The following is a 57,515-nucleotide window of genomic DNA, read 5'->3' as shown; positions in this document are numbered from 1 at the left end:
GAGTGTTCCCAGCCCCATCACCACACACCTTGGCAGGCATGTGGAGGCCATGGAAGGCAGGGCCACGGGATGAGAGGAGGGGAGGGGAGAGGGAGGTCATGAGCCAGTGAGCGCCTGTCCTTCTGTGCCTGTTAGTGCCTGTGAGAGCACCTGCTCCTAGGAGCAGCCTGTGCCTGCAGGACCCGGTGACAGACCACTGGCCCTCAGGCTCCTCATGTGGGCTTCTCGCTGCCAGTGTCTGCACAGGGTTCACACTGATCCTGGTCTCTGTGGGCAGAGTACTTTGTCATGTTGCCGTTTGCCTCCTTGTCAGGACCTCAGCAGAGGGCAGAGGGAACCAGAGCAGGGAAGGGGGGGTGCTTGGGCAGTCGGGGCTCCCACAGGCCCCACCCCTCCTGCACATGCAGACACATGCACACACACACACACACACACACACACACACACACAGCCACCTTCCACCCCATGCAGCCAAATGAAATACACAAAAGTAGCCGAGACACCACTCACTCATGAGACACACAAGTGCACACAGGCCCTCAGACAGACCAACATATCATCACCCACACAGATGGACACACAACAGCCTGGGCCACAAAGCCCACTGGGTGTGCAGGTCACTCAACTCAACACACACACACACACACACACACACACACACACACACACACACATCACTGCCTGACACATCTCAGGGCTCCCTCCAGTGACTCAGTTCCAATCCCAGCAACTTCAGATCCCCAGCCTGGCAGTGAGCATCTGCCTCCTTCCTCTCCCCTACATGCTGGTGCCCTAGTCCAGCTGCTGATTCCCACCCAGCTCAGCTGTCTCCTGCCTGGCATAGGGTTGGCTCATCCTGCTTCAGAAACAACACAGAGAGCTTCTCTTCCTCTTGTCCTCCATCCCTGCCCTGCTGGGTTTCTCCTTCTATATCCCCTCCTGACTCCTTTCCTCCAAGCAGCCTTCCCTGATGAACTCACTGGTTCTGATTCTGAAATTGTTCTGGTCCTATGCACCTGTGAGTATGTGCTGGGTAAATGTCACCAGGTTACCCTGCATAGGAGTGGGCAGGGAGGGGACATCAGCTCCCCAAGGGCAGGACCCCTTGACCCAGTATTTCAGGGAAATGCCAGCCCTCCCCCACCAACACCAGGCTGGGGATGTTCCTGGATATTCTGCCACCTAGTTGTGACAAACACACAGAAAAATGATACCCTGGCTGCCACAGCCACCAGGAAGGTCCCCCTCTGTCGCAGGCTGCAAGTGTCACCTTCACAATGACCTTCAGAGCCATGTGGGAGGAGGCAGGTCCTCCACTGAGTCTTCCCACATCCACCCGGTTTTCCCCTGGAAATAGTGTTTCCCAGCGGGGTCCTCACCACCTTCTCCAGCCTCAGAGAACACTGGGCCTGCCCTAAAGGAAACCGGTGTGCCCCTGGTGAGGAGGCTCAGAGTGGCCATGCAGGCTGGGAAGGGATCCCCACAGAGTAAGCCAGCATGAGCCAGCCTCCTGCAGGGGCCACTGCCACCACCACTGGGAAGAAGGTGGCAGGCAGGGGGACAGGCTCACTGTACTGAACCCAGTAGAGAGGGACAAGGTCACCTTGAGAAGCATGCATGACCAGCTCCCCACCTCACCCCAGGGTTGTGTCAGCCCAGCCCAGCTCTCTGGGGAGACAGGAGCCTGCTTGCCTCCCCCCTGCTCCTGAGCTGCTTCTCCATAGCCCTGCCTCTCCCCTTGCCCCACTCTCCCTCCTGCAGTGAGAGGCACCTACCCTCCCCTTTCTCTCCAGCACCCCTGCCTCCAGCAGTGTCCTTCCCCACCTCTGTCCCTCTGTGTCCTCTGTCCCTTTCTCTGTTCCCTTCCTCACTCTCAGCTTCTCTCCCTCTGATCTCAGTCTGGGCTCTGCCATTTCTTTCCCAGGTTGGTCTCTCTCTGACCTGCACCTGGTTTCTGTCCCCTCACCCATCTACTGATCAGAGCAGGGGCTGCAGAGGGAGGGGATGTGGGGGTCCCTTAAGCACCAGAGGACTCTGGCCTTGTGACTACAGCTCTGAACTGGGTTCCTCACACGTGTGCACACACACACATGTCCCCACCCCCTCCCACACACACGAGCCTCTCCTCCCTCCAGGGTCCCAGGTCCTGAGAGGTCAGCAGAGCCCTTGACCCAGACCCTGCACCCCACCTCTGCCACCTCTACCTGCCCCTTTTCCCTGCTCCTCTGCTGCCCCCACCTCCTCCGTTCCCTTCTCTGTCTCCGTCTCCCTTCCTCTCTGTGCACACTTCTCTGGCTGTCTCCTCGCTCGGGCCCACATCCATGATCTGTCTTGGGCTCTGGGTCCATGGCTTTCTTACCCCTGAGCCTGTGTCCAATCTGTGTCTCTGAGTCCCCATCTGTCTCTGCTACCATTAACCTTGCATATCTCTGCATCTGTCTTGGATCTTTTGCTCTGTTTTCTAGAGGATCCTCTCTTTCCCCTGTCCTGTCTCTGGCTCTTTCTCTCAGTATCTCCATTACACCACTCACTGTTGACTGTTTATGGATGTTTTGGACTCTCCAGGGACTTGGACTGGCTCTGAATTATTTTTCTCATCCATTGGTCTAGGCATGAATTCACTGGGTCTTTCTTTCCCTGTCCCTTTGTCCATCCCTCCCCTTCTCTGCCTTAACCACACAACACCCCATGGATCCAGGGCTGGGCTGGCATGTAGGGCACGAAGGGGACTCACTTGGCAGCTCTCCGTGTGAGAGGTAGACGGCTGATAGAGGACTGTAGCACTCTACTCCTCACAGAGAATTCTCTATAACTGCGGAAACACGTGTCCCTCCTGGGAGCTCTGCCTCTGCATCCCACAGGAGAACTGCCCAGAGGCTCCTTGCACCCCTCAGACAGGTATATATGGGGAACCCAGGCCAGGGAGGAGCTGTCATAGGTCTGCAAGTACAGGAAGGGGATCAGAAAGTATGTGTGTCCCTCCCATATCCTCTCATGGCACTTGTAACCAACCATTCCTGGTCCACAGGAAGCTCCACATAAAGTCATTGGTCCTATTTCACCAGGTGTCCCAAAATAAGCCCCAATATCAGTGGAACTCAATCCCTTCCCATATTCCTTCCCACCCCCAATGACTCACCCTCAGCCCTTCAGTATCTACCCCCAGGTCAGTGTCCCCTGCCAAGCCTTCCCAACACCTCAGTGGTCATGGGACCCCTGTTCAAATCCCAGTCATCTGAACCCCACCTCCTCCCTCATTACCTATTGTCCATCCCTCGTCCTCACCCCCCTCCTTGCCCATCCAATACAGCTTGGTCTCCGGGGTGTCTCCCCAACAACAGGTGGTCACTAATGAGCACTGAGCACTAGAAGGAGGGGCCAAGGGCAGCGTGGATCGGGGAGGGGGCTCCAGAACTGGAGATAAGGAGTCCTGCCAGCATCTGTCACACAGGCTATCTCCCTCCAGCATCCCTATCTCCTCTCCCCTGGCTCCTGTCAATCCATCTCCTCTGAGACTGATGGACTGAGCTCAGGTGCAAGTTCACAGAAGCCTAGACTCATAATGCCCGGTCTGCTCCAGACCAATTGTCTCCAGGAGTGTTAGTAGCCCTGCCGTCTTTCTTTCAAAAATCTCGAAGACCCTGGGAGCTGAGGTTGTAGATGGATCCCAGGGGAAGAGAAATTGCTCTTGGCTCAATAGCTTCATCTCAACCCTTTGTCTCCACCGCCCATCCCCCAAATCACAACTTAACACTTCGAGCAATGGCAAAGAGGGTGAAATGTCAGGAAGACGTTCCCAGCCTTCAGGAGATGCTGATGCCTCCAGAAACCAGAGGAGATTGGGGGGAAGATGGACTTTAGAGGCCAAAGATCTCTTTTCCTGATAAATGCAATTTCCACCAGGGGGCAAGGGACAAGGTCCTGAGGACTTGAGGGAAGCTTCTCAGCAGTGACCTGCGAAGGGTTCAGTGGCCACAAGAGGGCAGCAGAGAACAGCGCTCCCTGCAGAGCCAGCCCTGGGCCCTGGGCTGGGACAGGGCTGGGCTGCCCAGGCTGGGGGTCTGGGGCTCCTGCAAGATCCCAGAAATTTCTGAATGTGGGAATCCCCTCCTTCCAGGCTTCCCACTGGTGTCCCTTATTCCGTTCGGGCCCTGAAATGCCATCCCCTGCTCCAGCCCCCTTCCCTTTTCTGGTCCCCAGCCTTGGAGCTGCTGGCACAGAAAGGCCACCTGACTTTCCTTTATTACTGGACAGCAGGTGACATCCCAGCTCCCAGAAGTGATGCCTCACAGAGGCCCAGCTGAGAACTAGAGCCAGAGCTGAAGCCCACGAGTTCTTGATTCCCAGTCCAGGGTCTTCCCATTGGTGCTGACTCGGCTCCTCAAAGAAAGCATACTTTGTAGGGCCTAGTGGGATGCCAGCTCACAGCCCTGGGTTAAACACCCACGTCAGAGCTCCCGCTTCCCCACGTGACATATGCTTATACCTAGAACTGGGGCACAGAGGACTGTCAACCATGAAGCACAGACATGTAGACCACACACACCATGTTCTGCACACACCCACCCTCAGGTCACATCCCTCTGCTCCTCAGAGCCCAACAGCCCTGCCCCTCTCCTCTGACTTCCTGAGCTGCTGGAGGAATTTTCCTCATTCATCATCTGCTCTTTTCCCTGTGTTTCCAGATGCTCCTTCCTTCTGCAGACAGTGAAGTCCTTCGCCCTTTCTCATCTGATCCCTCCTACCACATGCCTGTTTCCAGTTCCCCTGGCACTGTCTGGGGTGACAGGGGAACAGAGGGAAAACGGGTAGTCTCTGAGCTCTCTTCTCTGAATCTGTCCTGCTGATCACTGTCCTCCTGCCCAGGAAAGGTCTGACCATCTGTGACCCACCAGCCTTTACCCCACATCCTCTAAGTGTCCCTACACTCTGACCCACTTCCCATCCAGAAGAAACCCCTTCCATGCTGGGGGGTGCTGAGTTCATCCTCATGGAGCAGGAAGTGCCACAAGTGGAACTGAGCTAGACTCAGTCAGAACTTCCCAACACAAGGGGTCCGACAGCCTCAGCTGCTGTGACCTTCAGTAAGAATGCATACATGGCCTCAACAATGCTTCCAGGAGACAAGGACTTGTTCTGCACCTGCCTGGGTAGAACTGACTAGAGACATTGGTTTTCAGTGTGACTCTGGTCATGCCAGCCTCAGCAGGGGGCACACAGGGACTTCTGGGGACTCTCAGGCCCTCGGGCAGAATGGGTGGAGCCAAGAGTTAGGAACTGCAGCCTGCTTACATCAACCCAGTTCCTGGGGGTGGGGCTGGGAAAGCAGGCCTGAACCCTCCACTGTCTGGCCTCCCTCCCACCCTGGCCCCGCCTTTTTATGACCCCATCTGGTCAGAGCAGGACCTCTGAGCTCTTGCAATGCAGCTCTGAGAGCAGGCCTCAGGACCCAGTCTCCACTCAGCCTCAGACCCAGGACCCTGATGCCATCCCCCTGTGCCTGGAAGGACAGAGACACCCACTGCTCAGGCTCCACATCCCCTACACCCCAGCACTAACAGCCTTCCTCTCCTGGCCTCCCCCCACCCCTCACCCCACAGGACAGCCTGGAACCTGCTGGAAATTTCCACAAATCCAAGACATCGGCCACTATGGATCTTCAGTCTCCCCTAGGACAGCACATACACACACACACACACACACACACACATTCACACTCATACATACCCACAGACACATACCCTCAAATTATACACATATACACACCCACACAGCACAAAATTTCTCACACGTATGCAACACAAATACACATACTCACAAACTCATTAATAGACAGTCATGCACACCCAGACTTACACACTCTCACACACTCATCAAACACACTTATGCACACACACACACATGCCACTCTAGTCCTTTCTTCTAAGGATCCAGAGCCCAGTCCTCTAGATCCTAGAGATCTAGAACGTCCAGGGGAAAGAAAGGAAACCCACAGGAAAGCTATTTCCAGTTTCCTGGCCCACACTGGAGCTCCTCTGCTTTATCTCCCCTCCTGCCACGAGGGTCTCTAGGACAGTGACCCACACTGTGGGAATGCCACCTGCAGAAATAACTCAGTCCTTCACACAACAAGCACTTCAGAGCACCTACGTGCCACCCCCAGCTCACCCAAACCCCCAGGCCTGCACCTGAGGCAGACACAGAGAAGAGTAAGGCTTTCTGCCCTGTCGTGTGAGGGAAAGATCAAGAGCTCAGGAGACAAGTACCTGAGTTCAAATCCTGCCTTTGCCTCTTCATATGCTGTGTTACTTTGGGCCCTTGAGATAACCTCTCTGAGCTTCAGTTCCATCACCTATAAGGTGGGATTATTAAAATTTACCTAATATCTCTGTGAAGATTAAGACAGGTAAAGTTTTCACCAACAACGTACCCACTGATGGAAAGCCCCCACACTCCATTCCCTAGCCCCTGTGGTGGGCATCTCCCCAACATCCTTCAGGGCTGCTGTCCCTGAAACAGAAACCCCATCTTCAGTCTCAGTTGTACTCACCTAGGGAAACTTGATCTCTGACTAGGCCAGCTCCCTCTGACTCCCCCTCTCCTGCCCCTCACTCCTCACCGCTCTTGGTCCCTCGTGCCTCTTGCCCCCTGGCAGGTAGCCTTTTCCCTAATAACTTTTAATGCAGCTGGCCACAGCGAAAAAGTTTGGGATGGAGTGCTCAGCCCTCACATCAGAAGGATATAAAGGGTTAATCAGCCCCAAGGAGCTATCCTGCAGAAAGTCACCCCTAATGTCCCTGAATTACAACAAGTCCCAGACGTTCTTTATGGACATACAGTGTGGGACACAGTTATAGGACAGAACTTGCTGTGCTAAGCAGTCAAGGGAGAGATTGTGTCTCCCACAAATACTAAACGACCCTTTGTGCTCAGAACTGGGAAGCAGCCCAGCCCACCCCCACCCAGATGGGCACCCTTGCAGGTGCCTTGGGCCAGGGAGGGCTGGGATCTCACCCCTACCCCTGCTGCTCCAGTGGCCTCCTCAGCTTCCTGCCAGAGTCAGACCTCAGCCTGAGCAAAAAGTGGCTCTGAGGTCTACCTCACGTTCCTGGGACCCTTCAAGGACCCACAGAGAGCTTTGCTTTCCCTGCCACAGCCTTACTCCTTACATCCTTCCAGACTCTGACTGCTGGGGAGCAGCTGTCTGCTTCCCCTCCTCCCAGTGGGATCCTCCTCCAGTCCTCCTTCCAGACAACTGGCCACCCTGACCATCTCTGAGTTTCCATATGTCATTGCTCATCCTGGTGCCTCCACCTCCCACTGTCCACCCCCTTCCCTCTGACCCCTCCCCTGCTCACCTCCCTCTCTGTCCCCTTCCACCTGGACAACTTCTCACCCTACCCAGCCTGCCGCCCTCCACTCCTGGCTCACTCCTCAGACACCTCCCAGTGGGCTCCACCTTCCGTTACCTCCATCTCTCCACCTGGCTACATCCCACCATTTTGCCCCATTTCTAGTCATTTCTACATCTGCTTTCACACCTCTCCCACCCTTCAGAATCTAGGGCATAGAGCAGGGCTCAAAACCCAGTAGAAGGAGGGACATTTGCCCCATGCTTCCTCCTCCTGCCCTCTGCCTCCTTTCCTGCAGGCAGACCAAGTCCAGTCAGGTGTTAAGGAGGACTGAAGAGACATCTCTCCATCAGCAAAGTGATGGGCAGGGGTGTGCAGAGGAACAGGATAACCAGAGGAATACCTGTGGTACTTCGTTCCCACCTGAGGAAGCCCCACCCACTACGGCAAGCCCAGCTTCCTCTTGAGTGGCATGAGGAGGGGAGGGAACAGCCCTCCACAACTGTCTCCCCCCCAGGTCCAATGGAACCCTTGGCAGCGCTGGGACCTCCAAATCGCCTGATGACCTGGTCACCCCAAACCCACTCCATCTCAGCAGAGAACAGAGGCAAATGGTGCCTGTTCCCTATCAGGTCATCCCACCATCTCGGCCTCTACTCTGGCTGGAGGGAGACTCCCTCTCACTCCCAGCGCAGGTTTGCAGAAGAAAAAGAACTCTGTGCCTCTTTTCTCCCCACAAATCACTGACAGTGGAGAGCCCAGCAGAGGGCTCATGGTTAGCAATGACCCTGTGCGTGCAGGGGATGCCTAAAGCCTCCACGTGGAAGCCAAAGATCCCTCGAGAGTCTCTCCTCATTTTCTGCCTGTTTGCTCTGTGCGGTCTCCCTCCCCCTGCCACATCTTGCTGAACCCCAGCACTCCTGGGGAGAGGATTTCCCTCTGTGGGTCCCTTCATGCTGTCCCTCCCTATATCAGGCCCAGGATTTCTGCTTCAGAAAACAAGGAGCACTGTCTGCTCCCCGGAAGTTCTTCCTCTCCTCCTGCTTTAATCCGTCTCCCTGCTGTAAGGTACCAGACTGTCCACAGAAATTGTGGGGCTCTTTCCCAACCTTCCCCTTCTCTCCCACTTCTTCAGCTTCCCCATGGTATGTCCCAAATACCTAGGGGCCAGATCCCAGGCTTCAGAGGGGACTTCTGGACCTGAGAGTCAACACAGGTGCTGAGGAGTCTGAGTATCTGCCTGGCCTGCAAGGGGAAGGCAGTGCTTGGTTACCAGAGTGTGAACGGCCAGAGAACACTTTGGAGCTCTGTGCACACAGCAGGTGTGTAGTAAGTGTGAAATTACTCCCCCCACTGAGGAGCAGGGCTTAGGTTGGTGAGGGAAGGTGGAGGGGAAGGAATGAGGCGGGATTAGTCTGAAATGGCTCCTCCCCATTCTCCTCACTTCCCTACTGGGCCACCTGGAGAGAATGTGCTCTAAGACAGGCCATGAACCTGGAGTCCTCCCTAGGCTAAGGGGGTATTCTCCTCTCCATCCACTTCCACCCAGCCCAGCTCAGGACACCAGGACACCCACCCCCAAGAGCCTAGTCACTGTTCCTCCACCCCATCAACACCACACACCTTCTTTTTAGCCAGGACTCCCAGATCTCGGACCCCTCACCTTGCACACCAGCCTGAATGTCCACATTTTGGCAGAATCTAAGTGACCTCTTGAAACTCCTGAGCCCCTGAAGTCAACCTAGTTATCTTTAAACTTCAGCCAGCACCCTGAGCCCACATGATGATTACTAATCTTTTTAGTATACCTATAGTATGCACACCCAAAACACGTATCCCAACAGGAAGCAGGGTCAGGAAAGGGTTAGTGGGTGTAAAAGCTTCAGGTCTCAGATTCTTCTTATCCGCGCCCCCCTCCAAGCCTTTCTGAATGAACCTCTGCTCTGCAAGAGATCGAAAGGAGTACTTCCAACCTGTCCCTGGAGGAGTGGGAGAGGAAAGGAAAGGAAGACCCTGGTAATGAACGAGTTAGCTGAGGCTGCTGGGATACTGGCAGACTGCCTGCTCCTCACAGCCTGGGTTGTCTTCAGCCTTGGAGCAGGGAACCAGGGATGACCAGGGTCAGGTGGTCTTTAAAGTCACTTGGGGATATCTTGCCCCATACCCAAAACCCCAAAAGCCCTGAGCAGCTCCCCCAAGGAGAACAGAGCCCAAAACCCACTGAGACTGTGCTGGGAGGTGAGAGGGGGTCTCTGTGACAACAGTTAGTCTCTTTGTGAACTTCTGTCTCCATCTCTTGCCCAGCTCCTCACATCCTGAGGCATTATTTTAGAGGCCTCTACCTTGATCTGTCTCCACGTCTCTAGCAAGACCAAACCTCTTAACCCCTGTTTTGTCTACAGACTCCTAGGCTGGAGAAGAGGGGACAGGGTCCATCCTGAGGCAAGGGGAATGCCCTGACTTGCCCCCTTTCCAAGACAGAGGGGAGATTGGGAGTTGGACCAAAGAAGGAACCAATCCTATGCTTGGGTTGACACACACCCTGGTGGGAAGGCTTTTATTCTCCTTCTGATTTTCTTGTTATTATTCTTCGGGTTAGAAACTGAATTAACTCATAATCATAGTAGGGTAAATATATGATAGTGGCTATAAAGGACGTTCCTGGCCTCTCTATCTAAATAAAATTCTCTGTTATTCTTGTTCACGAGACCCTGTTTATTTCCTTCGTGGGTTCACCACACTCTGGAATTATTGAACATTATATTTTTCTTGCTTATTGTCTATATCCCTCTAGGAAAACTCTATATTTGAATGAGAGAAAGAATGAACAATGACTAAATGTGTTATGTGGGAATAAATTTACTGGTGGGATCAACACTTCCTAATAAGATGATCCATACCTGAAAGCATCATATGCAGACCTACAATCACAGTGATTATCCTTCATCAGTTTTCACAATACCTCTCCTGCCACACATCTCTTCCTGCCACACATTCTTCCCATTTTATGCCACACCTGAAAGTTATTTAGCAATTCTATAGGTCTGTGTTTAGCACAATGGAGAGAATAAAAAATATACAGGCACAGTCTCCCCACTCCAGAAGCTTATAGGTGAGTGAGGGAGAAAGAGAAGACACAGGATAACTACAGCTGAACACAGTATGGAGAGACCACTATGGTGAGAGTGACACAAAGGAGTAGGAGAGATCAAAGGAAATAAATTTCTTCAGAGGCAGATAATCTAGGAAGGTGTAGGCAGAGGTAACATTTATAGTGGACCTTGAAGACTGATTGATGATTTCAGTAGTCAGAGATTGAGAGTACAAGGATTCCAAGGAAATTCCAAGGAACGACATTCCAAGGAAAGACATTGCTACTGAGAAGGATTTCTTGACTTTGGGCATCGTTTCATATCAAACTTCTGTTCATCATGAGAGAGTGAAATGCAAGGATCAGTGAAACTTAAGATAAAACTACAGAATCTGGAGACCTTGAATACAGAAAACAGGAGCCAGGACCAGGGTCCCAGCTCAGGGTCCATATCTCCTCACTTCTCTTCCACCTGATCTTACTGAAGGGGCAATAATAGCGTAGAATAGAAGAGGGTACCCATTATTTATCCATCTATATAACTTTCATCTCCTCTTTTCCCCCACTGAGTTCTTTAGTAAGAATGAAAGGATTTCTTTATCTCATTCCTGAGAAGAGCACAAAGCACAGAAAAGCACATGCTATACAAATTAACTTAAGTAATTTGCGTACCCGGGGAAAAGGAGACACCCCTCCTCCTTCCATCTTCATAGTCAATTTTCCTAGATCTTCTGACACTAGATGTCAATAAATATCTATATTTCCTCCTTCTCTGGACAAGAGTGTCAGATATAAAATAAAGTTTGTCATAAAAATTCCTCACAAAACAGTCTGCCAAGCACTGGTGCTGGCAGGTGAAGGAGGAGCTTCCTGGGCTGTGTCTGCCTTTAAACCATGTGCAGGTCCTGCCTCCTTCTTCTAGGAGCTTTGCTTCAGGTTTTCTAAAGAAGGAAACAGAGACATTCAACTTCTCTTACCGTTGTCGTTTCTGTCAGAGCTCACTGCATTTTTATGAAATTAGCTCCACGAATGACCAGTTTCTCAGTATCTCCACTCTAGATTTAATTAGTACAATTTTTAATTGTCCTCTTCCTGGCATGGCTCAAAGAGAGAGTCCCACTTGGAAGGGAAGAGGTAAATTTTACAATGGCTTCTTCCAGGACTTGCCCTGAGGAAGTTCTAGGGGAGAGGAGGTGTTCATGTAGGGGGTGTGGCTGTAACTGCAGCTGTGTATGAGGTTAGAGGGTAAAACACAGGAGCGGTTTGCTTGCGGCTGCTGTTGCTCTTTCTCTGTGAACCTCTTCTGACTATAGCAGATGGATAGGACTCCACAGCAGCCCAGCATCTCAGCCATGAACTTCTCAGAAGGAAACTTCTTAGGGTTTCCTTGAGAGGTGATGGAAAATAAATATCAGGGTTTGGGAGAAACACACCAACCATGACCAGGGGTGGAAGGCTCCTGGTTCCTTAGTGCTGGTTGAAGCCTTCAGGGTTTGTGTACCTGCACACACACACATACATATATTTACACACACACACACTCACCATACCAATAAGTCTAAAAATATGCCCATGCTTATAGACATACCAAGAGAAATATACCTCACTCCTTGATGCATATTTCTACTCAAATTTCAAACACAAATGTCCACATATTTGGCACACACACTTGACTTTCAATGGGGAAATTTATGGCTATAGGTACCCACCATTGTCCCCTTTCCAGGCTCCTGACCACAGGGTGGGACCCAGGAGAGATTGTCTGAGTATGAGCTGCATGTGTCACTAAATGTGTCTCTGACTACACGCCACAAAACACATAGAAATTGTTTTCTCATTATTCACGATTGGGAATTATCCACTGTCTTTCAATTACCTCTATGCCAGCAAGTTTCAGTGATCAGCAGTCCCTCACTGAGCTGATACTCCATGCAGAGTACAGCTCAGGGGTTGCAGGTACAAGACTTTGCTCAAATTTGGTACAAATCCAAGCTTCACTATTCACTTTGCACAAATGACTGAACCTCTCTGAGCCTTAGTTTCAAATTTTGTGGAATGAGCACAACAACACTCAACTTTGTATAAAATAGGTGATTATGTAAAGTGCTTGGAGTACTCAGCAAATGATAGCTATATAATCATCATCATCACTGTGGGGCTGTGGACATAGAAGGAAGTAATGCATGAGAGAGATGTTCCTTTCCCTTAGGAGCTTTTAAAATCTCCTATGACACAAGATGAATACAGAGAAAGAGGAAGGACCTGTAACCCTAAAAGTCTGTTTGAGTCCTAATGTTCAATATATTCTTTAGGAGAGTTTAGGAGAACTGGTGGCAGATTTCAGTGCTCTAAGAAGATTGTGTTTTTTTCTTCTGTCATTCATCATCCCATGCTTCACCACCTACCTATACCACACATCCACCCCATCCTCTCATTTAAGAAGTTGACTGGATAATTTATGGGATAACAAAGATTTTGAGAGTTCGTTGTATACATTTCCTCATTTCCGGGCAGAAGCCCATCAGAGGCATTCCACACCCAAGTGTGGCCATGCACATGGCCACAGAGCCTGAGCCCTCCTATGTCCCCCGTCACCCTCTGATCTCAGAAAATTCTTTCTTATGTTCAATCTCCATCTATTTTCCTTTAATACTGGCTTCTGTTTATCACCTATTCTTATTGGGAATGAGGTACACAAACCCTTGAAAGGCTAAGAAAATTCTCCAGTGGAGGCACCTGGGTGGCTCAGTCAACTGGGTTTGGTTCAGGTCATGGTCATGGGGTCCTGGGATTGAGACCACCATCGGGCTCCAAGCTCAATGGGGGGGTCTGCTTCTCCCACTCTCTGACCCTCCTCCCCCCACTTGTTTGTTTTCTATCTCAAAAAAAAATTAAAAGAAAAAAAGAAAATTCTCCAATGCCCACCTGGTAACATTGTTCCCCTGCCCATCAATCCAGGTGTCTGGAATTACTGGTCTCATATAGTTTGTTATTAACCAATAAAAATCATCAATGATCCCTTAAAAAGCATAATTTCGTCCCTATTATGGCATAACCCCTTATGTAGACATCTTGTCTCTCCTGAAAGCTTTTGAAAGATGAAAGTTGCCTAATTTCTGGGACAGATAGTTAAGAATTCTTACTTCATCCCCCAACCTCCACAGCCTCCTCAATTAGTATCATCAGGTTATCACTCATTTGATTAAGGGACAGTACAACTCTGAGTCAAAGCATGACTAATATGATCTCCCTAGGCCCTTTCAGGCCATCATATGAAAGAGGGAAAATAGAATTGGCAGCAGTCATGACCCACCCAATGTTCGCTCCTGAGGAGACCTGAGGACCAGGCAGACATGATTGAGGGCACCACAGGCTTTTTACCCACAGTGGGCAGAGTGCTAAACCCTGCCATAGTGACTAGTATGGGAGTCCTGAAGACAGGCAGGCAGTCAGACCCCACACTTCTTCCTCTTCCCCAAATTCAACTCCCCAGCATAGGCCCCTCCTCTTGTGTTCCCAGTTCCAAAGTTCTCACATCTTCCATAGTGCTCATCTGAGGCCAGACACCTGTGATCCCACATCTAAGGCCAGTGTTTCTCAAACCTAAAAGACCTTACAAATCACTTGGAGCCTGTTAAAAATGCAGATTCTGATTCAGCACGTTGCATGGGGACCTGGGAATCTGCATTTCTAAGAAGCTCCCAGGGAACATCCTGGCTGCTGGTCCATGGACCACACTTTGAAGAGCACGATCTAGATGACTACAGCAGATGCCACACCTGTCTCCCAGGAAGAGTACATCTGTCCACACCCTTCTCTCTATCTTCTAGAGACAATGAGAATCATATCTCATCACTTCCTGATTCAAGAATGTCACTCTGTGGCATAATACACAACACATAATACAAAACGGGCTCATAAATTCCCTTCAAATGTATTAAAACATCCTTCATAAGAGTCTCATTCTTTCATGACTCTTAAAGGTCCATGTGCCTAGAATTACTGTCCCATTTCTTTTCCAGCACACCTGTCTTTTATTTCCCAAATTCCTCCATAGACAACCTTCTCCAGGAAGTGTTTCTTGACAAATATCTCTTTCTCAGTTTCAACTCATACCTTCCCTTCCAGAATAATGATGCCTCAATCTCAATCCAGTTATGAATCCTCCTATTTCAGTCCATTTTTCTCCCCATGTATCAATTCTCTCTCCCCAAAGAATTGTAGGTGCTTTCAGAAGGTTTTTACACCAGTCCCTCAAAAAAACATCTAAAGGAATGGGTAAGTATAAGGGTAATCTTGCCTCTGGCAGGCTTCCCTGGAGCCACCTGCATCCTTTGGGAAGATGAGAAATCCAGCAAGTAAGAAAGTATCTTCCCTCTCTCCCTCCCAGGTCAGGCCCCATGCATCATTACAGTAGAAAAACACTGGCCCTCCTATACCAAAACATAAAACTGACTGCATCAAGAAGGATGCCTTTTGTGCCCTCACTGGAGCCAGTCTATCTTTAGGGATTCCTGAGAATCGGGTAGAGCTGGTTGGGCCTTCTATCGATTTCACTCCTTCCATCCCCTCCCCACATCCTATGGCAAGAGAGGGAACAGGACCAGGGCGGGTCATGTCATGCATTCTCCTGCCCCAGAGCTGTAGTTTCTCTGTTGCTCTTTGAATGAACAACACTGTTCTTACTATTGGATCTAGAGAAAATGTAGAATCTATTCTCACAGGGATGGAACAGAGGACAGGCATGAACATTCAGGCATAGCCACCCAATGGCAAAACTAGAAATGCCTGGGCAAAGTTTTAGATGCTGGGTACAGATAGAGTTCTGGATGAAGAGAAATGCTGTCTGTCGAGGAAGTCTTCCAGAAGATAGTTTTAAAGGAATAGCACACTGCTAGCCTGAATGAAAGCAGAATTTTCTGTACCAAGGAAATATGTAAGTCTCAATTCAATTTAACATGAGTTTATTAAATGCTCATTAGATGCCTGGCCCCTGGCTGGAGGCTCTGGGAGTGAACAAGATACACTACTTACCTAAGGTCTATAATCGGGAGCAAAAAAAAAAAAAAAAAGGAAAAGAAAAAGACACAGTTAACTGTGGTGTGTTATTTAAATTTCAGAATTATTGAGGTAAAATTGACATAAAAAATTGTAAGATATTTAAGTACACATGGTGTGAATTTGCTATACATATAATTATAAAATGATTCATTATGATTTGCCCACTGTGAAAGTATTAACAATGGTATTTTAATCCAAATGCTTTATCATTAAATGAAGGTGAGTGTACAAAAGGTCCCTTTGTTTCCCTCACTTCAACTTTACACGTGAAGAGCTTTCAGCTGGAGCTCTGGTTTTCAGTGGGTGGTTCCTGGACCAGCAATATCAGCATCACGTGGGAACTTGTTAGAAGTACGAGTTCTGGGCCCCACCCAGACCTCCTGAATTCCAAACACTGGGGACAGTGCCCAAAAATCTGTTTCCACAGGCCCTCCATGTGTCATGGCATCCCCTGAGGTTTGAGCACCACTGAGCAGAGAACTATTCCTGGCCACTCTCCACAGGGCCCTCTCGCACTGGGACCTTGATATGATTAATAAATGATTAATGATTAATGAATGCTTAATGAAGTGAAGACATAACACTGAGCATACCTGGTTAGCTTCTTCCAATGTTTTGTTCATTTTCTTTTTTTGTCCACAACAAACCCCCACTGGACTCATGCAATCCAACCTGCTCACACAGGAGAAAAACTAATAAAACAGACTCTCTCCTGTGGTGGTAGGCCAGGGACCCTCAGCACTGCTTGTGATGAGAAGTCTGTCAAATGCTGTGATGACAGATCAGCAAGCCAAGCAGGCTGCAGATCTACAGCTGATGGTTTAATCATCTGTCTCTATGTCACGATTATCAACAAGTTCCAAACACAGGAGAGGGAGATCGGGTGTTATTTATTGGATTTCTACAGCTCCAACAATGGGTTGTAGTGAAGAGTAGGCAGGATGCAGGTTCAGATCGTGTGCAGGAAGGAGACCTAGTTAAGAGAATAACAGGACGGCTTTTCAAGGGGAGTAGTCAAGATGGCGGCAACTCTAGAAACAGAAAATCAACCACTTTCTGAAAGGTAGGACTGGCGGAGAAGTGAATCCAAAGCGACGGGAAGATAGACCGTGGAGGGAGGGGCCGGCTCCCGGCAAGCGGCGGAGCAATGGAGCACAAAATCGGGACTTATAAAAGTCTGTTCCACTGAGGGACATCGCTCCAGAGGCTTAACCAGGGTGAAGCCCGTGCGGGGTCAGCATGGCCTCAGGTCCCGCAGGGTCACAGAAGGATCAGGGTGTCTGAGTGTCACAGAGCTCACAGGTATTAGAACGGGGAAGCCGGCTACAGAGACAGAGCCGAGGAGTGACTCTCAGCTTGGGGTTACCTTGAACCGGTCACAGGCTCGGTCAGCTCGGAGCGCGGCCAGAGGCCGGGGTGGCGGGAGTCATTGGGCGCTGTTCTCTGGGGGCGCACTGAGGAGTGGGGCCCCGGGCTCTCGGCTCCTCCGGGCCGGAGACTGGGAGGCCGCCATCTTCATTCCCGCCCTCCAAAACTCTACGGAGAGTGCTCAGGGAACAAAAGGTCCGGAAAGCAAACCCAGCAAACCCGAGCGGATTACTCAGCCCGGCCCCGGGTAAGGGCGGTGCAACTCTGCCTGGGGCAAAGACGCTTGAGAATCACTACAACAGGCCCCTCCCCCCGAAGATCAGCAAGAAACCCAGCCAGGACCAAGTTCACCTACCAAGGAGTGTAGTTTCAATACCAAGGAGAACAGCGGAATTCCAGAGGAGGAGAAAGCACAGCACGGAACTCATGGCTTTCTCCCCATGATTCTTTAGCGTTGCAGTTAATTTAATTTTTTTTTCTTTTTCAATTTTTTTCTTCTTCTGCTAAATTTTTTTAACTTTTACCCTTTTCTTTTTTAACATTTTTAACTAGTTTATCTAATATATATATTTTTTTTTCCTTTTTATACTTTTTCCTTATTGGTTTTCTTTTTTAAATTTTTTTTCTTTCTTTCTGAACCTCGTTTTATCCCCTTTCTCCCCCCTCACGATTTGGGATCTCTTCTGATTTGGCTAAAGCATATTTTCCGGGGGTTGTTGCCACCCTTTTAGTATTTTACTTGCTCCTTCATATACTCTTATCTGGACAAAATGACAAGGTGGAAAAATTCACCACAAAAAAAAGAACAAGAGGCAGGACCAAAGGCTAGGGACCTAATCAATACAGACATTGGTAATATGTCAGATCCAGAGTTCAGAATGACGATTCTCAAGGTTCCAGCCGGGCTCGAAAAAGGCATGGAAGATATTAGAGAAACCCTCTCGGGAGATATAAAAGCCCTTTCTGGAGAAATAAAAGAACTAAAATCTAACCAAGTTGAAATCAAAAAAGCTATTAATGAGGAGCAATCAAAAATGGAGGCTCTCACTGCTAGGATAAATGAGGCAGAAGAAAGAATTAGCGATATAGAAGACCAAATGACAGAGAATAAAGAAGCTGAGCAAAAGAGGGACAAAAAGCTACTGGACCATGAGGGGAGAATTCGAGAGATAAGTGACACCATAAGACGAAACAACATTAGAATAATTGGGATTCCAGAAGAAGAGGAAACAGAGAGGGGAGCAGAAGGTATTGAAGGGGAGAAGGTAGCAGAAGGGGAGAGAATTATTGGAGAGAATTTCCCCATTATGGCAAAGGGAACAAGCATCAAAATCCAGGAGGTTCAGAGAACCCCCCTCAAAATCAATAAAATAGGTCCACACCCCATCACCTAATAGTAAAATTGACAAGTCTTAGTGACAAAGAGAAGATCCTGAAAGCAGCCCGGGAAAAGAAGTCTGTAACATACAATGGTAAAAATATTAGATTGGCAGCAGACTTATCCACAGAAATCTGGCAGGCCAGAAAGAGCTGGCATGATATATTCAGAGTACTAAATGAGAAAAACATGCAGCCAAGAATACTATATCCAGCTAGGCTATCATTGAAAATAGAAGGAGAGATTAAAAGCTTCCAGGACAAACAAAAACTGAAAGAATTTGCAAATACCAAACCGGCTCTACAGGAAATATTGAAAGGGGTCCTCTAAGCAAACAGAGACCCTAAAAGAAGTAGATCAGAAAGAAACAGAGACAATATACAATAACAGTCACCTTACAGGTAATACAATGGCACTAAATTCATATCTCTCAATACTTACCCTGAATGTTAATGGGCTAAATGCCCCAATCAAAAGACACAGGGTATCACAATGGATAAAAAAACAAAACCCATCTATATGTTGCCTACAAGAAACTCATCTTAAACCTGAAGACACCTCCAGATTTAAAGTGAGGGGGTGGAAAAGAATTTACCATGCTAATGGACATCAGAAGAAAACAGGAGTGGCAATCCTTATATCATATCAATTAGATTTTAAGCCAAAGACTATAATAAGAGATGAGGAAGGACACTATATCATACTCAAAGGATCTGTCCAACAAGAAGATCTAACAATTTTAAATATCTATGCCCCTAACGTGGGAGCAGCCAACTATATAAACCAATTAATAACAAAATCAAAGAAACACATCGACAATAATACAATAATAGTAGGGGACTTTAACACTCCCCTCACTGAAATGGACAGATCATCCAAGCAAAATATCAACAAGGAAATAAAGGCCTTAAATGACACACTGGACCAGATGGACATCACAGATATATTCAGAACTTTTCATCCCAAAGCAACAGAATACACATTCTTCTTTAGTGCACATGGAACATTCTCCAGAATAGATCACATCCTCGGTCCTAAATCAGGTCTCAACCGGTATCAAAAGATTGGAATCATTCCATGCATATTTTCAGACCACAATGCTCTAATGCTAGAACTCAATCACAAGAGGAAATTTGGAAAGAACCCAAATACATGGAGACTAAACAGCATCCTTCTAAAGAATGAATGGGTCAACCAGGAAATTAAAGAAGAATTGAAAAAATTCATGGAAACAAATGATAATGAAAACACAATGGTTCAAAATCTGTGGAACACAACAAAGGCAGTCCTGAGAGGAAAATATACAGCAGTACAAGCCTTTCTCAAGAAACAAGAAAGGTCTCAGGTACACAACCTAACCCTCCACCTAAAGGAGCTGGAGAAAGAACAAGAAAGAAACCCTAAACCCAGCAGGAGAAGAGAAATCATAAAGATCAGAGCAGAAATCAATGAAATAGAAACCAAAAAAACAATAGAACAAATCAACGAAACTAGGAGCTGGTTCTTTGAAAGAATTAATAAGATTGATAAACCCCTGGCCAGACTTCTCAAAAAGAAAAGAGAGAGGACCCAAATAAATAAAACCATGAGTGAAAGTGGAGAGATCACAACGAACACCAAAGAAATACAGACAATTATAAGAACATACTATGAGCAACTCTACACCAAAAAATTTGACAATCTGGAAGAAATGGATGCATTCCTAGAGACATATAAACTACCACAACTGAACCAGGAAGAAATAGAAAGCCTCAACAGACCCATAAGCAGTAAGGAGATTGAAACAGTCACCAAAAATCTCCAAACAAACAAAAGCCCAGGGCCAGATGGCTTCCTGGGGGAATTCTACCAAACATTTAAAGAAGAACTAATTCCTATTCTCCTGAAACTGTTCCAAAAAATAGAAATGGAAGGAAAACTTCCAAACTCATTTTATGAGGCCAGCATCACCTTGATCCCAAAACCAGACAAGGATCCCATCAAAAAAGGAACTACAGACCAATATCCTTGATGAACACAGATGCAAAAATTCTCGCCAAAATACTAGCCAATAGGATTCAACAGTACATTAAAAGGATTATTCACCACGACCAAGTGGGATTTATTCCAGGGCTGCAAGGCTGGTTCAACATCTGCAAATCAATCAATGTGATACAACACATTAATAAAAGAAAGAACAAGAACCATATGATACTCTCAATAGATGCTGAAAAAGCATTTGACAAAGTACAGCATCCCTTCCTGATCAAAACTCTTCAAAGTGTAGGGATAGAGGGCACATACCTCAATATTATCAAAGCCATCTATGAAAAACCCACTGCAAATATCATTCTCAATGGAGAAAAACTGAAAGCTTTTCCGCTAAGGTCAGGAACACGGCAGGGATGTCCGTTATCACCACTGCTATTCAACATAGTACTAGAAGTCCTAGCCTCAGCAATCAGACAACAAAAGGAAATTAAAGGCATCCAAATCGGCAAAGAAGAAGTCAAACTATCACTCTTTGCAGATGATATGATACTATATGTGGAAAACCCAAAAGACTCCACTCCAAAACTGCTGGAACTTGTACAGGAATTCAGTCAAGTGTCAGGATATAAAATCAATGCACAGAAATCAGTTGCATTTCTCTACACCAACAACAAGACAGAAGAAAGAGAAATTAAGGAGTCCATCCCATTTACAATTGCACCCAAAACTATAAGATACCTAGGAATAAACCTAACCAAAGAGACTAAGAATCTATACACAGAAAACTATAAAGTACTCATGAAAGAAATTGAGGAAGACACAAAGAAATGGAAAAATGTTCCATGCTCCTGGATTGGAAGAATAAATATTGTGAAAATGTCTATGCTACCTAAAGCAATCTACACATTTAATGCAATTCCTATCAAAGTACCATCCATTTTTTTCAAAGAAATGGAACAAATAATCCTAAAATTTATATGGAACCAGAAGAGACCTCGAATAGCCAAAGGAATATTGAAAAAGAAAGCCAAAGTTGGTGGCATCACAATTCTGGACTTCAAGCTCTATTACAAAGCTGTCATCATCAAGACAGCATGGTACTGGCACAAAAACAGACACATAGATCAATGGAACAGAATAGAGAGCCCAGAAATAGACCCTCAACTCTATGGCCAACTCATCTTCGACAAAGCAGGAAATGTCCAATGGAAAAAAGACAGCCTCTTCAATAAATGGTGTTGGGAAAATTGGACAGCCACATGCAGAAAAATGAAATTGGATCATTTCCTTACACCACACACGAAAATAGACTCAAAATGGATGAAGGATCTCAATGTGAGAAAGGAATCCATCAAAATCCTTGAGGAGAACACAGGCAACAACCTCTTCGACCTCAGCTGCAGCAACATCTTCCTAGGAACATCGCCAAAAGCAAGGGAAGCAAGGGCAAAAATGAACTATTGTGATTTTATCAAGATCAAAAGCTTTTGCACAGCAAAGGAAACCGTTAACAAAACCAAAAGACAACTGACAGAATGGGAGAAGATATTTGCAAACGACATATCAGATAAAGGGCTAGTGTCCAAAATCTATAAAGAACTTAGCAAACTCAACACCCAAAGAACAAATAATCCAATCAAGAAATGGGCAGAGGACATGAACAGACATTTCTGCAAAGAAGACATCCAGATGGCCAACAGACACATGAAAAACTGCTCCACATCACTTGGCATCAGAGAAATACAAATCAAAACCACAATGAGATATCACCTCACACCAGTCAGAATGGCTAAAATTAACAAGTCAGGAAATGACAGATGCTGGCGAGGATGCGGAGAAAGGGGAACACTCCTACACTGTTGATGGGAATGCAAGCTGGTGCAACCACTCTGGAAAACAGCATGGAGGTTCCTCAAAGTGTTGAAAATAGAACTACCCTATGACCCAGCAATTGCACTGCTGGGTATTTACCCTAAAGATACAAACGTAGTGATCCGAAGGGGCACGTGCACCCGAATGTTTATAGCAGCAATGTCTACAATAGCCAAACTATGGAAAGAACCTAGATGTCCATCCACAGACGAATGGATAAAGAAGATGTGGTATATATACACAATGGAATACTATGCAGCCATCAAAAGAAATGAAATCTTGCCATTTGCGACTACGTGGATGGAACTAGAGGGTATCATGCTTAGCGAAATAAGTCAATCGGAGAAAGACAACTATCATATGATCTCCCTGATATGAGGGAGAGGAGATGCAACATGGGGGGTTGAGGGGGTAGGAGAAGAATAAATGAAACAAGATGGAATTGGGAGGGAGACAAACCATAAGTGACTTTTAATCTCACAAAACAAACTGAGGGTTGATGGGGGGAGGGGGGTTGGGAGGGGGATGGGATTTTGGACACTGGGGAGGGTATGTGCTATGGTGAGTGCTGTGAAGTGTGTAAACCTGGTGATTCACAGACCTGTACCCCTGCGGATAAAAATATGTTTATAAAAAAATAAAATTAAAAAATAAATAAATAAATAAATAAATAATTTAAAAAAAGAGAATAACAGGACGGAAGAACCAGAGGAAATCCTAGAAATCCTAGAATTTTTTAAGGAAAAGGAACATGAGAAATAACCAGCTGTGACCTCTCCAGCTACACATAAAGAAGCAAGCCTAGAAACAACTGAGAACCTTGTTCAAGGTCATATTGCTACTTAATGGTGGAAACAGGACGAGAACCCAGGACACATGGCTCTCAGCTATGCACTTTCTGAGTAGGTGGACTGAGGCAGACAACAGTAGAGAAACTGTAAAGTCCAAGAATGCAGAAGTCGCTAAAAGAAGTATCAACATACTTTTTCTGCATTCCATTTTCAGCACCCTAAGTGCTCTGTGCTCGGGGGAAAGCTCTGGCTCCAATCCACCTGCGCATGCTCTGTTGTCCCCTCATACAGTGAAGACTCGAGCTACACAGACTGCTCAGTGTGCTCTGAACACAGCTTCATTTTCCTGTGCTTTTCATCCTGGTATTCTCACTGCCTACAATCTCTCCCTGCCGCCCAGTTGTGGCAAATCCCAACTCAAAAGCCATTCCTCTACAAAGTGTTCTCTGATTTTACCATCAACTCTCACTTCTGTGCCAGCCACACTGATCATCCTCCACTCTGAATTCCCAAGACACTCTATTTGTATATTACCTATGACAACATTCTACTTTGTGTTACAGCTATGCTTTACCCCTTGTATTACAATATAAGCATCTTAAGGGCAGGGGTCATATTTCATCTTTTTGGGGGGATATTTTTCTAGTTTCTTTAGTTTTTTTTTTTAATGTAAGTATAGTGAACATGCAATGTCACCTACAGGTGAACAATACAATGATTCAACAATTCCACACATTTCTCAGGGCTCATCAGAATTAGTGTACTCTTAATTCCCTTTATTTAAATCACCCATTCCCCTACCCATCTCCCCCTTGGCAACCATGAGTTTGTTCCCTTTATTTAGGGGTTTAGGGTGTTGTGTTTTTGGTTTATTTGTTTGTTTGTTTTTTGGTATTGCTGTTTGTCTATCCTTTTTCCTTTTTCATTTTAATTTTCTTATTTCCTTAATTCTACATAAGAGTGAAAACATATGGCATTTGCTTTTCTCAGATGGACATATTTCAATAAGCATTATACCCATCCAGTCCATCCATGTTGTTACAAATGGCAAGATTCCATTCTTCTTTATGGCTGAAGTAATAGTCCATTGGATATACATATAGACCACACCTTCTTTATCCATTCTTCTATTAATGCATGTTTGGGTGGCTTCCATATCCTGGCTATTGCAAATAATGCTGCAATAAACATTGAGTACATATGTCTTTTCAAATTCATGAAACAAAAAAGCTTTTGCACAGAAAAGGAAACCATCAATAACAAAAAAGGCAACCTACCAAATAGGAGAAGATATTTGCAAATGATATATCAGTAAGGGGTTAATACTCAAAATATGTAAAGAATATACAAAACTCAATACAAAAAAAAAAAATCCAATTAAAAAATGGGCAGAGGACCTGAATAGATACTTTTCCGAAGAAGATATACAGATGGCCAATAGACATGTGAAAAGACACTTAGTATTACTAATCATCAGGGAAATAGAAATGATGTACTGTATGTTAGCTAACTGAGCATGAAAAAATTAAACATATTAAACTCTTTTTTAAAAGTGCAATCAGATTTGACTTTATACCTGTCAGGATGGCTAAAATCAAAAAGACAAGAATAACAAGTGTTGCCAAAGATATGGAGAAAAGGAAATCCTCATGCACTGTTGGTGGCAAGTGAATTGGTACAGGCATTATGGGAAACAGTGTGGAGAGTCCTCAAAAAATTAAAAACAGCACTACCATATGATCCAGTAATTCTGCTACTGAATATTTTCTTAAGTGATCTCTATAGCCAATGAGGAACTCAAACTCACCAGCCTCAGAGCAAGAGGCATACTCTCCTGACTGAGCCAGCTATCCACCTCCTTCCCTGTGGATATTTAACCAAAGAAATGAAAACACGTGTTTCAAGTTTCTTTTAATTCTAATTTTGTAAAAGCTAGTAAGCAACTATGGACACAAATGCAAAACGGAAATTACAGGTGCCTGGGTGGCTCAGTTAGTTAAGCATCTGCCTTCAGTTCAGGTCATGATCCCAGGGTCATGGGCTTGATCCCTGCATTAGGCTCTCTGCTCTGTGGAAAGCCTGCTTCTCCCTCTGCCTGCTGCGTTCCCTTCTTGTGTTCCCTCTATTGCTGTGTCTCTCTCTATCAAATCAATAAATAAAATCTTTTTTTAAAAAAAGTAGAAAGTAAAAAAAAAGGAGGGGGGAAGAGCAAAGACACATCCTTTACTGTACTGTAAACACAAAGCTCTGTTAGTGTTCCCCCACCAATATCTCATAGGAGCCCTAGCTTTCCATGTGCTCAAGAGTACTCCCCATTATTGTGTAGGGGAGCCAGTCTGCATTCACTGGTGATGATGTCAAGCCAAATATGTACTGGTACTTCTGAGTTCACTGCTGAGTCTACAGTTTGGGCCTTTAAGTGGGATCAAGTGACCAGGCTTTGCTGGATCCCATTGCCAAAGTAGAGAGCAACCCCAATCAGCATCCAGACACCAAAAAAGGCCCAGGTGGCAGCTGCCATCTGTATCATAAGGCAAACATTCACAAAGATGCAAGAGTGGGAGGAGAGGCAGAGCAGGGACCTTAAATTGAAGGGGAGTGGAGCTCTGTCGCTGTCTCCAGATGACCCCAGTGATCCCAGTAATGAGCACAAGGAGCAGCACAACCATGGTGATTGGCACTGGGTCTCCAGAAAGCAGACTTGGCCAGTGGGCCAGCACCAGGCAGAGGAGAGTCAGCAGCAGAGCAAGAAGTGAAGAGCAAACATAGACAACCCGGCCAGAGAGTGGAGTGGGGGTGGGGCTGCCTGGAAAAAATAGTCTCCTTAGAGTCAGCTTCTCTGCTGCAGGTGCAGTTTCCTCCTGCACCTGTATTTCATTTCCCCCATTCTCCTATTGCACCTCTGTTTCATTTTCCTCATTCTCTTCCTGTACTTTTAATTCAATTTCCCCATTCTATTCCTGCACTTCTAGTTCATTTTCCTCCTTCCTCCTATCAGGCTGATACCTGATGATGAGAACACAAAGAACTACCAGGGAATAAGTTATCAAGGCCCCAATTGACGTGAACTCCAGAATATCAGTGAGTCCAAAGAAGAATACCATGATTGTTGCAATAATGCCAAAGATCACAGTGGATATGATATGGGCATATGATTCAGTATGGATCCTGGCAAGAAAAGGGAACAAGATGTTGTCCTCTGCCATCATGCGTATCATCCGATATATAGGGAATATAAAGCCCAAATAGGTGTTGTCAAGAATACTACAGAAAATTGCAAAAGCTACAACATAGTAGGCAGGGACCCAGCCAATATGGAGAAATACCTCAGGCAAGGTGCTACCAGGTTGAAGCTGGTAATAAGGAACCATGAGTGTAAGTGCTGCAGAGACACCAAAATACAGCAAAAAGCAGAATAGCTGTGAAATCACAATGCCCATGGGGATGGAACACTGGGGATTGTGTGATCCTTTGACTCTGGTAACAATAATGCCGAAACCTATAAATGCATAGGAACAGGTAGCTGATCCACGGAGAATGCCCTCAAAGCCAAAAGGGACAAATCCTCCAGAGCCCAGAGGACCCAAGCTAGAGGTGCCATTGAGTCCAGCCTGTATGTAGTCCTCTTCTGTGAGTTTCCAGTTGTGCAGATCACCCTTAATGAAGCCTGAGATGATGAAAAAGCTGAGAACCAAAACCTTCACCAATGTGAACACTTTGAAAACTATGACGAACCTACTCCAACTCATAGATTGCAGTTCCATGAACAAAACCAAAAAGATGACAAAAAAGTAGCGTAGATTTTCTGCAGTGACTTGGGGAACATACTGTGAGATGGTCTCTTGCTGAGTCTCAGAGATCCGGTTCCCAACGACGATGTCAAAAGTTAAGATCCAGGCCTGTACCACAATGAATGCATCAGCAACAATGGAGAGGATGAGATTCCAGCCAGTGACGAAAGCCCAGAGTTCACCTACAGTGACGTAGCTGTAGAGATATGCAGAGCCAGAATGGGGAATCCGGACACTAAACTCGGCATAGCACAGCCCAGCCAACAGTGATGTTAGACCTGCCACCAAAAAGCAGATCACAATGGATGGTCCTGCTTGGTTACCGGCCACCTCATTAGCCAGGAAGTACACACCGACACCCACTGTGCGGCCCACACCCAGGGCCACTAAATCCAGAGTCCTTAGTTTTTTGTCAATTTCAAACTCATACACTTCTTTCTCCAGTGGACGTCTGCTTACCAGCTTTTGACCAAACCTGCGAAGTGCCTGACGCAGCATTCTAGAGGAATTGAAGAAGATTCTAAGGATTAGGGAGCTGTCGCAAGCCCCTGGAGCCAAGAGTGTTGGATTTGGATCAGTGAGGCTGAGTTAAGCCAAGTTGGATTGGGGTTGCCGAGGTCCGTTGCTCAGGCTTCAAAGCTGCTGCTTCCTATTTCTTTGGGTACATGCTATCATTCCAGAATGCCTATGAAAACAATACATATTTATTGAACAATGGTGTTCAACCAAACAACCGAAAATCAAAGGCCACATGTAACTTGTTGCATCGAAAAAATCATAGAAACTGACACCAGGGGTAAGAAGGAATCACACACAGGATTGTGTGCTTGTTGTATGATTTACCAACAAGAACAGGAGATAGGTAATGAGCGTCAATTCTTAACTTATGGAATCTTTCTACACTATTTGAGGTGTCCCCAACCCACAATCAGGCTTCATACCATTCCATGGTTCCACACTGTCCTTCCTTTGTTCATAATATGATCTGTGCTTATTCCTCCAGCCTCATCCCTTGCCCAGTTCCTGCTCCAGCTGTGGAATTTGACACTCACACTGTTCCTTTGCCTCTACTGCCTTTTTGGCCCCTTCATGTAGCTACCCCACTTCTCTTTCAGTTCACAGATCAGCAGTTGCTTCCTCAGGAAGCCTCCCCTGATGTTTATGGTGCCCTTTCTATGTGCTCTCCTAGCACTGGGTTTCCCCCATGTGCCATTGATCCTAATGTGTCAGAATTCCAGGTTAGCTGCTAGTCTCCTCCATCAGACTGTGAAGTAAATACTCAATGAATGTTTGTTGAACAAATGACCATGCTGAGAAAAGAAAGCTGAAAGAGGCCATAATCCAGAATTATGATCTAGTGGACATTAAGGTACATAATTTGTAGCCAAGCAATCTTTATAATTCAGGCTTAGGTAGAGATATACATGGTATTACCTTCCTTGTGGAAGGTGAGCAAAATGGATAGTGTGAAGGGAAAACCAACTGTGATAAAACCTTGACTGCACACCATTCATGGCAGGTATGAGTCACACAGGGTGATAAAGAATCATTTGCCTTTGAGGATGCTTGTTTAAAAATATCAGGCCGGGGGCACTTGGGTGGCTCAGCGGTTTAAGCCTTTGCCTTTTTTTTTTTAAAGATTTTTATTTATTTATTTGACAGACAGATCACAAGTAGACAGAGAGGCAGGCAGAGAGAGAGGGAGAAGCAGGCTCCCTGCTGAGCAGAGAGCCTTATGCGAGGCTCGATTCCAGGACCCTGAGATCATGACCTGAGCCAAAGGCAGAGGCTTTAACCCACTGAGCCACCCAGGTGCCCCAAGCCTCTGCCTTTGACTCAGGTCATGATCTCAGGGTCCTGGAATCGAGCCCTGCATAAGGCTCTCTGCTCAGCAGGGAGCCTGCTTCTCCCTCTCTCTCTGCCTGCCTCTCCGTCTACTTGTGATCTCTCTCTCTCTCTCAAATAAATAAATAAAATCCTTTAAAAAAAAATCAGGCTGCCTGGAGTTATGGGCAACCAACCACCCACACCCAGTCAGAGAATCCCTACTTTTTGAAGGCATCATGCTCAGGCCCAATAATCCAGGTAGGATATCCTAAATCAGAGGTTCTCACTTTGGGGGACAAAGGGAGGCATAATGTATATATCTGGGGACACTTTCAAATGTTAGATTCTCTCCCTCTGGATACTCTTGTCCACAAACCCTGTACTTTCCGTGACTGCTCTCAACCACCCAACTGACAAGAAATTGTCCTCAAGTTCAAGGGGAAGAGATTCTAAAACCTTCCTTCACAGAAAGGCAGCAGAGTTGATTAGTGAAGAGTAAGGTTCTACAGGTAGACTATACAGGTTCAAATCATACCTCAATCTCACACCCGGTGACTCTGGAAAAATTAGTTTTCCTCACAAAGCTGTAGTTTCCACAAGAGTCAAATGGGAGTAAAAATAACTCCCTCACAGGGAAGTTGTGAGAAGTAAGTGAAATGATGTCTGTAAGTACGTAGCTCAGTTCCTAATAATGTGGACTTAGTATCATCTACCTAGTACTTAATACTGAAAATGGTCCAAAGTAAACAAAACACTGAAAATAAATCAGTCTTTATAAAGATGCACACTCAAAATCATCCACTAAAACTCCTAGCCTTCATGAGACAATGCAAACAAACAATTTTATCCCATATGATTCACACTGAAATGCTAGGACTCTAATTAGACACCCTCATTCATGCTGGTGCTAACACATGGTGGTTCCTAGGCTTACTGAGTTAGACCAGGCATCTAGAAATGCAAGACTCAATACAATAACAATAATAAGATCTTTTTCTACAGATGCCTCATCTGGAACAGTTAGTGCTGGGTACTATAGAGATAAGAACAATAAGCATTGGTCAAAAATGCTGGATGTGAGCCCTGGCCCTTCCTTGTGATGACAGGAACTTGGGTAATTTGCTTAAACTCTAAGCCTCCATCTTTTCATCCACTAGGATCCTCACTTGACTTCCCTCACTGGATCAACATGAGAATTCCATAAGAAGAAATAAATTATCACACACTCCTGGTGGGAGTGTCACTGGGGCACCATCCTGAAGCACAATCTTAGTGGAATTAAGATAGTCTCAAATGACACTACAGACAAAGGGCTGATATCCAAGATCTATAAAGAACTCCTCAAACTCAATGCTCAAAAAACAGATAATCACATCAAAAAATGGGCAGAAGACATGAACAGACACTTCTCCAAAGAAGACACACAAATGGCCAACAAACACATGAAAAAATGTTCCCCATCTTTAGCCATCAGGGAGATTCAAATCAAAACCACATTGAGATACCACCTTACACCAGTCAGAATGGCCAAAATTAACAAGACAGTAAACAAGTGTTGGAGAGGCTATGGAGAAAAGGGAACCCTCTTACACTGTTGTTGGGAATGCAAGGTGGTGCAGCCACTTTGGAAAACAGTGTAGAGATTCCTTAAGAAATTAAAAATAGAGCTACACTATGACCCTGCAACGGCACTGCTGGGTATTTACCCCAAAGGATACAAAAATACTGATTCAAAGGGGAACTCACACCTGATGTTTATACCAACGTCATTAACAATAGCCAAATTCCCATCAACTGATATATATATATATCTATATCTATCTATCTATCTATCCATCTTCTTTAACATATATATATATATAGATAGATATATAGATATCATTCTTTCATTGCCACATAACATTATTCCTTCCTCCATCCTCTGCACATCATTCATTCATATATCATAGTCACATCATTGATTCATAGAATGAATCACATCATTCATTCATAATCATCATTCACTCATCTATATATTCATCAACTGATGAATGAATAAAGAAGATGGATGTGTGTGTGTGTGTGTGTGTGTGTGTGTGTGTCTGTGTGTGTATACACACAATGGACTATTACTCCTACATCAAAAAGAGGGAAATCTTGCCATTTTCAATGATGTGGATGGAACTAGAGCTTACCATCCTAAAAGAAATAAGTTAGTAACAGAAAGAAATAGACCATATGATTTCACTCATATGTAGGATTTAACAAACAATAGAGATGTACATAGGGGGAAGGAAAGAAAAATAAAATAAGATGAAAACAGAGAGAGAGTGGCAAACCATAAAAGACCCTTAATGACAGAAAACAAACTGAGGGTTGCTGGAGGAAGGTGGGTGGGGGAATGGGCTAAATGGATGATGGGTTTAAGGAGGGCACTTAGGATGAGCACTGTCAGATGTAAGGGATGAATCACTAACACCTGAACCCAATTTTACCATATGTCTTAACTAACTAGAATCTAAATAAAAATGTAAGTTTAAAAAATTGGAAGGGGAGGTGAACCATGATAAACTATGGACTCTGAAAAACAATCTGAGGGGTTTGAAGCGGTGGGGGGTGGGAGGTTGGGGGAACCAAGTGGTGGGTATTAGAGAGGGCACGGATTACATGGAGCACTGGGTGTGGTGCAAAAATAAGAAATACTGTTATGCTGAAAATAAAAAAAAATAAATAATTTTTTAAAAAATGATCAGCCTAGGGGTGCCTGGGAGGCTCAGCAGGTTAAGTCTCTGCCTTTGGCTCAGGTCATGATCTCAGGGTCCTGGGATCGAGCCCCACATTGGGCTCTCTCCTTGGTGGGAGCCTGCTTCCTCCTCTCCTCTCTCTGCCTGCCTCTCTGCCTGCTTGTGATCTCTCTCTGTCAAATAAATAATAAAATATTTTTTAAAAAATGATCAGCCTATAAAACAATTTTCCACAGAAAGTTGACTTTCTATAAAACAACTGACCTGTATGTTCAAAACTGTCATTGTCAGGAATGGCAGGCTGAGGAACTGTTGCAGAGTAAAGGAGAATAAAGAGACATGGCAATGAGATGCAATGCAGGGCCCTGCATCAGGGATCAGAGAGAATAGTTTCACCTGGATCAGGGAGAATAATTAGTAAACTTTGCATATGGACCATATTTCACACACACACACACACACACACACACACACACACACACACATACACACACATTGGAGAGAACAAGCAAATGTACCAAAATATTAAGAACTGCCCAACCTTATTGAAAGATAAAGGGGTGTTAATGCTACTCTTCTTGCAACTTTCTATAGGTTTGATATTTGTCAAAATAAAAAGGTAGTAAGAAAACAACAATATCCCAGTAGTAAAAGGTTATGGTTTCTCCTTCCCTAAATGTCCTTTATAAACAAGCATGCCATTATGTTTGGTTGGAACTAAATCCCACCCAGAATGATCTAGCCCAAAATCAGGAACATTAGATCAGAGGAGTGAGTGAGAAGATAGGACTCCCTTGGATTTGATTTACAATCAAATTTCTCAGCAAGCAAACATTCCCAGAAAGAAACTACAACCATGGCTCATCTTAGTATAGTTATAAAATTTCTATCCTTGGGGCACCTGGGGGGCTCACTTGGTTAAGGGTCTGCTTTTGGCTCATGTCATCATCTCAGGTTCCAGGGACCCAGACATATGTCAAACTCCCTCTCTCCCTGCCCCTAATTATGTTCTCACTCGCTCTCGCTCTCTCTCAAATAAAATCTTTTAAAAAATTAAAATATATAAAAACTCTATCATCTTATTGTAATTTTGTCAGACAACACAAAATAATACACCAGGGTCCAGGACTTGGACTCTGGAGGCACTGGGAAACATGTGCAGAGGCTGGAGGCAGAGAAAAATGTTATCTGGCAAATAGGGGTACCAAGAATATGTGCAACATTGAGGCCTCCGTGGACAGAGGGCTGAAAGAGAACCAGAATTTATGAGCTCCAAGTATTGCACAGATATTTCACTTAACCCCCATAACAATCCAATGACATAAGTACTATTATTCTACTTTACAAACTGAGAAGTTAGACAACTGTCCCAAGCTCCTACAGCCAGTAAAAAGAAGAGCTGAAATTTGACCTTGGTTCTTTGTTACATCAAAGACAACGTTCTCCTGCAGCACCCATTCTCCACAAAGAGTCAAGACTCCAGGACATGGCTAATAAAGGAGTATTGAGCCAGTTCTTCCCTTTGTGACCAGGCCACCATCTGTCAGTGTCTTTCTTCTCTTCCCACATATATAATGATGGGCCAGAGCTAGATGTAGTGGGTTCATGAAATCCGAAAGCTCCATCTAAACCATATCTTGCTAAAGTCTAAACCAAATCTGGGACCACAATGTCTTCAGACCATCCTTTTAGATGCCAAGGAAGATTCTAAAGCATCCCTGTACCTATTCCAATAGTCCCCGGATACAATTTTATAGCTAATTGTAATTCCTGCCCACAACTTGAGACCATTTCCCTTTGCTTGGTTTTTAGTCGAAATATAAGATAATAGGTCTCTAGATACCAAGTAGAAGACACCCTCCTGGACTAAAAATGGGCATTAGTGTTCCCCATTGTGACCCATGTCCGTGACCAGCACTGAGAACACAGCACCTAGAGCATTGTTAAGATTTATTGATCAAGGAGGAGAGTCCAAGATGGTAGAGGGGTAAGAGACCTTAATTTTGTCTGGTTCCAGGAATTAAGCTAGATAGCTATCAAATCATTCTGAACCTCTGGAACTCAACCAGAGATCTAAGAAAAGAATAGCTGCAACTCTACAAATAGAAAAGTGACCACTTTCTGCAAGGTAGGAGGTATGGAAAAGTGAATCCAAGGCAATACATGGGAAGACAGACCCATGGAGGGGAGGGAGCCTCCATCAGCTGGCTACCAGCAAGTGACAGAGCAGAGGATCACAAAATCTGAAATTTTAGAAATCTGCTCTGGGGAACAACATCCCTCAGCCTGCTAAGTAAGGGAACCCTTGCTGGGACAGTGTGGACTTGGGATCCCTGGGGTCACAGGAAGACCAGGGGTGCCTGAGTACAGCAGAGCTCCCAGGTATTGGAGCAAGGAAGTCGGCTGCAAAGAGTGGGATGTCAGCTCAGGGTTCACATAAACCACAAACCATGGCACAGTCGGCTGACTGTTCCTTACAGGGGCCCAACAAGCAGCAGGGAAGACAAGACCCACCTTGTTCCCCTGGGAGTAGTGTGAGCCCCAGGAGAAGTCTACAGGGTTTGGAGACTTGAAACATGGTCCTGTGACTGAGATAGAAATGCTCAGTCACAGGCTGAGTGAGTATGGAGTGCAGCCAGAGACCAGGGAGAGAGGAGTGACTGACTGCTTTTCTCTGAGGGCTCATGGAGGTTTGGGGGTCCCAAACTTTTGGCTCCAGGCCAGACATTGGGAGGGCACCATTTTCATTCTCATCATCTAGAGCAGATGGAAAGCCTCCAAGGAACAAAAACCACAGAGAGCAAACAGAGCAGATCACTTAGCCTGGCCCCCTCACAAGGGCAGTACAATTCCGCCTGGGGCAAAGACTCCTGAGAATCAACGCAAGGGGGCCCTCCCCCAAGAAGATCAGCAAGAAGATGCAGCCAAGACCAAGTTTACCAATCAATGAGAACTGCAAACTCTAGCACTAGCAGAATTCAACACATAGAATTCATGGCTTTTTTCCAATGATTCTTTCATCTTTCAACTTTATTTATTTTTTTATTTTTTCTTTCCCTTTTCAACCAATTTCTTATTTTATCAACTACTTTTTAAAATCTTTTTTAATTTTCATTTTTACAGTTACACTCTATCCTTTCATTGTATTTAATCTTATTTTTGTGTATATATATATATATATATATATATATATATATATATTCTTTCTTTACAATTTTGAGATGCATTTTCTTCTAACAGACCAAAATACACCCAAAATCTAGTGTATGGTTCTGGTTCTATTCACTGTTTAATCAGATTCTCTTTCTTGTTGTTGTTGTAGTTGTTTTTCTTTTGTTTTTCTTTTTTTTCCTTTTTAAAATTCTTTTGTTTTATTTTATTAAAGCATTTTTTAATTTTCATCTTTTTAAAAAGATTTTATTTATTTATTTGACAGAGAGAGAGAGAGATCACAAATAGGCAGAGAGGCAGTCAGAGAGAGAGGGTGAAGCAGTCTCCCTGCTGAGCAGAGAGTCCAATGTAGGGCTTGATCCTAGGACCCTGAGATCAAGGCCTGAGCTGAAGGGAAAGGCTTAACCACTGAGCCACCTGGGCGCCTCAATTTTCATCTTTATAGTTACAGCCTATCCTTTCAATGTATTTAATTTCATTTTTCTATATAGAAGTTTTTCTTTCCTTACAATTTTGAGATGTAGTTTCTTCTAACAAACTGACCAAAATACACTCAGGTCATAGTGTAATCCTCTCTTCAGTTCAACTGTCTGTTTATATCCCTTCCTTTTTTGTTGTTGTTTATTTTTTCTTATCTTTTTTTCTATCAGCCAAACTGAGTTTTATTTTATTAAATTTTAATTTTTCAGTGTTCTAAGATTCATTGTTTATGCACCACACCTAGTGCTCCATGCATACATGCCCTCCTTAATACCCACCACCGGGCTTACCCATCTCCCCCATCCTTCCCTTCCAAAACCCTCAGTATGTTTCTCAGAGTCCACAGTCTCTCATGGTTTGTCTCCCTCTCTAATTTCCCCCAACTCACTTCTCCTCTCCATCTCCCCATGTCCTCTGTGTTATTCCTTATGCTCCACAAGTAAGTGAAACCATATGATAATTGACTTTCTCTGCTTGACTTATTTTCTTGTCTTTTAATATCCAGTTTTACAGTTATATTCTACACACACATATATATTTTTTTCTTTCTTTACAATTTTGGGATCTAGTTTTCTAAAAACCAAAACAAAATACACACAGAATCCAGAGTATTGCTCTATTCTGCTCACTAATTTGGTTATATTCACTCCCTTTTTTTCTTTTCCCCAGTTTCAGGTCCTGTCTTATTTGTTTAGTGTATATTTCTCTGGGATAGTTGTTGCCACTTTTAATACATTGTTCACTTGTTCATCTATTGTTCTCTGGACAGAATGAAAAAATGGAAAAAACATGAAAAAAGAGAACAAGAGAAAGTACTGACAGCCAGTGATCTAATGAATATAGACATATATAAGATACTGGAACTAGAGTATCAAAATAATGATTAAACAGATACTAGTTGAGCTTGAAAAGTATAGAAGACATTAGAGAATCCCTTTCTGGAGAAATAAAAGAACTAAAATCTAACCAAGTCGAAATAAAAAAAGACTATTAATGAGATGCAATTAAAAATGGAGGCTCTACCTGCTAGGATAAATGGGGCAGAAGAGAGAATTAGGGATGTAGAAGACCAAATGATGGAGAATAAAGAAGCTGAGAAAAAGACAAACAACTACTGGATCACAAGGGGAGAATTTAAGAGCTAAGTAATACCATAAGATGAAACAATATTAGAATGATTGGAATCCCAAAAGAAGAGGAAAGAGAGAGAGAAGCAGAAGGTGTCTTTGTTTTTGTGAGGTTTTTTTTTTAAAGATTTTATTTATTTATTTGACAGAGATCACAAGTAGGCAGAGAGGCAGGCAGAGAGAGAGGAGGAAGCAGGCTCCCCACTGAGCAGAGAGCCCAGTGTGGGGCTCGATCCCAGGACCTTGGGATCATGATCTGAGCCGAAGGCAGAGGCTTAACCCACTGAGCAACCCAGGTGCCCCGAGAAGCAGAAGGTATATTGAAGCAAATTACAGTGGAGAACTTCCCTAATTTGAGGAAGGAAAAGGCACCAAAATCCAGAAGGCACAGGAAACTCCCCTCAAAATCAATAAAAATAGGTCACCACTCTGAAATATAATAGTGAAATTTACAAATCTCAGAGACAAAGAGAAAATCCTGAGAGCTGCTTGGGACAAGAGGTCAGTAACCTACAAGGATAGAAGCAATAGACTGGCAACAGAGCTATCCACAGAGAACTGGCAGGCCAGAAACGACTGGCATTATATATTCAGGATGCTAAATGAGAAAAACATCCAGCCAAGAATACTTTATCCAGCTACGATTTCATTCAAAATAGGAGTGATTTAAAAAAAAACCTTCCAGGACAAACAGAAACTAAAAGAATTTGTGATCACCAAACCAGCCTCACCAGAAATATTGAAAGGGGTCCTCTAAGCAAAGAGAGAGCCCAAAAGTGACATAGACCAGAAAGGAACAAAGACAATATACAGTAACAGTCACCTTACAGGTAATACAATGGCACTAAATTCATATCTTTTGATAGTCACTCTGAATGCAAATGGGCTAAATGCCCTAATAAAAAGACACAGATTATTAGACTGAATTTAAAACAGCAACAACAACAACAACACCAAGATCCATTGATATGCTGTCTGCAAGAGACTTATTTTAGACCCAAAGACACCTCCAGATTGAAAGTGAGGGGGTGTCCATCATGCTAATGGACATCAAAGGGAAGCTGAGGAGGCAATCCTTATATCAAAAAATTAGATGTTAAACCAAAGAATGTAATAAGAGATGAGGAGGGACACTATATCATAATTAAACAGTCTATCCAACAAGAAGACCTAAAAATTGTAAATATTTCTGCACCCAACATGGGAACAGTCAAGTAATAAGCCAATTTATAACAAAATCAAAGAAACACATCAATAATAACACAATAATAGTATAAGCCTTTAACACTCCCCTCACTGCAATGGACAGATCATCTAAGTAGATCAATAGGAAATAAGGGCTTTGAATGACAAACTGGACCAGATGGACTTCACAGATATATTCAGAACATTCCATCCTAAAGCAACAGAATACGCACTCTTCTTTAGTGCACGAGGAACATTCTCCAGAATAGATCACATAATTGGTCACAAATCAGGTCTCAACTGGTACCAAAAGATTGGGATAATTCCCCATATATTTTCAGACCACAGTGCTTTGAAACTGAAACTCAATCACAAGAGGCAAGTTGGAAAGAACTCAAATACATAGAGCCTAAAGAGCATCCCGCTAAAGACTGAATGGGCCAAGCAGAAAATTAAAGAAGAATTGAAAAAATTCATGGAAACAAATGAAAATGAAAACACAATTGGTCAAAATCTTGGGGATGCAGTAAAGGCACTCCTAGAGGGAAGTAAATAACATACAAGACTCTCTCAAGAAACAAGAAAGTTCTCAAATACACAACCTAACCTCACACCTAAAGGAGCTGGAGAAAGAACAACAAATAAAGCCTAAACCCAGCAAGAGAAGAGAAATAATTAAGATTAGAGCAGAAACCATGAAATAAAACCAAAAGATCAGTAAAACAGATCAACAAAAGTAGGATATGGTTCTTTGAAAGAACTTAAAAACATAGGTAAAGCCCTGGCCAGACTTATCAAAAAGAAAAGAGAAAGGACCCAAATAAATAAAATTATGAATGAAAGAAGAGAGGTCACAACCAACACCAGAGAAATACAAACAATTATAAGAACACATCATGAGAACTATATGCCAACAAATTAGGCAATCTGAAAGAAATAGATGCATTCTTAGTGATGTATGAACTACCAAAACTGAGCCAGGAAGAAATAGAAAACCCAAACAGACCCATAACCAGCAAGGAAATTAAAGCAGTCATCAAAAATCTCCCAAACAAACAGGAGGCCAGGGCCAGATGGCTTCCCAGAGGAATTCTTCTAAACATTAAAGAAGAAATAATACATATTCTTCTGAAGCTTCTATTTCAAAAAAATAGAAATGGAAGAAAAACTTCCAAGCTCTTTTTATGAGTCCAGCATTACCTTGATCCCAATACTAGACAAAGACCCCACCAAAAAAGGAGCATTAAAGACCAATATCACTGATGAACATGGATGCAAAAATTCTCACCAAAATATTAGTCAATAGGATCCAACAGTATGATAAAAAGATTATTTACCATGACCAAGCAAGATTTATTCCTGGGCTGCAAGGATGGTTCAACATCCACAAATCAATCAATGTGATACACTACATAAATAAAAGAAAGGGCAAGAACCATCTCAATAGATGCAGAAAAAGCATTTGACAAAGTACAGCATTCTTTCTTAATTAAAACTCTTCACAGTGTAGGGATAGAAGGAACATGCCTCAATGTCATAAGAACCATCTATGTAAAGCCCAGAGTGAATATCATTCTCAATGGGGAAAAATTGAGAGCTTTTCACCCAAGGTCAAGAACACAGCAGGAATGTCCACTATCAGCACCACTATTGAACATAGTACTAGAAGTCCTAGTCTCAGCAATCAGGCATCAAAAAGAAATAAAAGCCATCCTAATTGACAAAGAAGAAGTCAAATTCTCAATCTGAGCAAATGACATAATGCCTTATGTGGAAAACCCAAAGATTCCATCCCAAAATTGCTAGAACTCATACAGGAATGTAACAAATTGGCAGGATATAAAATCAATGCACAGAAATCAGTAATATTCCTATACAGAAACAATGAGATAGGAGAAAGAGAAATTAAGGAGTTGATCCCATTTACAATTGCACCCCAAACCATAAGATACCTAGGAGTAAACCTAACCAAAAAGGCAAAGGCTCTGTACTCAGAAAACTATAGAACACTCATGAAAGAAATTGAGGAAGACACAAAGAAATGGAAAAATATTACACACTCATGAATTGGAAGAACATATATTGTTAAATGCCAATGTTACCTAGAACAATCTACACATTTGATGCAATCCCTAGCAAAATATCATCAGCTTTTTTTCACAGAACTGGAACAAATAATCCTAAAATTTGTTCAGAAACAGAAAAGACCCTGAATAGTGAAAGCAATGTTGAAAAAGAAAACCAAACCTGGTGGCATCACAATCTTGGGCTTCAAGCTCTGTTACAAAGCTGTAATCATCAAGAGAGTATGGTACCCACACAAAAACAGACACATAGATCAATGGCAGAAAATAGAGAACCCAGAAATAAACTCTTGACTCTATGGCCAACTAATCTTTGACAAAGCAGGAAAGAACATCCAGTGGAAAAAAGACAGTCCCTTCAACAATTGGTGCTGGAAAATCGGACAGCCACATGTAGAAGAATGAAACTGGACCATTTCCTTATACCATCCACAAAAATAGACTCAAAATGGATGGAAGACCTCAATGTGAGACAGGAGTCCATCAAAATCCTTGAGGAGAACACAGGCAGGAACTTCTGTGCCCTCAGCTGTGGCAAGTTCTTGACAGAGACTTCTCCAAAGGCAGGGAAACAAAGGCAAAAATGAACTATTGGGACCTCATCAAGATAAAAACTTTTGGGGCACCTGGGTGGCTCAGTGGGTTAAGCCTCTGCCTTCGGCTCAGGTCATGGTCTCAGGGTCCTGGGATCAAGCCCTGCATCAGGCTCTCTGCTCAGTAGGGAACCTGCCTCCCCCTCTCTCTCTACCTGTCTCTCTGCCTACTTATGATCTCTCTCTCTCTCAGTGTCAAATAAATAAACAAAATCTTTTTTAAAAGGGATAAAAACTTTTGCACAGCAAAGGAAAGAGTTGACAAAACCAAAAATAACTGACAGAATGGCAGAAGATCTTGCATATGACATATCAGGTAAAGAGGTAGTATTCAAAATCTATGAAGAACTTATCAAACTCAATGCCCAAAGAACAAATAATCCAATCAAGAAATGGTCAGAAGACATGAACAGACATTTCTCCAAAGAAGACATACAGATGGCCAACAGACACATGAAAAAGTGTTCAAAATCACTCATCATCAGAGAAATAGAAATCAAAACCACAATGAGATTCCACCACACAGCAGTCAGAATGGCTAAAATTAACAAATCAGGAACCAAGAGATGTTGATGAGGATGTGGAGAAGGGAATCCTCCTATACTGTAGGTAGAAATGCAAGCAGGTGCAGCCACTCTAGAAAGAGCATGGAGGTTCCTCAAAAAGTTGAAAATAGAGCTACCCTATGACCTACCAATTGCACTACTGGGTACTTACCCCAAAGAGATAAATGTAGTGATCCAAAGGGACACCTGCACCCCAGTGTTCAAAGCAGCAATGTCCACAATAGCCAAATAATGGAAAGAGTCCAGATATCCATTGACACTTGAATGGATAAAGAATATGTGGTATATATGTATGTATACACACACACACACACACACACACACACACAAATGGAGTATTGCACAGGCATCAAAAATGTTATCTTGAAACTAGAAGGTATTCTGCTATGAGAAATAAGTCAATCAGAGAAAGACGATTATCATATGATCTTGCTCATATGTGGAATTTAAGAAACAAAATGGAGGATCATATGGGAAGAAAGGAAAAGATGGAACAAGATAAATCCAGAGAGAGACACAAACCATATGAGACTCTAAATCATAGGAAACAAACTGAGGGTTGCTGGAGGGGAGGGGGATGGAGTGATGGGGTATTCGGGGGATGGACAGTAAGGAGGGCATGTGATGTAATGAACACAGGGTGTTATATAAAGACTGATGAATCACAGGCCTGTACCTCTGAAACCAATAATACACTATCTGTTAATTAATTGAAATTAAATAAAAATGTTTAAAAAATATTTATTGATCACTCATAGAAACAATCATAAGGACCAATGGACATCAGACACCATTATTCCTCATTGTCTCTTTTTGGATCACCTCACCACATTAAGTTATTAACAAATATGGACTTGACATAAGGAACAAAGGCCATTGTGAACATGTTATTCATATAGGAAGCTCCACAGATAAGATAAAGGATTGCCTTTCTATTTTAGTTTCAAACAAAGAAAATCCAAAATATTTCCAGAAACAAGGGGATTGCAAAGCAGCCTCTAAGGATTTCATTCCAAGAAATTACATAAAAGTTTGATTAAATCTAAGGAATTCCAACTGAAGTCATTGGTTTCAGATATTTGGAGATCACCAACCTAACCCTCAGTTCAATTCAGCTGACATGAAGTCACATAGACTCTTAGCACTTTGTTCATACTTCTTCTACCTAGTAGGTTCCTGTGGTTTGCAAATACTGCCTATCCAGGGCCAGCTATACTACATGGTCCACCTTCCTGGTCCATAACATTGGTAACTCTAACAACAACATGCTCTCACCTCTCACTCAGATTCACTCAGTAGCCATCAGAGAGTGTTGCCCTTCCTTGAAATACAATAAAGCCCTATCACATTCTTCCTGACTGCTACATTACCCCACACAACTGAAATGGGAGTACTCTCTACTGACCTTCTGGAAGACGACACTTTGCTCAAGTCTCATAAAGACGCACACAGACACACACTCACATATAACCACTTCCAAACAGGCAGTTTCTTGTTCTCTATCAAATCCAAACTTCTAAGATCACATTTCTACATCTTTCTTTTCACTGTTTTTACCACTTTCCTACTATTAACTTTTTCTGTGGCTCCTGCTTCAACAGGGCAAATCTTTCCCCACACGTGCACATCTTGCTGGCATTACATCAACCCTCACACAGACTTCTCTCTCTCCCTAAAAACACTCTTTCCAAACCCCTTCAACATGACTCTACTTCCAGAAATGGCTGGCCACACCTACAGATAGATATCAGGTCTCTCCAGTATGCTCCTCTTGCCCCAGCTCTCCCCTCATTAATGTCCAGTGGCACAACTCAGGGCCTAGAACTCTGCACTGGAAGAAATCAGAGTTAGAAAGGAGGGTAGGAATAGTAGGTGGTAAGGTGGAGTCCAGGAACAGAGCATTTTTTTAATATAATTTTATTTTTTCAGTGTTCCAAGATTCATTGTTTATGTACCAAGGAGCAGAGCTTCTGCCTGAGGATGCTTCCAGCTTGCCTCTCCCTCCCCAGCTGAAGTCTGAGGTACAAGGAATTAACTGGCCACAGCCAGGGAAGTACACCCAGGGTTTACAGGCCAGATTGACAAAGTCAGAGTCTGACACAAGAACTGAAGTCCAAGTCTCTTTCACCACAACAAACTGAAAGTATAAGGAAAGTAATCCAGAACAGCTCAAAGTGCACTATCTTAGAATGGCCAAAATTAGCAAGACAGGAAACAACATGTGTTAGAGGGGATGTGGAGAAAGGGGAATCCTCTTGCACTGTTGGTGGGAATGCAAGTTGGTGCAGCCACTTTGGAGAACAGTGTGGAGATTCCTCAAGTAATTAAAAATAGAGCTTCCCTATGACCCTGCAATTGCACTACTGGGTATTTACCCCAAAGATACAGATGTAGTGAAAAGAAGGGCCATCTGTACCCCAATGTTTATAGCAGCAATGGCCACGGTCCCCAAACTGTGGAAAGAACCAAGATGCCCATCAACAGATGAATGGATAAGGAAGATGTGGTCCATATACACTATGGAGTATTATGCCTCCATCAGAAAGGACGAATACCCAACTTTTGTAGCAACATGGACGGGACTGGAAGAGATTATGCCGAGTGAAATAAGTCAAGCAGAGAGAGTCAATTATCATATGGTTTCACTGATTTGTGGATCACAACAAATAGCATGGAGGACAAGGGGAGTTAGAGAGGAGAAGGGAGTTGAGGGAAATTGGAAAGGGAGGTGAACCATGAGAGACTGTGGACTCTGAAAAACAATCTGAGGGTTTTGAAGGGGAGGGGGGTGGGAGGTTGGGGGAACCAGGTGGTGGGTATTGGAGAGGGCATGGATTGCATGGAGCACTGGGTGTGGTGCCAAAACAATGAATACTGTTACACTGAAAATAAATTTAAAAAAAAAAAGTAAATAGCATTTTGCTTTTGTCCCCCCCCCAAAAAGTGCACTATCTGTGACATTTATGATTTTCTCCTTATCATTCCCTTCATGTGTGACAACTGAACAGAGAGACAATGCAGAGTTTTATTCCTTCCACTGCTTTAAAATTTGTAATGCTGTATAGAATAGGATTTCAATTTTTCAGGAGGATAGGGAAGTGTCCTTGTAGTGTAAACTCCCAGAGAAAAGCTGTTTCTGTATTTGCTACCATTTTGCCTGTACTATCTGTAAATAACTACACAGTCTAAGGAGAAATTGGATTGTCTCTCAAGTAGAAACCACACAAGTTTCTAAGTGAGAAAGACTGGATTCAATCTGTTAAAATTCAGGTTTCAACTAAGTGTAAATGAATATAAAGGAAAATTCAGGAACTACAGAGATTATTTGTGCAAAAGAACTCAAGCAAAAGCACCGTTTCTCTTCCCTCAATTTATCAACACCACCACCATTGCCCCCAAATCATCACAGACAAAGTTACACACAGTGTAAGACAGTGGTGGCATATACAGAATTCTTCTCTCTGGGAACTTACAATTTAGTGCTTCATGAATATCTCTCCACCTGCCAAAATAAATAAAAGATACATAAACTGTATACCAGGAAGGATATTCCTAAGTAATAAATGAACAGTCAAGACAAGGGCATCTCAAGATCCTACATGGATTACTAGCTGATGAAAGGTAAGAGTACTAAGGACCACATTTTCCAGTGTTGGCAAGACCGGTGAAATCTTCTGTGCACCATGGGTCAGCCTGAGAAGTCTGCGTGGAAGAGGCAGGAATTACCCCATCAAGACAAGTTACCCCATCAAGACCAACACAAGTTATTGTGTATAACTGTTTCCTCAGAAAACATCAGGTCAAGCTGTATCTTCATCTTGGCCATGATCCAATAAATAGAGCCTCTTTAAGCCTTCCTTCCATGCCCCCCACCAAAAACATCAAACAAACTCTACCACACCTCAAGCCAGCAAATCCAGTTTCCCAACTAGATGGATCCAGTTAAATATTTGCTACAGATACTAATACAGATCAACATTCTAATACATAATATTAATAATAATGATAATAATAATAATTCTCAGTTCAGGTATGTGCATAAAAGCAAGATATGAACCACTGCAGTAATAATAAATGTGTAATTCCTTCCTAGCGAAAGAGAAGTAAAGGTCAGATAACTTTCCAGAATGCTTGAAAAAAAGCTAAAGTAACTAAATTCAGCCCATGCTAAAGAAAATAAATATCCCAACTTACCTGTCAGGAGTCTTCTAAAAACAACCTCACCAAACGGATCACTTACCAGGCACCCTCCCACCTAGGACCCTACTTTGTACTATATTCTGTTTGCATGTTACTTGGAAGAATCCTTTGTCTCCCTTTCTAAAGTAAAAACTCCTTAGGTTAGAACCTGCTTCGTGTTCTCTCCATGAGGCTAGAAAGCCAAATTCTGCAAGTAATACTTACTAGGGGCAACCAAAACTTGAACCTGAAGGCATGGCAGCCCCCAAACTGTCTGCCCATTAGACCAAGAGGAAACACAGCCACTTCCTCCAACTCACCTACCTACCTTACCACCCCTATGACCTGTACAAACCCTAACCTGTACCACCCCTACACCTCTCAAATCCCATCCCAGGCTGGCAGAGGCTGAATGCCAAGTCACTGAAAATCCATCATGAGGAAGACCGTACATACAACTGTATGTACACCAAATCCATCCACCCCAATGTAGACCCAAATCAATGTAGGTGTAGACACAAACATTTTACTTCCAGCCTACAAAATCATATGAAGACCCTGCTGGCAGCAACAGTAGGCTGGTATCATTGCACTATTATGTGAGTAAGCAGTCAGATAGCCAGAGGTTCTCTAGAGACTCTATAGACTTCATATTATCCAGTATCATTCTGGGATGTTATGAACATCCTTTTCTTAGAAAAGGTGCCTTTTCTTAGTCCTTCTGGGATAACATCAGAAAAGACAGAGTGAAATGCAGTGTTCCTCATTCATGATTTGATACAGTTACAGGATTAGTTTCAGTCAGAATCCAGTTCTGGAAATTCTTCACATTTCCATCACGCCATAACAGGAGATCAACTTGACAAATCAGAAGATCCTGAGCTTCTGCTTCTAGAGGTCTTCAGAAACCAGATGGGTTACCAGGAAGAACCAGAATAAGATTTTCCAAACAGGAAGCAGAATGAGCTAGGAAAGCCAGGAAGGGCATTCAATTAAGGGATTAGAAAGTGATGGGATACACGGATATCAACAGTGAAAATCACTTTCTTTTCTATTTCCCCCTATGATTCTCTACTCCATTTTCTCAATCCTGAATCCTGCCAACACAAAGCACCTAACAAAAGTCCTCAGGAGAAAGCAGTAGAACATAATCCATCTGTCCATCCAATTTTCCAAACTATAGCTATAATGTAGGGGAACACTGATCCACAGTCTTTTTTTTTTCCAAGAAGCCTTACTAAACAGATTTGTTTTTCCCCAAAATCCTTCCTTTATTTGTAAGAACAGAATCCAGAAATCCATCCAGTTGTCCCATCCATCACTATATTCTATCTCTACTTTGAGACTAGCAGTTGTGTGTGGTCAGTGCCCATGGCTCCTTCTTCCATGTACCTTCTGCCAATACACCCCCTCAGTAATACACTGCACACAAGGCAGCTTAGGAAAGGCCAACTGTCTCTCTGGATATCTTCCTTCATACCTTCAATGTGTCCTTCTAACCTCCTGTGAAAGTACTCACCTATCTCTGTCTCTCCATCCTGTCTCACCAGGCTTGGCTTCGTTCCTGAAATAGCCCTCGGTAGCTGCTCCACACCACCATCTCCCTTAGAAAGTTAATTGTTTTGTTTTGTTTTGTTTTGTTGCAGGAAAGATACCAGATGATCTCTGTCATATGAAAGTTGTATTCACCTCAAAGTCCTGAGCTCTTCTCCAAATATAGATCCATACAACTTCTCTTCCAAGACTCACCTGCCTCACCAAGCTCAGGCAACATAATCTACAAGGAAGAATCTCTGCCACCACATTTTTTAAATTAACATATAATGCATTATTTGCTTCATGGGTACAGGTCTGTGATTCATCAGTCTTACACAATTCACAGCACTCACCATAGCACATACCCTACAGTGTCCATCACCCAGCCACCCATCGCTCCCATGCCCTCCCCTTTTTTTTTTTTTTTTTTGAGATTTTAGTATTTTTTATTTTTTCAGCATAACAGTATTCATTATTTTTGCACCACACCCAGTGCTCCATGCATCCGTGCCCTCTACAATACCCACCACCTGGTGCCCCCAACCTCCCACCCCCCACCCCTTCAAAATTCTCAGATCGTTTTTCAGAGTCCATAGTCTCTCATGGTTCACCTCCCCTTCCAATTTCTCTCAAATCCCTTCTCCTCTCCATCTCCCCTTGTCCTCCATGTTATTTGTTATGCTCCACAAATAAGTGAAACCATATGATAATTGACTCTCTCTGCTTGACTTATTTCACTCAGCATAATCTCTTCCAGTCCCGTCCATGTTGCTACAAAACTTGGGTATTCATCCTTTCTTTTTTCTTTTTTTTTTTTTTACAGCTTTATAAACATATATTTTTATCCCCAGGGGTACAGGTCTGTGAATCGCCAGGTTTACACACTTCACAGCACTCACCATAGCACATACCCTCCCCAATATCCATAACCCCACCCCCCTCTCCCAACCCCCTCCCCCCATCAACCCTCAGTTTGTTTTGTGAGATTAAGAGTCACTTATGGTTTGTCTCCCTCCCAATCCCATCTTGTTTCATTTACTCTTCTCCTACCCCCTCAACCCCCCATGTTGCATCTCCTCTCCCTCATATCAGGGAGATCATATGATAGTTGTCTTTCTCCGATTGACTTATTTCGCTAAGCATGATACCCTCTAGTTCCATCCACGTCGTCGCCAAATGGCAAGATTTCATTTCTTTTGATGGCTGCATAGTATTCCATTGTGTATATATACCACATCTTCTTTATCCATTCGTCTGTAGATGGACATCTAGGTTCTTTCCATAGTTTGGCTATTGTAGACATTGCTGCTATAAACATTCGGGTGCACGTGCCCCTTCGGATCACTACGTTTGTATCTTTAGGGTAAATACCCAGCAGTACAATTGCAGGGTCATAGGGTAGTTCTATTTTCAACACTTTGAGGAACCTCCATGCTGTTTTCCAGAGTGGTTGCACCAGCTTGCGTTCCCACCAACAGTGTAGGAGGGTTCCCCTTTCTCCACATCCTTGTCAGCATCTGTCATTCCCTGACTTGTTCATTTTAGCCATTCTGACTGGTGTGAGGTGATATCTCATGGTGGTTTTGATTTGTATTTCCCTGATGCCAAGTGATATGGAGCACTTTTTCATGTGTCTGTTGGCCATCTGGATGTCTTCTTTGCAGAAATGTCTGTTCATGTCTTCTGCCCATTTCTTGATTGGATTATTTGTTCTTTGGGTGTTGAGTTTGCTAAGTTCTTTATAGATTTTGGACACTAGCCCTTTATCTGATATGTCATTTGCAAATATCTTCTCCCATTCTGTCAGTTGTCTTTTGGTTTTGTTAACGGTTTCCTTTGCTGTGCAAAAGCTTTTGATCTTGATAAAATCCCAAAAGTTCATTTTTGCCCTTGCTTCCCTTGCCTTTGGTGATGTTCCTAGGAAGATGTTGCTGCGACTGACGTCGAAGAGGTTGCTGCCTGTGTTCTCCTCGAGGATTTTGATGGATTCCTTTCTCACATTGAGATCCTTCATCCATTTTGAGTCTATTTTCATGTGTGGTGTAAGGAAATGATCCAATTTCATTTTTCTGCATGTGGCTGTCCAATTTTCCCAACACCATTTATTGAAGAGGCTGTCTTTTTTCCAGTGGACATTCTTTCCTGCTTTGTCGAAGATGAGTTGACCATAGAGTTGAGGGTCCATTTCTGGGCTCTCTATTCTGTTCCATTGAACTATGTGTCTGTTTTTGTGCCAGTACCATGCTGTCTTGATGATGACAGCTTTGTAATAGAGCTTGAAGTCCGGAATTGTGATGCCACCAACTTTGGCTTTCTTTTTCAACATTCCTTTGACTATTCGAGGTCTTTTCTGGTTCCATATGAATTTTAGGATTATTTGTTCCATTTCTTTGAAAAAAAATGGATGGTACTTTGATAGGAATTGCATTAAATGTGTAGATTGCTTTAGGTAGCATAGACATTTTCACAATATTTATTCTTCCAATCCAGGAGCATGGAACATTTTTCCATTTCTTTGTGTCTTCCTCAATTTCTTTCATGAGTACTTTATAGTTTTCTGTGTATAGATTCTTAGTCTCTTTGGTTAGGTTTATTCCTAGGTATCTTATAGTTTTGGGTGCAATTGTAAATGGGATGGACTCCTTAATTTCTCTTTCTTCTGTCTTGTTGTTGGTGTAGAGAAATGCAACTGATTTCTGTGCATTGATTTTATATCCTGACACTTGACTGAATTCCTGTACAAGTTCTAGCAGTTTTGGAGTGGAGTCTTTTGGGTTTTCCACATATAGTATCATATCATCTGCAAAGAGTGATAGTTTGACTTCTTCTTTGCCGATTTGGATGCCTTTAATTTCCTTTTGTTGTCTGATTGCTGAGGCTAGGACTTCTAGTACTATGTTGAAGAGCAGTGGTGATAACGGACATCCCTGCCGTGTTCCTGACCTTAGCGGAAAAGCTTTCAGTTTTTCTCCATTGAGAATGATATTTGTGGTGGGTTTTTCATAGATGGCTTTGATAATATTGAGGTATGTGCCGTCTATCCCTACACTTTGAAGAGTTTTGATCAGGAAGGGATGCTGTACTTTGTCAAATGCTTTTTCAGCATCTATGGAGAGGATCATATGGTTCCTGTTCTTTCTTTTATTAATGTGTTGTATCACATTGATTGATTTGCGGATGTTGAACCAACCTTGCAGCCCTGGAATGAATCCCACTTGGTCGTGGTGAATAATCCTTTTAATGTACTGTTGAATCCTATTGGCTAGTATTTTGGTGAGAATTTTTGCATCTGTGTTCATCAAGGATATTGGTCTGTAGTTCTCTTTTTTGTTGGGATCCTTGTCTGGTTTTGGGATCAAGGTGATGCTGGCCTCATAAAATGAGTTTGGAAGTTTTCCTTCTGTTTCTATTTTTTGGAACAGTTTCAGGAGAATAGGAATTAGTTCTTCTTTAAATGTTTGGTAGAATTCCCCCGGGAAGCCGTCTGGCCCTGGGCTTTTGTTTGTTTGGAGATTTTTGATGACTGTTTCAATCTCCTTACTGGTTATGGGTCTGTTCAGGCTTTCTATTTCTTCCTGGTTCAGTTGTGGTAGTTTATATGTCTCTAGGAAAGCATCCATTTTTTCCAGATTGTCAAATTTGTTGGCGTAGAGTTGCTCATAGTATGTTCTTATAATTGTCTGTATTTCTTTGGTGTTCGTTGTGATCTCTCCTCTTTCATTCATGATTTTATTTATTTGGGTCCTTTCTCTTTTCTTTTTGAGAAGTCTGGCCAGGGGTTTATCAATCTTATTAATTCTTTCAAAGAACCAGCTCCTAGTTTCGTTGATTTGTTCTATTGTTTTTTTGGTTTCTATTTCATTGATTCCTGTCTAATCTTTATGATTTCTCTTCTCCTGCTGGGTTTAGGGTTTCTTTCTTGTTCTTTCTCCAGCTCCTTTAGGTGTAGGGTTAGGTTGTGTACCTGAGACCTTTCTTGTTTCTTGAGAAAGGCTTGTACCGCTATATATTTTCCTCTCAGGACTGCCTTTGTTGTGTCCCACAGATTCTGAACCGTTGTGTTTTCATTATCATTTGTTTCCATAATTTTTTTCAATTCTTCTTTAATTTCCTGGTTGACCCATTCATTCTTTAGAAGGATGCTGTTTAGTCTCCATGTATTTGGGTTCTTTCCCAATTTCCTCTTGTGATTGAGTTCTAGCTTTAGAGCATTGTGGTTTGAAAATATGCAGGGAATGATCCCAATCTTTTGATACCGGTTGAGACTTGATTTAGGACCAAGAATGTGATCTATTCTGGAGAATGTTCCATGTGCACTAGAGAAGAATGTGTATTCTGTTGCTTTGGGACGAAATGTTCTGAATATATCTGTGATGTCCATCTGGTCCAGTGTGTCATTTAAGGCCTTGATTTCCTTGTTGATCTTTTGCTTGGATGATCTGTCCATTTCAGTGAGGGGAGTGTTAAAATCCCCTACTATGATTGTATGATTGTCGATGTGTTTCTTTGATTTTGTTATTAATTGGTTTATATAGTTGGCTGCTCCCACGTTAGGGGCATAGATATTTAAAATTGTTAGATCTTCTTGTTGGACAGTTCCTTTGAGTATGATATAGTGTCCTTCCTCATCTCTTATTATAGTCTTTGGCTTAAAATCTAATTGATCTGGTATAAGGATTGCCACTCCTGCTTTCTTCTGATGTCCATTAGCATGGTAAATTCTTTTCCACCCCCTCACTTTAAACCTGGAGGTGTCTTCGGGTTTAAGATGAGTTTCTTGTAGGCAACATATAGATGGGTTTTGTTTTTTTATCCATTCTGATACCCTGTGTCTTTTGATTGGGGCATTTAGCCCATTAACATTCAGGGTAAGTATTGAGAGATATGAATTTAGTGCCATTGTATTGCCTGTAAGGTGACTGTTATTGTATATTGTCTCTGTTTCTTTCTGATCTACTACTTTGAGGGTCTCTCTTTGCTTAGAGGACCCCTTTCAATATTTCCTGTAGAGCTGGTTTGGTATTTGCAAATTCTTTCAGTTTTTGTTTGTCCTGGAAGCTTTTAATCTCTCCTTCTATTTTCAATGATAGCCTAGCTGGATATAGTATTCTTGGCTGCATGTTTTTCTCATTTAGTACTCTGAATATATCATGCCAGCTTTTTCTGGCCTGCCAGGTCTCTGTGGATAAGTCTGCTGCCAATCTAATATTTTTACCATTGTACGTTACAGACTTCTTTTCCCGGGCTGCTTTCAGGATCTTTTCTTTGTCACTAAGACTTGTAAATTTTACTATTAGGTGACGGGTTGTGGACCTATTTTATTGATTTTGAGGGGGGTTCTCTGAACCTCCTGAATTTTGATGCTTGTTCCCTTTGCCATATTGGGGAAATTCTCTCCAATAATTCTCTCCAATATACCTTCTGCTCCCCTCTCTGTTTCCTCTTCTTCTGGGATCCCAATTATTCTAATGTTGCTTCGTCTTATGGTGTCACTTATCTCTCGAATTCTCCCCTCGTGGTCCAGTAGCTGTTTGTCCCTCTTTTGCTCAGCTTCTTTATTCTCTGTCATTTGGTCTTCTATATCGCTAATTCTTTCTTCTGCCTCATTTATCCTAGCAGTGAGAGCCTCCATTTTTGATTGCACCTCATTAATAGCTTTTTTTATTTCAACTTGGTTAGATTTTAGTTCTTTTATTTCTCCAGAAAGGGCTTTTATATCTCCCGAGAGGGTTGCTTTAATATCTTCCATGCCTTTTTCAAGCCCAGCTAGAACCTTGAGAATCATCATTCTGAACTCTATATCTGACATATTACCAATGTCTGTATTGATTAGGTCCCTAGCCTTTGGTACTGCCTCTTGTTCTTTTTTTTGTTGTGAATTTTTTCACCTTGTCATTTTGTCCTGATAAGAGTTTATGTAGGAGCAAGTAAAATACTAAAAGGGTGGCAACAACCCCAGAAAAATATGCTTTAGCCAAATCAGAAGAGATCCCGAATTGTGAGAGGGGAGAAAGGGGATAAAAAGGGGTTCAGAAAAAAAAAAAAGAAAGAAACTATTAAAAAAAAGAAAGCCTATAAAAAAATATAAAAAGGGGAAAAATATATATATATATATATATTAGATAAACTATTTAAAAAACTTTAAAAAAGAAAATGGTAAAAGTTAAAAAAATTTAGCAGAAGAAGAGAAAAAGAAAAAAAAATTGAAAAAGAAAAAAAATTAAAATAACTGCAAGGCTAAAAAATCATGGGGAGAAAGACATGAGTTCCGTGCTTTGCTTTCTTCTCCTCTGAAATTCCGCCGCTCTCCTTGGTATTGAAACTGCACTCCTTGGTAGGTGAACTTGGTCCTGGCTGGGTTTCCTGTTGATCTTCTGGGGGAGGGGCCTGTTGTAGTGATTCTCAAGCGTCTTTGCCCCAGGCGGAGTTGCACCACCCTTACCCGGGGCTGCGCTGAGTAATCCGCTCAGGCTTGCTTTCAGGAGCTTTTGTTCCCTGAGCGCTTTCCGTAGAGTTCCGGAGGGCGGGAACGAAGATGGCGGCCTCCCGGTCTCCAGCCCAGAGGAGCCGAGAGCCCGGGGCCCCACTCCTCAGTGCGCCCTCAGAGAACAGCGCCCAATGACTCCCGTCACCCTGGCCTCCGGCTGCGCTCTGAGCTGACCGAGCCTGCACCGGTTCAAGGCAACCCCAAGCTGAGAGTCACTCCTCGGCTCTGTCTCTGTAGCCGGCTTCCCCGTTCTAATACCGGTAAGCTCTGCGACACTCAGACACCCCCGATCCTTCTGCGACCCTGTGGGACCTGAGGCCGCACTGACCCCGCCTGGGCTTCACCCCAGTTAAGCCTCTGGAGCGATGTCCCTCAGTGGAACAGACTTCTAAAAGTCCCGATTTTGCTCCGTTGCTCCGCCGCTCGCGGGGAGCCGGCCCCTCCCCCCCGCGGTCTATCTTCCTGTTGCTTTGGATTCACTTCTCCGCCAGTCCTACCTTTCAGATAGTGGTTGATTTTCTGTTTCTAGAATTGCTGTTCTTCTTCTCTTCAATCTCCCGTTGGATTTGTAGGTGTTTGCAATCTTTAGATAAGCTATTTAGCTGATCTCCCGCTACCCAAAGTAGTCTCAGCCTGCTACCTCTCCGCCATCTTGACTCCTCCTCCATGCCCTCCCCTTTTTAAGGGACACTCTGTATCCCTCTTCCTAGTTCTTTCTCATCGCCACTCTTTATTTGTGATATTTCTGTGACAATCAAAATTTTAAAAGGACAAGGATAAACTAAACAAATATCAACCAAAATCATATTTATCAATTTGTAACATACTTAGTGAAGGAATTGGCCTTTCCATGTGTTTTATTTTAACTAAGGTTAAAACGAATCTGCCCTCTGGAAGCACATAACACATATCACTTGATAATGAAGAGAAGTAACCCAAGAACTGCTAGAGGGCAAGAGAAAGACAACCTAGAAATCAACATTTGCCACATATAATCAAAAAAGCAGGTGTCCTGCATGGATAAGTGTTGTCTGGGTTTCTGGTGTTGGGGTGCTGCCCACAGTGTCCATAGCAGTAGGGAGGCCAACAGGGTAGAGAAAAGTTTAAGGGTGAAGGGCCTTCCAAATTAAAAGAGTTGAAAATATGTTTTGTGATAAGAGGCAAACTGCCTCTTGGTGACTTAGCATTTTAATGACACGAGGCAGCCACACCCTTGGAGACCACAGTAATCTTTCCTCCTACAGCCTGACCTGGCCTATAATGAATCCCCACCATAACATTTTTAAATTAGATAAGAAAGGCAGGAAGATACACCTTCAGTGGCTATAAAAACAGATATTTAGCTCCTTGAGCCTGGTGGGAGAAGACCCCAAATCCTCTCTGGTGACAAGGGACCCCCTTATCACACTGGACCTGCTATTCTGCAAAGTGCACACCAAAGTCCTCCCACAGAGACTTTCAGACTCTCCACTGAGGAATGAGGCAAAACATGAAGGAGGCAGCAGAGTCCAGTGGAAAAAATCTTCATTCATTCCAGGAACATGTGAAAGCATACTGTGTGCCTGTGGAAAGACAAAGATGAAGAAAGCAAGCTCTGCACCAGGTCAGAAAGGAAAGACTAGGCAGGAGGACAGGGCCTAGAAGTGGGAAGGACCCCAGAGGAGAAGCAGCAAGGAATAACCTCCCATAACTCATAGTTTGCTCATCAGAGCTGAGAACCTTTCTGGGCTGGAGGAGAACAGAGTGTAGGCCTCCATATCACTCTGACCCCAGTAAACCTACCTGCCCTTCCCAAACTCGGAAGGTACTGGTCTACACCCCCCAAACCAAGGTCTAGCTCTGGTGCCATGAAATACCCTCTGCTCCAACCCCATACAGCTTCTACAGCCGGAGACATTCCAAGCCCAGTCTTCTTCCTTCCTGGCTCTGTCTCAGCTTTCCTGCCAACTCCACAAACAGGAGAAAACACTTACCCATGGGCTTCTTCTGCCTCAGAGGAGAAACACTTAAGAAGGAAGGGCAAGTCAAACCCAGGAAGAGGGAAGGAGCTCGGCCAGACAGAGTCAGGAGTAGGAGTGGAGCTCACAGGGTGCCCTCAGGATATTGAGGTCCTGGGTAGGTGGGGCCCTTGTGGAGGAGGAGCCTCAGGAGTGTGAATACTAATAAGGCTGGGCCTCAGGAAGTTGGGGCCAAAGCACTTCAGAAGTGGCCTGGAAAGGATGTGACAGTAGGAAGGAGATGGTTTAGCTAGAATCCTGGAGAAAGAATAAAGGTGGGAAATGGAAGACCAGTGGGGCCCTGCATGGGGAGGTGACTGAGGGCTCAAATGAGGCTTTCCTGGAGACTTTGTTGGGAGCAAGATGTGAATTTAGATGTAAACAAGCTTTCCAAGGTCCTGGGTGTGGAGGAGGTCTAGCTGGTAGGAGAGTGTGGGGACCTGGTGGAGCCCGGCCTGTGGTGATTTGGAGACCAATCCCAGATCCAGTGAAAGAGCCCACTCAACAGTCCTGTAACTAAGGATAGAAGCACCACCCCCACTCAACTGCCTGTTCCAGAATCTTCTATAGGTTCCTCCACCACCACCATCTATCCTGGCCCTCAGCCATGTTTCCAATCATGCCAGGAATAAAACTAAAAGGGAACTGGTTCAAGCTTCACCACAAGGGATTTCCTGAGACAGTCACTCAGTGTTCACAGTGTATTCTGACTGAATGAGCATTGAGCCTTGTGCTGGAGGAACTAAGGACATGGTCCCTGGTTACAGAGTTTCCTGTTCTAGACATTCAAAATGTAGCATTTCCAATGCTCTGAAACAGTGACCAAAAGAAGGTGACTCCACCTTCCCAGAACATTAATCTTCAAACAGAGGCAGGACTTCTCAGAGGAGGAGAAGGTGGGACCTAAGTGCTTAGAGACCCAGCGCTGAATGCACAAGTAATGGGCCCACAAGCCACAGGTCACAAGGAAAATGGGCACCACTACCTCTACTTGATACTGCTGACATGCCTCTAAACCCTCAATTATGTGCCTTAAAGACTAGGGATGGAGGTGGAGTGAGGGGAAAGGAAGGTAACAGCAGGTTCCTAAAGGGACTGAGTCTATACTAACTATACTAAGACAGAGCACTGGACTTGGAGCAGAAAGAATTGCTCCAGATCTCAGGAAGAACCTCCTACAAATCACACTGGCCCTGCCCTAACACATCTGCAGGAGGCATGGGCCAAGGGCACTAACTGAGCGCCTCCTGTGTTCCAGGTGCTGTGCTGCGTAGGGGAGAAGTGGCCCAGCCAAGACTACAGAGCCAGAATTCCTAGAGGCAAAGGGGAAGGCAGGACTGTAAGGGTGGCTGTCATGGGACAGTAGGGGAGGGGCATCTGGGTGTTTGATCTCTGTCTGTTCCAGCAGTCCTGGGCTGTCTCCCCTGCATTAGCAGGGATTTCCCAAGATGTGCACCTGCTTGAGGACAGGAAGGGCAGGTGAAGGCGAGGATCTGTCTATCTGTACATCTGGTCCCCAGAGCAATCCCTTCCCCTTTCTCCCCATGCTGGGTAGAGGGCAGGAGGCTGGGGGGAAGCACAGGGCCCCTAGTCACCAGGTAATGAAGAGAATTGGCCCAGGCACTTCTTTCCCTATCTGCCCCAGGCCAGCTGCTGTGGGCTGGCAGCCTGGAGGCCCTAGGGCCTTGCATTAGGCATGGCCCAGCCAGCGGTTCAGGGGTGGTACCTTGAGCCTGGGACTAAAGGCCTCGTGCCTCCAGCCCCTGTTGTCTCCAGACACCCCATCGTGGACAAGGCTATGTTCCCTCTGTTCCCTTGCATGCTACTGCCCACCCTACTTGCCCAGTGGAGAGGACAGCCTCCTGAACTCCTTCTAGCCACTTTCAGGTCAGGCCCAGACCCCGTGCAAGTCCAGCCTAAGCTCCATTCCCCTTCTTTGCTTCCCAGGGCTACACCCAGTGTCCACTCCAGCTGGTGCCAGCACCCCTAGCCGTGCCCCAGTCCCAGCCCCTGCCCATCCAGGTAGACTTGTTCCCTCTTCCTGCCATCCCCTAAGAGTCCACTGCCACCTCTGCTGCCCTTGCTGCTGTGCCCCCGCCCAGCTGCCCCCACAGTGGACACAGCGGCTCTGAAGTACCCACTGCCGCCCCCACTGGTGGTGTTGCTCACTGCATAGGCCGTTTCCATCTCTGCCACCACCATCTCTGCAGCCACCACTGCTGCCTTAGTAGCCACAACCTCGATGGTGGCCATACCGAGGTCTCATCTATCTGGAAGAAGAAGATGAAGAGCAAGGGGCCCTACACGTGTGCCCTGTGCACCAAGGAGTTCCAGAACAGCTACAAACTCAGGAGGCAGAGGCCATCTGCACAGGAGCCAAGGCTGTCCCAGTCCCCCGTGTGCTATGGAGATGCCCACTGTGGTGCCCTCCAGCCTCCTGAGCATCTCCAGTGAGCAGAGCCACCGGGGGAGGGGCAGATGGGGTTGCAGGGGACAGAGAGGCCACAGGGGCACAGGGACCAGAGGTGGCAGGCGGCAGGTGACAGGGACCATCTCAGGAGGGTGCACCTCGGGTAGCACACCTGTGAGAGGTGCAGCAAGGCCTTCCATGGTGTCTTCCATCTGAATCCACAGGAGCTGTGGCACTGGGACTAGGTGCCCTGCCCATGCCTGGTGTGCCCACAGCACCACAAGCACGAGGACCCCATGAGCTACCGCATGCGCACAGGACAGGAGGCACAGTGCACAAGCCCTACAGCCGCTCCCAGTGTGGCCAGAGCTTCCCCCACAGGATCCCTTCATCAGTCATGCTCCAGAGTGACCTCCACAGACGACCTTCACATGTCACATGTGTGACAGCTTTTGCTACGAAGGACCTACTGCAG

At 44.2% G+C, this 57,515-nt stretch overlaps 1 protein-coding gene across 1 annotated transcript; it reads right to left on the bottom strand.

The window, feature by feature from the left end:
* Positions 1 to 25,091: 25,091 nt before the first annotated feature.
* On the bottom strand, positions 25,092 to 54,687 carry LOC125107058 (cationic amino acid transporter 3-like). Its single transcript, XM_047741671.1, is given in 3 exon segments — positions 25,092 to 25,436; positions 25,438 to 27,360; positions 54,607 to 54,687. Coding segments are annotated over 2 exon segments (1,863 nt in total). The 5' UTR covers positions 27,174 to 27,360; positions 54,607 to 54,687; the 3' UTR covers positions 25,092 to 25,309.
* Positions 54,688 to 57,515: the final 2,828 nt, after the last annotated feature.

Source organism: Lutra lutra, chromosome 8 (assembly GCF_902655055.1).
Source record: "Lutra lutra chromosome 8, mLutLut1.2, whole genome shotgun sequence".
In the NCBI taxonomy this organism is placed as follows: domain Eukaryota; kingdom Metazoa; phylum Chordata; class Mammalia; order Carnivora; family Mustelidae; genus Lutra; species Lutra lutra.
This window is presented reverse-complemented; position numbering and strand designations above follow the sequence as displayed.